Consider the following 72089-nt stretch of genomic DNA (forward strand, 5'->3'; position numbering starts at 1 on the left):
CGCAGGTCTTACTGTGTTTCTTGAAGATAAGTGCCCACAATACCTCCTCCTCACCAATATTTTCGTTCAAAGCTTCAACTTTTATCCGAGGAAGAATCCTCCCATGGTTGAGTTCATGATTTACGATGTTCCCGAGTGCATGACACTGCAGGACTTTTGCAATGTATGCAAATTACCTTGTGTTGGGGATATCCGTGACCCTCGTCCACGGGACTTGGAGGATTTCATTGGTTCTATTGTTGTTGGAGAGGAGAGAGGAGTGTCTCGCGCTAGAATTGCTAGCATAAATTTTCCTGTGCTTCGGTACTTCTCACTATTTGTGGGAAAATGTTTGATTGGCCGTGGGAGGCTGAACCACTTAGTTCTCCAGACCTTGCTGTTTTGCACGAAGGCCTTTATAACGATAAGACTTATAGCTTGGGCGCTATAGTAACTCAACAGTTGAACCTGAACCGTTCTAAAGGTGTTGTCTATGGAGGTATCTATGCTACCCGTCTTGCCAGACACTTTGAGATACCGATTAGACTGGGAGAGGAAGGAGATATGCTTCTCCCTGAGAGATATCTGGATTATGACAGCATGGTTCGCCATGATTTTCTGGATAGAGATGCTAGTAGACGGATGATCTATAACCTGGTGTTTAGTCAGGGTACTCGAGAGACTATTACTTTGCCTGCTCCTTCTTTGTTTGATCTTCATGCAGGCAGGTACACTATTATGCCCGCGGACATCTATGCATATTGGGGCTTGGCCCAACCACAGGCGCCCGTGCCCGAGCCGCCAGTCGAGTACCAGACGCCAGTTTATCAGTGGGAGCCAGAGGAGCTCACACAGCAGTGGCATCCACAGTCTGCTCCAGAGTATCCCGGAGCTGGTTATTTCCCACCATGGGAGTAGACCAAGCTAGGCCAAAAGCCTAAGCTTGGGGAGTACAAGTTCTCACCGACTTTACATTCATGCTTATTCTTTCACTTTGTTAGACGGTGTTTACACTTTGCCACTGTATTATCCATGCTAGTTTCTTTTCGTTTTCTTGTTTTGTGTCCTTTTGAGAAAACCCAAAAAGATTTTTATTTCTTCTTTTGCTTGTTGGGAGCTTTCCCGTGTAAATATTTTTCTTTTTCTTTGTGTCAAGGTAGAAGATATTGGTTACAATGTTTATTGGTTCTTGCATGCTTACCTATTTAACTTTCAAAGAGACATATTATTTTGTCTTCTCCTTTGTGTTTGCCTGCAGATTCAGCTTAGTCCAATGCGCTTATTACATTTTCATCGTTCGATCGTGCAAATGAAAGGCAACAATGATGATATATGATGAAATGACTGAGACTGAAAAGCTGGTATGAACTCTATCTATTTTGTTTTTGTAAATATGACTAGCTTGTCGACCCAGTTTTAGCTTTGTTGTGAGAGAACCATGTTTGCAATGACAACTTAGAGATCATAGTTTCTGATGCCGTGCTTATTTAGTTGAGAGCTTATAATGGTTTGTCTTGGATGCCAACATAGATTTTGAGATGACTATGATGTAGTATGATAGGATGGTATTCTCCTTTGAATGTTTCAAGTGGCTTGACTTGGCGCATGTTCATGCATGTAGTTGAAACAAAATCAACATAGCCTCTATGATGTTCGTGTTCATGGTGATTTATATCATGTTCATGCTTGCATTCATTGTTAGTCAAGCTCATTGCATCTTGATGACTGTTGTCGCTCTCTAGTTGGTCGCTTCTCAGTCTTTTGCTAGCCTTCACTTGTACTAAGCGGAATACTGCTTGTGCATCCACTTCCATAAACCCAAAAAATTTCCATGAGAGTCCATCATACCTACCTATTTGCGGTATCTACGTGCCGTCCCAAGTAAATTTGCATGTGCCACTCTCTAAATCTTCAAGAAATAATATGTTTTGCATGCCCGAACCGCTCATGTGGTGACAGAGGGGTATTGGTATCTTCTGTTGGAATTATGCCCTAGAGGCAATAATAAATGTATAGTTATTATTATAATTCCTGTATCAAGATAATAGTTTATTATCCATGCTATAATTGTATTGAATGAAGACTCATTTACATGTGTGGATACATAGACAAAACACCGTCCCTAGCATGCCTCTAGTTGGCTAGCCAGTTGATCGATGATAGTCAGTGTCTTCTGATTATGAACAAGGTGTTGTTGCTTGATAACTGGATCACGTCATTGGGAGAATCACGTGATGGACTAGACCCAAACTAATAGACGTAGCATGTTGATCGTGTCATTTTGTTGCTACTGTTTTCTGCGTGTCAAGTATTTATTCCTATGACCATGAGATCATATAACTCACTGACACCGGAGGAATGCCTTGTGTGTATCAAACGTCGCAACGTAACTGGGTGACTATAAAGATGCTCTACAGGTATCTCCGAAGGTGTTAGTTGAGTTAGTATGGATCAAGACTGGGATTTGTCACTCCGTATGACGGAGAGGTATCTCGGGGCCCACTCGGTAATACAACATCACACACAAGCCTTGCAAGCAATGTAACTTAGTGTAAGTTGCGGGATCTTGTATTACGGAACGAGTAAAGAGACTTGCCGGTAAACGAGATTGAAATAGGTATGCGGATACTGACGATCGAATCTCGGGCAAGTAACATACCGAAGGACAAAGGGAATGACATACGGGATTATACGAATCCTTGGCACTGAGGTTCAAACGATAAGATCTTCGTAGAATATGTGGGATCCAATATGGGCATCCAGGTCCCGCTATTGGATATTGACCGAGGAGTCTCTCGGGTCATGTCTACATAGTTCTCGAACCCGCAGGGTCTGCACACTTAAGGTTCGACGTTGTTTTATGCGTATTTGAGTTATATGGTTGGTTACCGAATGTTGTTCGGAGTCCCGGATGAGATCACGGTCGTCACGAGGGTTTCCGGAATGGTCCGGAAATGAAGATTGATATATAGGATGACCTCATTTGATTACCGGAAGGTTTTCGGAGTTACCGGGAATGTACCGGGAATGACGAATGGGTTCCGGGAGTTCACCGGGGGGGCAACCCACCCCGGGGAAGCCCATAGGCTTTGGGGAGACACACCAGCCCTTAGTGGGCTGGTGGGACAGCCCCAAAGGGGCCTATGCGCCAAGAGAAAGAAAATCAAAGGAAAGAAAAAAAAAAGAGGGAAGAAGTGGGAAGGGAGGGGGACTCCTCCCACCAAACCAAGTCCAACTCGGTTTGGGGGGGGAGTCCTCCCCCCCTTGGCTCGGCCGACCCCTTGGGGATCCCTTGGACCCCAAGGCAAGGTCCCCCTCCCTCCTCCTATATATATGGGGCTTTTAGGGCAGATTTGAGACGACTTTCTCACGGCTGCCCGACCACATACCTCCATACTTTTTCCTCTAGATCTTGTTTCTGCGGAGCTCGGGCGGAGCCCTGCTGAGACTATATCATCACCAACCTCCGGAGCGCCGTCACGCTGCCGGAGAACTCTTCTACCTCTCCGTCTCTCTTGCTGGATCAACAAGGCCGAGATCATCGTCGAGCTGTACGTGTGCTGAACGCGGAGGTGCCGTCCGTTCGGTACTAGATCGTGGGACTGATCGCGGGATTGTTCGCGGGGCGGATCGAGGGACGTGAGGACGTTCCACTACATCAACCGCGTTCTCTAACGCTTCTGCTGTACGATCTACAAGGGTACGTAGATCACTCATCCCCTCTCGTAGATGGACATCACCATGATAGGTCTTCGTGCGCGTAGGAAAGTTTTTGTTTCCCATGCGACGTTCCCCAACATCTTCCATGCTAGGAGTGATATCCTCGACATGTGTTTATTCACAGTCATTCACGAGAAAGGGGCCGGTATTTGGAATGCCCAGTTCCACGCTTAAATCAAAAACATAACTGTAAAACAAGACTCCCCCCGGATTGATGTTAGTATGGACGGTACCCGAGGATTCGGCTAGCCGTGGAGTGTGATTGATTGGTGGTGCGGAAGTTAAAACTTTACTTTTCTGTTTGGGAACCGCCTATAGCATGAGTAGCATGGAAGATATTGAGAACTCTTGGTCATTGTGTTGACAATGAAAGCATGCCACCCAAAATTATTATCTCTGTTTTCAAAGCTTGAGCTCTGGCACCTCTGCAAATCAATGCTTCCCTCTGCGAAGGGCCTGTCTATTTATTTTCCTGTCGAGTCATCCTCCTCTTATATAAGCACCAATTAGAGAGCATCTCTGTCATTTTTATGCTTTGCTTTTGATTGATATTGAGTATGACTATGACTAGATCTTCGTTGCTATGAATTACAATGTTTAGTCAGCCCTTGATCTTTGAAAGTGCTCTGCATTTATGTTTTGCGGTCTCAGAAAGAGCTAGCGAGATAGCACCTATTCATATTGCTTCATGCTTGGTTTGATTGAAGTGTTGGTATTTTAAACTCATTATTATTTGCTCGTTAGCTGATTATGCCATTGATATTAGTTTACCGTGAGACCTTTGTGTCATTTGCTTATGTGGTTAACTTGTGATCTTGCTAAAATTCTCGTTATGAGTTAGGCATAGTTGCAACAACAAGATCAAACAGAGTTTGTCAAAGTTTTTATTTCTCTCTCAGTTTGTCAACTGAGTTGCTTGAGGACAAGCAAGGTTTTAAGCTTGGGGGAGTTGATACGTCTCCATCGTATCTACTTTTCCAAACTCTTTTGCCCTTGTTTTAGACTCTAATTTGCATGATTTGAATGGAACTAACCTGGACTGACGTTGTTTTCAGCAGAATTGCCTTGGTGTTATTTTTGTGCAGAAATCAAAGTTCTCCAAACGTCCTAAAAATTTACGGGGAGCAGTTTTGGAAAATATCAAAAATATATGTGCCAAGTTCCAACTCAGGGGGTGGGCCAGTGGGCCACAAGCCCCTGCTCCGCCACTACCCGGGGTGGCGGTGGGCAGGCTTGTGGGGCCCACATGGCTCTGCCGCCCCCAATCTCAGGTCTATAAGTTGCCTTTCGTCCCAGAAAAAATAAAAATTGAAGTTTTCGTCACGTTTTCGATGCGGAGGCGCCGCCACCACATGTTCTTCATCTGTAGGGCAGATCTGGAGTCCGCCTTGGGCTCCGGAGAGGGGAAATCGTCGCCATCGTCATCATCAACCTTCTTCCCTCTCCAATTCCATGAAGCTCTTCGTCGTTCATGAGTAATCTATTCGTAGGCTCGCTGGGCGGTGATGAGTAGGATGAGATGTATCATGTAATCGAGTTAGTTTTGATGGGGATTGATCCCTAGTATCCACTATGTTCTGAGATTGATGTTGCTACTACTTTGCCATGCTTAATGCTTGTCACTAGGGCCCGAGTGGCATGATTTCAGATCTGAAATTATTATGTTGTCACCAATATATGTGTGTTTTAGATCCAATCTTGCAAGTTGTAGTTACCTACTATGTGTTATGATCCGGCAACCCCGGAGTGACAATAACCGGAACCACTCCCGGTGATGACCATAGTTTGAGGAGTTCATGTGTTCACCAAGTGCTAATGCGTTGGTACAGTTCTTTATTAAAAGGAGAACCTTAATATCCCATAGTTTCCTTTTGGACCCCGCTGCCACGGGAGGGATGGACAATAGATGTCATGCAAGTTCTTTTCCCTAAGCACGTATGACGACACACGGAATGCATGCCTACATCACATTGACGAACGGGAGCTTGCCACATATCTCTCTGTGTTATAGCTGTTGCATGATGAATATCATCCAAACAAATCACCGACCCATTGCCTACGAGTTTGTCCTACTGCTGCTGTTACTTGTCTTGCTCTGCTGCTGCTGCTACTACTGTTGCTACTGTTGTTACTTGTCTTGCTCTGCTGCTGCTACTACTACTGTTGCTACTGTTGTTACTTGTCTTGCTTTGCTGCTGCTGCTACTACTGTTGCTACTGTTGTTACTTGTCTTGCTCTACTGCTACTGTTGCTACTACTGTCGCTTGCTACTGTTGCTACTTGCTACTGATGTCACTACTGCTGTTCCTTGCCACTCTATTGCTCGTTACACTACCGTTACTCGTTACTTTGCTGTTACTATTGTGCTTGCAGATACTAATATTTCAGGTGTGGTTGAATCTGACAAATTCAGCTGCTAATACTTGAGAGTATTCTCTCACCTCCCATCGTGCAAACCAACAAATTGGGTCGAATACTATACCCTCGAAAACTGTTGCGAACCCACGCGCTGGTGGGCCGTCAACAATATTCTTCTAGTTTCATTACTGGGGAGTGCTAGCGGCATTCTTCTGGTGCCGTTGCAGGAGAAGGTTTGTTGTCATCAGCATTCGTGTAGCTAACGCCAGAGATTGAATCAATCTCCCTATTACTCAACTCCACTTGACCACTAGACGGAGAATGATAAGGAGATGCAACTCTATGGTTGACATCATACTTAGCAAGCATCTTGCGGAAAACACCATGAATGAAGTGTGAACCTCCATCAGTCATCAGATATCTAGGGACTCCAAATCTTGGGAAAATCACTTCTTTAAGCATCTTAATAGAGGTGTGGTGATCAGCATTTCTAGTGGGGATAGCTTCTACCCACTTAGTCTCGTAATCCACAGCAACTAAGATGTGAGTGTACCCATTGGAACTCGGGAAGGGTCCCATATAATCAAAGCCCCACACATCAAACGGTTCAATGACAAGTGAATAGTTCATAGGCATTTCCTGACGCTTACTGATGTTCCCTATTCTTTGGCATTCGTCACAAGACAAGAAAAACTTACGAGCATCCTTGAAGAGAGTGGGCCAATAGAAACCTGATTGCAATACCTTATGAGCAGTTCTATCTCCAGCATGGTGTCCTCCGTAGGCTTCGGAATGACACTTCTGCAGGATCTGTCCCTGTTCATGTTCAGGCACACAACATCTAATAACACCATCTACTCCTTCCTTATAAAGGTGAGGATCATCCCAAAAGTAGTGTCTCAAATCAAAGAAGAATTTCTTCTTTTGCTGGTAGGTGAAACTGGGTGGTATGTATTTGGCTACGATATAATTTGCATAATCAGCATACCACGGTGCACTATGTGAAGTGCGGATGACATTTAATTGCTCATCAGGAAAGTTGTCATCAATAGGTCGTGGGTCATCAAGGACATTCTCTAGCCTGGACAAGTTATCTGCTACAGGGTTATCAACACCCTTTCGGTCAACAACGTGCAAATCAAATTCCTGTAGCAGGAGAACCCATCTGATTAGCCTAGGCTTAGCGTCCTTCTTCTCCATAAGGTACTTAATAGCAGCATGATCAGAGTGAATAGTGACTTTGGAGTCAACTATATAAGATCTGAACTTTTCACATGCAAACACGACTGCTAAAAACTCCTTTTCTGTAGTGGCATAGTTTCTTTGGGCACTGTCTAGAGTTTTACTAGCGTAGTGAATAACATTCAACTTCTTGTCAACTCTTTGTCCTAGGACAGCACCAACAGCATAATCACTAGCGTCGCACATGATTTCAAAGGGAAAGTTCTAGTCAGGTGGTTGAACAACAGGTGCGGTTATCAAGGCCTTCTTAAGTATTTCGAAAGCTTCCTCACAATCCTCATAAAAAAAAAAGTAACATCCTTCTGCAAGAGGTTGGTAAGAGGCCTGGAAATCTTAGAGAAGTCTTTAATGAACCTTCTATAGAAACCAGCATGACCTAGGAAACTTCGTATACCTCTGATTGTTGGAATTATGCCCTAGAGGCAATAATAAATATAGTTATTATTATAATTCCTGTATCAAGATAATCGTTTATTATCCATGATATAATTGTATTGAATGAAGACTCATTTACATGTGTGGATACATAGACAAAACACTGTCCCTAGCAAGCCTCTAGTTGGCTAGCCAGATGATCAAAGATAGTCAGTGTCTTCTGATTATGAACAAGGTGTTGTTGCTTGATAACTGGATCACGTCATTAGGAGAATCACGTGATGGACTAGACCCAAACTAATAGACGTAGCATGTTGATCGTGTCATTTTGTTGCTACTGTTTTCTGCGTGTCAAGTATTTGTTCCTATGACCATGAGATCATATAACTCACTAACGCCGGAGGAATACTTTGTGTTTATCAAACGTCGCAACGTAACTGGGTGACTATAAAGATGCTCTACAGGTATCTCCGAAGGTGTTCGTTGAGTTAGTATGGACCAAGACTGGGATTTGTCACTCCGTGTGACGGAGAGGTATCTCGGGGCCCACTCGGTAATACAACATCACACACAAGCCTTGCAAGCAATGTGACTTAGTGTAAGTTGCGGGATCTTGTATTACGGAACGAATAAAGAGACTTGCCGGTAAACGAGATTGAAATAGGTATGCGGATACTGACGATCGAATCTCGGGCAAGTAACATACCGAAGGACAAAGGGAATGACATATGGGATTATATGAATCCTTGGCACTGAGGTTCAAACGATAAGATCTTCGTAGAATATGTAGGATCCAATATGGGCATCCAGGTCCCGCTATTGGATATTGACCGAGGAGTCTCTCGGGTCATGTCTACATAGTTCTCGAACCCGCAGGGTCTGCACACTTAAGGTTCGACGTTGTTTTATGCATATTTGAGTTATATGGTTGGTTACCGAATGTTGTTCGGAGTCCCGGATGAGATCACGGACGTCACAAGGGTTTCCGGAATGGTCCGGAAACGAAGATTGATATATAGGATGACCTCATTTGATTACCGGAAGGTTTTCGGAGTTACCGGGAATGTACCGGGAATGACGAATGGGTTCCGGGAGTTCATCGGGGGGGCAACCCACCCCGGGGAAGCCCATAGGCCTTGGGGGTGGCACACCAGCCCTTAGTGGGCTGGTGGGACAGCCCAAGAAGGCCCTATGCGCCATAGGAAGAAAATCAAAGAGAAAAGAAAAAAAAGGAGGAGGTGGGAAAGGAAAGAAGGACTCCACCCACCAAACCAAGTAGGACTCGGTTTGGGGGGGAGTCCTTCCCCCCTTTGGATCGGACGACCCCCTTGGGGCTCCTTGAGCCCCAAGGCAAGGCCCTCCCTCTCCCACCTATATATACGGAGGTTTTAGGGCTGATTTGAGACGACTTTTCCACGGCAGCCCGACCACATACCTCCACGGTTTATCCTCTAGATCGCGTTTCTGCGGAGCTCGGGCGGAGCCCTGCTGAGACAAGATCATCACCAACCTCCGGAGCGCCATCATGCTGCCGGAGAACTCTTCTACCTCTCCGTCTATCTTGCTGGATCAAGAAGCCGAGATCATCGTCGAGCTGTACGTGTGCTGAACGCGGAGGTGTCGTCCGTTCGGCACTAGATCGTGGGACTGATCGCGGGACTGTTCGCGGGGCGGATCGAGGGACGTGAGGACGTTCCACTACATCAACCGGTTCACTAACGCTTCTGCTATACGGTCTACAAGGGTACGTAGATCACTCATCCCCTCTCGTAGATGGACATCACCATGATAGGTCTTCGTGCGCGTAGGAAAATTTTTGTTTCCCATGCGACGTTCCCCAACAGTGGTTTCATGCGTAGATGTCTTCTCGAGTAGAACACAAAAGTTTTTGTGGGCGGTGATGTGCGTTTTGCTGCCCTCCTTAGTCTTTTCTTGATTCCGCGGTATTGTTGGATTGAAGCGGCTTGGACCGACATTACTCGTACGCTTACGAGAGACTGGTTTCATCGCTACGAGTAACCCCGTTGCTCAAAGATGACTGGCAAGTGTCAGTTTCTCCAACTTTAGTTGAATCGGATTTGACCGAGGAGGTCCCTGGATGAGGTTAAATAGCAACTCATATATCTCCGTTGTGGTGTTTGCGTAAGTAACATGCGATCCTACTAGATACCCATGGTCACCACGTAAAACTTGGAACAACAAAATTAGAGGACGTCTAACTTGTTTTTGCAGGGTATGCTTGTGATGTGATATGGCCAACGATGTGATGTGATATATTGGATGTATGAGATGATCATGTTGTAATAGATAATATCGACTTGCACGTCGATGGTACGGCAACCGGCAGGAGCCATAGGGTTGTCTTTATACTAACGTTTGTGCTTGCAGATGCGTTTACTATTTTGCTAGGATGTAGCTTTAGTAGTAATAGCATGAGTAGCACGACAACCCCGATGGCGACACGTTGATGGAGATCATGGTGTGGCGCCGGTGACAAGAAGATCGTGCCGGTGCTTTGGTGATGGAGATCAAGGAGCACGTGATGATGGCCATATCATGTCACTTATGAATTGCATGTGATGTTAGTCCTTTTATGCACCTTATTTTGCTTAGAACGACGGTAGCAATATGAGGTGATCTCTCACTAAAATTTCAAGACGAAATTGTGTTCTCCCCGACTGTGCACCATTTCTACAGTTCGTCGTTTCGAGACACCACGTGATGATCGGGTGTGATAGACTCAACATTCACATACAACGGGTGCAAAACAGTTGCGCACGCGGAACACTCGGGTTAAGCTTGACGAGCCTAGCATGTGCAGACATGGCCTCGGAACACATGAGACCGAAAGGTCGATCATGAATCATATAGATGATATGATAGCATAGGGATGCTTACCACTGAAACTATACTCAACTCACGTGATGATCGGACTTGAGCTAGTGTAAGTGGATCATGAACCACTCAAATGACTAGAGAGATGTACTTTTTGAGTGGGAGTTTAGCAAATAATTTGATTAAGTTAAACTCTAATTATCTTGAACATAGTCTAAGTCCACTTTGAATATATTTGTGTTGTAGATCATGGCTCACGCGACTATCACCCTGAATTTTAATACGTTCCTAGAGAAAGCTAAGTTGAAAGATGATGGAAGCAACTTTGTAGACTGGGCTCGTAATCTTAAGCTAATCTTACAAGCTGGGAAGAAGGATTATGTCCTTAATGCTGCGCTAGGAGATGAACCACCCGCTACGGCTGATCAGGATGTTAAGAACGCTTGGTTAGCACGTAAGGAGGACTACTCAGTAGTTCAATGTGCAGTCTTGTATGGCTTAGAACCGGGACTTCAACGTCGCTTTGAGCGTCATGGAGCATTTGAGATGTTCCAGGAGTTGAAGTTTATCTTTCAGAAGAACGCCCGGATCGAGAGGTATGAGACCTCCGATAAATTCTATGCTTGCAAGATGGAGGAGAACTCGTCTGTCAGTGAACATGTGCTCAAAATGTCTGGGTACTCAAACCGTCTGGCTGAGCTTGGGATTGAACTCCCGCAAGAGGCTATCACTGACAGAATCCTTCAATCACTGCCGCCAACCTATAAAGGCTTTGTGTTGAACTACAACATGCAAGGGATGAACAAGTCTCCCGGCGAGTTGTTTGCGATGCTGAAAGTCGCAGAGTCTAAACTCCGTAAAGAGCATCAAGTGTTGATGGTGAATAAGACCAGTAGTTTCAAGAGAAACGGCAAAGGCAAGAAGGGTAATTCAAAGAAGAGCGGCAAGCCTGTTGCCAATCCGACGAAGAAACCCAAAGCTGGACCTAAGCCTGAAACAGAGTGTTACTATTGCAAGGGTATGGGTCACTGGAAGCGCAATTGCCCCAAGTATCTGGCAGATAAGAAGGCGGCCAAAGAAAAATCAGGTATATTTGATATACATGTTATTGATGTGTACTTAACCGGCTCTCGTAGTAGTGCCTGGGTATTCGATACCGGTTATGTTGCTCATATTTGCAACTCGAAACAGGAACTGCGGAATAGACGAAGGCTGGCGAAAGATGAAGTGACGATGCGCGTAGGAAATGGTTCCAAGGTTGATGCAATCGCCGTCGGCACAGTTTTACTTCAGTTACCATCAGGATTAGTTATGAACTTGAATCATTGTTATTTAGTGCCTGCGTTGAGCATGAACATTATATCTGGATCTTGTTTATTGCGAGACGGTTACTCTTTTAAGTCAGAGAATAATGGTTGTTCTATTTCTATGAGTAACATCTTTTATGGTCATGCACCCAATGTGAGAGGATTGTTCATATTGAATCTTGATAGCGATACACACATACATAACATTGAGACCAAAAGAGTTAGAGTTAACAATGATAGCGCCATATTTTTGTGGCACTGCCGCTTAGGTCATATTGGTGTAAAGCGCATGAAGAAACTCCATGCCGATGGACTTTTGGAGTCACTTGACTTTGATTCACTTGACACGTGCAAACCATGCCTCATGGGCAAGATGACTAAAACTCCGTTCTCCGGAACAATGGAGTGTGCAAGTGACTTGTTGGAAATCATACATACCGATGTGTGTGGTCCGATGAGCGTAGAGGCACGCGGCGGATATCGTTATTTTCTCACCTTCACTGACGATTTGAGTAGATATGGTTATGTCTACTGAATGAAGCACAAGTCTGAAACATTTGAAAAGTTCAAGCAATTTCAGAGTGAAGTTGAAAATCATCGTAACAAGAAGATCAAGTTCCTACGGTCTGATCGTGGGGGTGAATTTCTGAGTTTCGAGTTTGGTGCTCACTTAAGACAATGTGGAATTGTTTCACAGTTGACACCGCCTGGAACACCACAGTGTAATGGTGTGTCCGAACGTCGTAATCGTACTTTATTAGAGATGGTGCGATCTATGATGTCTCTTACCGATTTGCCGTTATCGTTTTGGGGTTATGCATTAGAAACAGTTGCATTCACTTTAAATAGGGCACCATCAAAATCCGTTGAGACGACACCATACGAACTGTGGTATGGCAAAAGGCCAAAGTTGTCGTTTCTTAGAGTTTGGGGATGTGATGCTTATGTCAAAAAGCTTCAGCCTGAAAAGCTGGAACCCAAAGCGGAAAAGTGCATCTTCATAGGTTACCCAAAAAGAGACAGTTGGGTACACCTTCTATCTCAAATCCGAGGGCAAAGTGTTTGTTGCTAAAAACGGAGCTTTTCTCGAGAAGGAGTTTCTCTCGAGAGAATTGAGTGGGAGGAAGATAGAACTTGACGAGGTTGTCGAACCTCTCATCCCTCTAGATGGTGGCGCAGGGCAAGGGGAAACCTCTGTCGTTGCGACGCCGGTTGAGGAGGAAGTTAATGATGATGATCATGAAACTCCGGTTCAAGTTTTTGTCGAACCACGCAGGTCGACGAGATCACGTGCTGCTCCAGAGTGGTACGGTAATCCCGTCTTATCAGTCATGTTGTTGGACAACAATGAGCCTGCAAATTATGAAGAAGCAATGGTGGGCCCAGATTCCAACAAATGGCTAGAAGCCATGAAGTCCGAGATAGGATCCATGTATGAGAACAAAGTGTGGACTTTGGAGGTACTGCCTGAGGGCCGCAAGGCTATTTAGAACAAATGGATCTTTAAAAGGAAGACGGACGCTGACGGCAATGTGATCGTTTATAAAGCTCGACTTGTGGCAAAGGGTTTTTCACAAGTTCAAGGAGTTGACTACGATGAGACGTTCTCACCCGTAGCGATGCTTAAGTTCGTTAGAATCATGTTAGCAATAGCTGCATTTTTCGATTATGAAATCTGACAGATGGATGTCAAAACGGCGTTCCTTAACGGTTTCCTTAAGGAAGAATTGTATATGATGCAACCCGAAGGTTTTGTCGATCCTAAGAATGCCAACAAGGTGTGCAAGCTCCAGCGATCCATTTATGGACTAGTGCAAGCATCTCGGAGTTGGAACAAACGCTTTGATGAGGTGATCAAAGCATTTGGGTTTATACAAGTGGTTGGAGAATCTTGTATTTACAAGAAAGTGAGTGGGAGCTCTGTGGCGTTTCTAATATTATATGTGGATGACATATTGCTGATTGGAAACAATGTAGAGTTTTTGGAGAGCATAAAGGATTACTTGAATAAAAGTTTCTCTATGAAGGACCTAGGAGAAGCTGCTTACATTCTAGGCATTAAGATCTAGAGGGATAGATCAAAACGCCTGATAGGACTTTCACAAAGCACATACCTTGATAAAGTTTTGAAGAGGTTCAAAATGGAACAGTCCAAGAAAGGGTTCTTGCCAGTTTTACAAGGTACGAGATTGAGTAAGACTCAGTGCCCAGCAACTGATGAGGATAGAGAGCATATGCGATCCGTCCCCTATGCTTCAGCCATAGGTTCTATCATGTATGCAATGTTGTGCACTAGACCGGACGTTAGCCTGGCCATAAGTACGGCAGGGAGGTTCCATAGTAATCCAGGAGTGGATCACTCGACGGCGGTCAAGAATATCCTGAAGTACCTGAAAAGGACTAAGGAGATGTTTCTCGTGTATGGAGGTGACGAAGAGCTCGCCGTAAATGGTTACGTCGGTGCAAGCTTTGACACAGATCCGGACGACTCTAAGTCGCAAACCGGATACGTATTTATTCTTAATGGGGGTGCGGTAAGCTGGTGCAGTTCCAAGCAAAGCGTCGTAGCAGATTCTACATGTGAAGCGGAGTACATGGCTGCCTCGGAGGTGGCTAAGGAGGGTGTCTGGATGAAGCAATTCATGACGGATCTTGGAGTGGTGCCAAGTGCACTGAATCCAATAACCTTGTTCTGTGACAACACGGGTGCCATTGCCTTAGCAAAGGAACCACGGTTTCACAAGAAGTCCAGACACATCGAACGACGCTTCAACCTCATCCGCGACTACGTCGAAGGGGAGGACGTAAATATATGCGAAGTGCACACGGATCTGAATGTAGCAGACCCGCTGACTAAACCTCTTCCACGGTCAAAGCATGATCAACACCAGAACTGTATGGGTGTTAGATTTATTACAATGTAATTCGCATGATGATGTGAGGGCTAGATTATTGACTCTAGTGCAAGTGGGAGACGGTTGGAATTATGCCCTAGAGGCAATAATAAATATAGTTATTATTATAATTCCTGTATCAAGATAATTGTTTATTATCCATGCTATAATTGTATTGAATGAAGACTCATTTACATGTGTGGATACATAGACAAAACACTATCCCTAGCAAGCCTCTAGTTGGCTAGCCAGTTGATCAAAGATAGTAAGTGTCTTCTGATTATGAACAAGGTGTTGTTACTTGATAACTGGATCACGTCATTAGGAGAATCACGTGATGGACTAGACCCAAACTAATAGACGTAGCATGTTGATCGTGTCATTTTGTTGCTACTGTTTTCTGCATGTCAAGTATTTGTTCCTATGACCATGAGATCATATAACTCACTAACGCCGGAGGAATACTTTGTGTGTATCAAACGTCGCAACGTAACTGGGTGACTATAAAGATGCTCTTCAGGTATCTCCGAAGGTGTTCGTTGAGTTAGTATGGATCAAGACTGGGATTTGTCACTCCGTGTGACGGAGAGGTATCTCGGGGCCCACTCGGTAATACAACATCACACACAAGCCTTGCAAGAAATGTGACTTAGTGTAAGTTGCGGGATCTTGTATTACGGAACGAGTAAAGAGACTTGCCGGTAAACGAGATTGAAATAGGTATGCGGATACTAACGATCGAATCTCGGGCAAGTAACATACCGAAGGACAAAGGGACACATACGGGATTATATGAATCCTTGGCACTGAGGTTCAAACGATAAGATCTTCGTAGAATATGTAGGATCCAATATGGGCATCCAGGTCCCGCTATTGGATATTGACCGAGGAGTCTCTCGGGTCATGTCTACATAGTTCTCGAACCCGCAGGGTCTGCACACTTAAGGTTCGACGTTGTTTTATGCATATTTGAGTTATATGGTTGGTTACCAAATGTTGTTCGGAGTCCCGGATGAGATCACGGACGTCACGAGGGTTTCCGGAATGGTCCGGAAACGAAGATTGATATATAGGATGACCTCATTTGATTACCGGAAGGTTTTCGGAGTTACCGGGAATGTACCGGGAATGACGAATGGGTTCCGGGAGTTCACCGGGGGGGCAACCCACCCCGGGGAAGCCCATAGGCCTTGGGGATGGCACACCAGCCCTTAGTGGGCTGGTGGGACAGCCCAAGAAGGCCCTATGCGCCATAGGAAGAAAATCAAAGAGAAAAGAAAAAAAAGGAGGAGGTGGGAAAGGAAAGAAGGACTCCACCCACCAAACCAAGTAGGACTCGGTTTGGGGGGGAGTCCTTCCCCCCTTTGGCTCGCCGACCCCCTTGGGGCTCCTTGAGCCCCAAGGCAAGGGCCCCCCTCTCTCACCTATATATACGGAGGTTTTAGGGCTGATTTGAGACGACTTTTCCACGGCAGCCCGACCACATACCTCCACGGTTTTTCTTCTAGATCGCGTTTCTGCGGAGCTTGGGCGGAGCCCTGCTGAGACAAGATCATCACCAACCTCCGGAGCGCCGTCACGCTGCCGGAGAACTCTTCTACCTCTCCGTCTCTCTTGCTGGATCAAGAAGGCCGAGATCATCGTCGAGCTGTACGTGTGCTGAACGCAGAGGTGCCGTCCGTTCGGCACTAGATCGTGGGACTGATCGCGGGACTGTTCACGGGGCGGATCGAGGGACGTGAGGACGTTCCACTACATCAACCGCGTTCACTAACGCTTCTGCTGTACGGTCTACAAGGGTACGTAGATCACTCATCCCCTCTCGTAGATGGACATCACCATGATAGGTCTTCGTGCGCGTAGGAAAATTTTGTTTCCCATGCGACGTTCCCCAACACTGATATCTGTGGGGCAAGGCATTTTCTCAATTGCATCAACCTTAGCCTTATCAACTTCAATGCCTCTTTCAGAAATTTTGTGTCCTAAGACGATGCCTTCATTAACCATAAAGTGGCACTTCTCCCAATTCAAGACGAGGTTGGTATCTTCGCATCTCTGTAAGACTCGATCAAGGTTGCTGAGGTAATCATCAAAGGAAGACCCGTAAACGGAGAAGTCATCCATGAAAACCTCGACAATCTTTTCACAAAAGTCAGAGAATATAGCCATCATACATCTTTGAAAGGTGGCAGGTGCATTGCATAAGCGAAAAGGCATACGTCTATAAGCAAAGGTACCGAAGGGGCAGGTGGAAGTGGTTTTCTCCTGATCAGATTGTGCAACAGGTATTTGAGAGAAACCTAAATAACCGTCTAGAAAGCAGAAGTGTGTGTGTTTGGATAGCCTTTCTAGCATTTGGTCGATAAACGGCAAAGGATAATGGTCTTTCCTGGTTGCCTTGTTCAGTTTCCGGAAGTCTATCACCATCCTATAGCCAGTAATAATCCTTTGTGGGATTAATTCATTCTTATCATTAGGAACGACGGTGATACCTCCCTTCTTAGGTACGCAATGTACTGGACTTACCCAATCACTATGAGCAACAGGATAAATGATTCCTGCTTCCAGAAGCTTTAATATTTCATTTCTCACGACCTCTTTCATCTTAGGATTTAATCTCCTTTGATGATCAGCAACTGGTTTGAAGTCAGAATCAGTTTTAATCTTGTGCTGACATAGAGTGGGACTAATACCCTTAAGATCATCAAGAGTATACCCAATAGCCGCACGGTGCTTCCTCAAAGTTTTTAGTAACTTCTTCTCTTCGTGATTCGAGAGGAGAGTACTATTAATAACATGATATATCTCCTTCTCATCAAGATAGGCATACTTGAGAGTATCAAGCAATTGTTTAAGCTCGAACACAGGATCACCCTTCGGTGGGGGAGGATCCCCAAGCAGTTCAACGGGCAGATTATTCTTGAGAATAGGATATTGCTCTAAGAAAATTTTATCTATCTCACCTCTTTCATCCATATGCATATCATTTTCATGCTCAAGCAGATATTGCTCTAAAGGATCCGTAGGAGGTACGGCAATAGAGGCAAGAGCAATGATTTCATCCCTACCAGATGACTCTTTTTCATGGGGTTGTCTTCCAAACTTGGAGAAGTTAAATTCATGAGACACACCCTCGAAACTAACAGTGACAGTCTGCTTAATGCAATCAATGTGAGCATTGACAGTGTTGAGAAAGGGTCTACCGAATATGATGGGATAAAAGCTATCTTTTGCAGTAGCAAGAACGAGGAAATCAGTAGGATACTTCGTCTTAGCACACAGGACTTCTACGTCTCTCACAATTCCCAGAGGGCAGATAGTGTCTCTATTAGCTAGTGTAATGGTGACATCAATGGGTTCTAACTCAACAGGTGCAATCTCATCTTTGATTTCATCATATAGGGAACGGGGTATTGCACTAACACTAGCACCCATATCACATAAACCATGATACCAGTGATCTCCTATCTTGACAGAAACAACGGGCAGGCCAACTACAGGTCCGTATTTGTCTTCCGTGTGAGGTTTAGCAATTCTAGCAGAGTCCTCACAGAATTTGATAACATGCCCGTCTATGTCTTCGGCTAAGAGATCCTTGATAATAGCAACACTAGGTTCAACTCTAATTTCCTCAGGGGGTGCAAGTGGTCTAATGTAACCCCTACGTATCATAGTTGGAGCTTTAGAATAATCCTTTTTCCTAGTAGGGTAAGGTGGTTTCTCAGCGTAGGCACAAGGAACAATAGGATCACTAAAAGCAATGACTTTCTCCTCAACTAGATTGGGTTTAGCTATGTTGACTTCTACAGGGGGGTGATATTTAAACCACTTCTCTTTGGGAAGATCAACATGAGCAGCAAAAGATTCACATAGAGAAGCTACTATCTCAGAGTCAAGTCCATACTTAGCGCTAAAATCTCTAGAAGTGTTTGTTTCAACAAAAGATTTAACGCAATCAAACTAGAAATTCATACCTCACTCCTTACCTCCTTCCAGCTCCCAATCTTCAGAGTTATGTTTGATTCTTTCCAATAAATTCCACTTGTGGTCAATATCCTTCTTCATAAAACAACCGGTACAAGAAGTGTCAAGCATGGTACGATCTTCATGAGAAAGCCGAGCATAAAAGTTTTGAGTGATAATTTCTCTCGAGAGCTCATGATTGGGGCATGAATATAACATTGATTTAAGCCTCCCCCAAGCTTGAGCTATACTTTCCCTGTCACGAGGCCAAAAGTTATAAATATAATTCCGATCACGATGTACTAAATGCATAGGATAGAACTTTTGATGAAATTCCAATTTCAACCGATCGTAGTCCCATGATCCAGTATCATCACATAGACTATACCATGTCAACGCCTTATCCTTCAAAGATAAATGAAAGACTTTCTTCTTTACCTCATCCTCGGGCAAACCTGCAAGCTTAAATAAACCACAAACTTCATCTACATAGATCAGATGCTAGTCTGGATGTGAAGATCCATCTCCTGTAAAAGGATTAGCCAACAGTTTCTCAAGCATACCCGAAGAAATTTCATAAAAAATATTTTCAGTAGGTACCTCAGGTTGAGGAACAACTCCTCGTGCTTCCGTTCGTGGTGAAGATACCCCAAACAAATTCCTCAAAGGAACAGTTTCCATAGTGACAAGTGACAATAAATTTCAGCACAGTATATAAATGTCTCCTTACCAAATTCCACTTACCAAAGGCGCTTCACTCCCCGGCAACGGTGCCAGAAAAGAGTCTTGATGACCCACAAGTATAGGGGATCAATCGTAGTCCTTTCAATAAGTAAGAGTGTCGAACCCAACGAGGAGCAAAAGGCTCTGATAAACAATTTTCAGCAAGGTAATAACTGCAAGCACTGAAAGTAGCGATAACAAGTGATGGTGTAGCAAGGTGAAACGTAGCAAGCGAAAAGTAACAAGTAACAAGTAGTAGCAACGGTGCAGCAAGTGTCCCAATCCCTTTTGTGGCAAGGGACAAGCCTGAACAAAGTCTTATAGGAGGAAAAACGCTCCCGAGGACACACGGGAATTTCTGTCATGCTAGTTTCATCATGTTCATGTGATTCGCGTTCATTACTTTGATAGTTTGATATGTGGGTGGACCGGCGCTTGGGTACTGCCCTTTCTTGGACAAGCATCCCACTTATGATTAACCCCTCTCGCAAGCATCCGCAACTACGAAAGAAGAATTAAGACAACGTCTAACCATAGCATTAAACTAGTGGATCCAAATCAGCCCCTTACGAAGCAACGCATAGACTGGGGTTTAAGCTTCTGTCACTCTAGCAACCCATCATCTACTAACTACTCGCCAATGCCTTCCTCTAGGCCCAAATATGGTGAAGTGTTATGTAGTCGACGTACACATAACACCACTAGAGGAAAAGACAACATACATCATTGTTGGAAATATGCCCTAGAGGCAATAATAAATTAGTTATTATTATATTTCTTAGTTCATGATAATCGTTTATTATCCATGCTATAATTGTATTGATTGGAAACACAATACTTGTGTGGATATATAGACAAAACACTGTCCCTAGTAAGCCTCTAGTTGACTAGCTCGTTGATCAAAGATGGTCAAGGTTTCCTGGCCATAGGCAAGTGTTGTCACTTGATAACGGGATCACATCATTAGGAGAATCATGTGATGGACTAGACCCAAACTAATAGACGTAGCATGTTGATCGTGTCATTTTGTTGCTACTGTTTTCTGCGTGTCAAGTATTTGTTCCTATGACCATGAGATCATATAACTCACGGACACCGGAGGAATGCTTTGTGTGTATCAAACGTCGCAACGTAACTGGGTGACTATAAAGATGCTCTACAGGTATCTCCGAAGGTGTTCGTTGAGTTAGTATGGATCGAGACTGGGATTTGTCACTCCGTGTGACGGAGAGGTATCTCGGGGCCCACTCGGTAATACAACATCACACACAAGCCTTGCAAGCAATGTAACTTAATGTAAGTTGCGGGATCTTGTATTACGGAACGAGTAAAGAGACTTGCCGGTAAACGAGATTGAAATAGGTATGCGGATGCTAACGATCGAATCTCGGGCAAGTAACATACCGAAGGACAAAGGGAATGACATACGGGATTATATGAATCCTTGGCACTGAGGTTCAAACGATAAGATCTTCGTAGAATATGTAGGATCCAATATGGGCATCCAGGTCCCGCTATTGGATATTGACCGAGGAGTCTCTCGGGTCATGTCTACATAGTTCTCGAACCCGCAGGGTCTGCACACTTAAGGTTCGACGTTGTTTTATGCGTATTTGAGTTATATGGTTGGTTACCGAATGTTGTTCGGAGTCCCGGATGAGATCACGGACGTCACGAGGGTTTCCGGAATGGTCCGGAAACGAAGATTGATATATAGGATGACCTCATTTGGTTACCGGAAGGTTTTCGTGCATTACCGGAAAAGTTTCGGGCTCATCGGTAGTGTACCGGGAGTGCCGGGAGGGGTGCCGGGGACCATCGGGAGGGGTGTCACGCCCCAAGGGGTCTCATGGGCTATGGGAAGAGATAAACCAGCCCCTAGTGGGCTGGAATAAGTTCCCACTAAGGCCCATAAGGTTTGAGAAGGAAAAAACACAAGGTGGAAAGAGTTTCCAAGTGGGAAGGTGGAATCCTACTCCAAGTAGGATTGGAGTAGGACTCCTCCACCTCCAATTTCGGCCAAACCTTTAGGTTTTGAGGCTGCCTCCTCCCCTCCCTCCCACCTATATATACGGAGGTTTTAGGGCTGATTTGAGACGACTTTCTCACGGCTGCCCGACCACATACCTCCATAGTTTTTCCTCTAGATCGCGTTTCTGCGGAGCTCGGGCGGAGCCCTGCTGAGACAAGATCATCACCAACCTCCGGAGCGCCGTCACGCTGCCGGAGAACTCTTCTACCTCTCCGTCTCTCTTGCTGGATCAAGAAGGCCGAGATCATCGTCGAGCTGTACGTGTGCTGAACGCGGAGGTGCCGTCCGTTCGGTACTAGATCGTGGGACTGATCGCGGGATTGTTCCCGGGGCGGATCGAGGGACGTGAGGACGTTCCACTACATCAACCGCGTTCTCTAACGCTTCTGCTGTACGATCTACAAGGGTACGTAGATCACTCATCCCCTCTCGTAGATGGACATCACCATGATAGGTCTTCGTGCGCGTAGGAAAATTTTTGTTTCCCATGCGACGTTCCCCAACAGTGACATCATGAGCTAGGTTCATGCGTAGATGTCTTCTCGAGTAGAACACAAAAGGTTTTGTGGGCGGTGATGTGCGTTTTGCTGCCCTCCTTAGTCTTTTCTTGATTCCGCGGTATTGTTGGATTGAAGCGGCTTGGACCGACATTACTCGTACGCTTACGAGAGACTGGTTTCATCGTTACGAGTAACCCCCTTTGCTCAAAGATGACTGGCAAGTGACGGTTTCTCCAACTTTAGTTGAATCGGATTTGACCAAGGAGGTCCTTGGATGAGGTTAAATAGCAACTCATATATCTCCGTTGTGGTGTTTGCGTAAGTAAGATGCGATCCTACTAGATACCCCCGGTCACCACGTAAAACTTGCAACAACAAAATTAGAGGACGTCTAACTTGTTTTTGCAGGGTATGCTTGTGATGTGATATGGCCAACGATGTGATGTGATATATTGGATGTATGAGATGATCATGTTGTAATAGAAATATCGACTTGCACGTCGATGGTACGGCAACCGGCAGGAGCCATAGGGTTGTCTTTATAACTAACGTTTGTGCTTGCAGATGCGTTTACTATTTTGCTAGGACGTAGCTTTAGTAGTAATAGCATGAGTAGCACGACAACCCCGATGGCGACACGTTGATGGAGATCATGATGATGGAAATCATGGTGTGACGCCGGTGACAAGAAGATCGTGCCGGTGTTTTGGTGATGGAGATCAAGAAGCACGTGATGATGGCCATATCATGTCACTTATGAATTGCATGTGATGTTAATCCTTTTATGCACCTTATTTTGCTTAGAACGACGGTAGCATTATGAGGTGATCTCTCACTAAAATTTCAAGACGAAATTGTGTTCTCCCCGACTGTGCACCGTTGCTACAGTTCTTCGTTTCGAGACACCACGTGATGATCGGGTGTGATAGACTCAACGTTCACATACAACGGGTGCAAAACAGTTGCGCACGCGGAACACTCGGGTTAAGCTTGACGAGCCTAGCATGTGCAGACATGGCCTCGGAACACATGAGACCGAAAGGTCGAGCATGAATTGTATAGTTGATATGATTAGCATAGAGATGCTTACCACTGAAACTATTCTCGACTCACGTGATGATCGGACTTGAGATAGTGGATTTGGATCATGTACCACTCAAATGACTAGAGAGATGTACTTTTTGAGTGGGAGTTCTTAAGTAATATGATTAATTGAACTAATTGTCATGAACATAGTCTAATGGTATTTGCGAATTACGATGTAGCTTGCGCTATAGCTCTACTGTTTTTATATGTTCCTAGAGAAAATTTAGTTGAAAGTTGATAGTAGCAAACTTTGCAGACTGAGTCTGTAAAACCGAGGATTGTCCTCGTTGCTGCACAGAAGGCTTATGTCCTTAATGCACCACTCGGTGTGCTGCACCTCGAGCGTCGTCTGTGGATGCTGTGAACATCCGACATACACGTTTCTGATTACTACACAATAGTTCAGTGCAAGATACTTAATGGCTTAGAAGCAAGGCGCCGAAAACGTTGTAAAACGTCACGGAACATAAGTGATGTTCTAAAGAGATGAAATTGTGATTTCATGCTTGTGCCCTTGTTAAGAGGTACGAGACCTCCAACAAGATTCTTTGTCCACAAAGTAAAAGAGAAAAGCTCAATCGATGAGCGTGTGCTCAGATTGTTTGAGTACGACAATCACTTGAATCAAGTGGGAGTTAATCTTCCAGATGAGATGGTGATGGTTCTCCAAAAGACACTGCCACCAAGCTGTGAGAGCTTCGTGATGAACTATAACATATTGAGGATAGATACAATGATCCTTGAGCGATTCGTGATGTTTGACACTGCGAAAGTAGAAATCAAGAAGGAGCGTCAATAGTTGATGGTTTGTAAAACCACTAAGTTTCAAGAAAGGCAAGGGCTAGAAGGGATACTTCGTGAAACGGCAAAACAGTTGCTGCACTAATGAAGAGACCCAATATTAAACCCAAACCCGAGACTAAGTGCTTCCGTAATGAGGGGAACAATCACTGAGGCGGAGCAACTCAAGATACTTGGTAGATAAGATGGCTGGCAAAAGTCGAAAGAAGTGTATTTGATATACATGATGTTGATGTGTACTTTACTAGTACTCCTAGTAGCACGAGGGTATTGGATACCGGTTCAGTTGCTAAGTGATTAGTGACGCGAAATGAAAGCTACGGCATAAACGGAGACTAGCTAAAGGCGAGGTGACGATACGTGTTGGAAGTGTTTCCAAGATTGATATGATCAAACGTCGCACGCTCCCTCTATCATCGGGATTGGTGTTAAACCTAAATAATTGTTATTTCGTGCTTGCGTTAAACATGAACATGATTGGATCGTGTTTATTGCAATACGATTATTCATTTAAAGAGAATAATGGTTACTCTATTTTCTTGAATAATCACCTTCAATGGTTTATTGAATCTCGATCGTAGTGTTACACATGTTCATGATATTGGTGCCAAAAGATACGAGTTGATGATGATAGTACCACTTACTTGTGGCACTGCCGCTTGAGTCATGTTAGTATAAATTGCATGAAGAGGCTCCATGCTGATGGATCTTTGTACTCACCTGATTTCGAATCACTAGTGACATGCAAATCATACCACATGAGCAAGGCCTTGTTTTCATTGAGATGAAATAAGATAGTAACTTGTTGAAAGTGATACATTTTGATGTATGCAGTCCAATGGGTGCTGAGGCACGTAGTGGATATCATTATGTTCTTACTTCACTGACGATTTGAGTAGATACAGGAGTATTTACTTAATGAATCACAAGTCTGAAATGTTGAAAAGTTCAATTCCGTTTCAGAGTGAAGTTCGTCGTAACAAGAGGATAAACTGTCTACGATATGATCATGGAAATGAATATCTGAGTTATGAGTTTTGGTACGCAGTTAAGACAATGTGGAAATTGTTTCATAGTTCATGCCACCTGGAACATCATAGTGTGATGATGTGTCTGAACGTCATAGCCACGCACTATTTGGTATGGTGCATACTATGATGTCTCTTATCGAATTACCACTATCGTTTATGGGTTATGCATTAGAGACAACCGCACTCACTTTAAATAGGGCACCGCGTATTTCCGTTGAGATGACACAGTATAGACTGAGGTTTAGAGAAATCTAAACTGTCGTTTCTTGAAAGTTTGGGGCTTCGACACTTATGTGAAAAAGTTTCAGTCTGATAAGCTCGAACCCAAAGCGGATAAATGCATCTTCATAGGATATCCAAAACAGTTGGGTACATCTCCTATCTCAGATCCGAAAGCAAAGTGTTTGTTTCTAGAAACAGGATCCTTTCTCGAGGAAAGGTTTCTCTCGAAAGAATTGAGTGGGAGGGTAGTAGAACTTGATGAGGTTATTGAACCATCACTTCAACCAGTGTGTAGCAGGGTGCAGGAAGTTGTTCCTGTGGCGCCTACACCAATTGAAGTGGAAGCAGATGATGGTGATCATCAAGCATCGGATCAAGTTACTACAAGCCTCGTAGGTTGACAAGGTCGCATACTACTACAGAGTGGTACGGTAACCCTGTCTTGGAGGTCATGTTGTTGAGCAACAGTGAACCTACGAGTTATGGAGAAAGCGATGGTGGGCCCAGATTCTGACAAATGGCTGGAAGCCATGAAATCCGAGAGAGGATCCATGTATAAAACAAAGTGTAGACTTTGAAAGAACTACTTGATGGTCATAAGACTATTGAGTAAAGATGGATCTTTAAAAGAAGACAGACGATGATGGTGATAAGTCACTATTAAGAAAAGCTCGACTTGTCGCAAAGATGTTTTCGACAAGATCAAACAGTTGACTATGATGAGACTTTCTCACTCGTAGCGATGCTAAAGGTCTGTTGGAATTATGTTAGTTGTTGATGCATTATTTATGAAATATTGCACGTAGGATGTCAAAACATTGTTTTCTCGACGGTTTCCTTGAGCAAACATTGTATGTGATACAACCAGAAGGTTTTGACGATCCTAAAGATACTAACAAGTATGCAAGCTCCAGTGATCCTTCAATGGACTGGTGCAAGCATCTCGGAGTTGGAATATACACTTTGATGAGATGATCAAAGATTTTGGGTTTGTACAAGGTTTATGAGAAACTTGTATTTCCAAAGAAGTGAGTGGGAGCACTATAGAATTTCTGATAGGTATATGTGGTTGACATATTGTGGATCAGAAGTAATGTAGAATTTCTGTAAAGCATACAAGGTTGTTTGAAAGAAGTTTTCAAAGGAGTACCTGGATTACGCTACTTGAACGTTGAGCATCAAAGATCTATGGAGATAGATCGAAAGCGCTTAATAGAAGTTTCAACAAGATGCATGCCTTGACAAGTTTTTGAAAGAGTTCAAAATAGACCAGCAAAGAAGGAGTTCTTGGTTGCGTTGTGAGGTGTGAATTTGAGTAAGACTCAAAACCCGACCACGGCAGAATAAAGAGAATAGACGAAGGTCGTCTTCTATGCCTTAGCCGTAGAATCTAAAGTATGCCATACTGTGTACCGCACCTGAAGTGTGCCTTGACTCAAAGTATGTTGAGAGGTACAGAGAGTGATCCATGATTGAATCACTAGCAGCGGTCGAAATTTATCCTTAGTAACTAATGGACTAAGGAATTTTTCTCGATTATGGAGGTGGTTAAAGAGTTCGTCGTAAAGGGTTACGTCGATGCAAGCTTTGACACTAATCCGAATAACTATGAGTAGTGAAACGGATTCGTATAGTAGAGTAGATATTTGGAGTATTTCCGAATAGCACGTAGTAGCAGCATCTATAAGATGACATAAAGATTTGTAAAGAACGCACGGATCTGAAAGTTTCAGAACCGTTGACTAAAACCTCTCTCACGAGCAAGACGTGATCAGACCCCATAACTATATGGGTGTTGGATTCGTTGGAATCACATGGTGATGTGAACTAGATTATTGACTCTAGTGCAAGTGGGAGACTGTTGGAAATATGCCCTAGAGGCAATAATAAATTAGTTATTATTATATTTCTTAGTTCATGATAATCGTTTATTATCCATGCTATAATTGTATTGATTGGAAACACAATACTTGTGTGGATATATAGACAAAACACTGTCCCTAGTAAGCCTCTAGTTGACTAGCTCGTTGATCAAAGATGGTCAAGGTTTCCTGGCCATAGGCAAGTGTTGTCACTTGATAACGGGATCACATCATTAGGAGAATCATGTGATGGACTAGACCCAAACTAATAGACGTAGCATGTTGATCGTGTCATTTTGTTGCTACTGTTTTCTGCGTGTCAAGTATTTGTTCCTATGACCATGAGATCATATAACTCACGGACACCGGAGGAATGCTTTGTGTGTATCAAACGTCGCAACGTAACTGGGTGACTATAAAGATGCTCTACAGGTATCTCCGAAGGTGTTCGTTGAGTTAGTATGGATCGAGACTGGGATTTGTCACTCCGTGTGACGGAGAGGTATCTCGGGGCCCACTCGGTAATACAACATCACACACAAGCCTTGCAAGCAATGTAACTTAATGTAAGTTGCGGGATCTTGTATTACGGAACGAGTAAAGAGACTTGCCGGTAAACGAGATTGAAATAGGTATGCGGATGCTAACGATCGAATCTCGGGCAAGTAACATACCGAAGGACAAAGGGAATGACATACGGGATTATATGAATCCTTGGCACTGAGGTTCAAACGATAAGATCTTCGTAGAATATGTAGGATCCAATATGGGCATCCAGGTCCCGCTATTGGATATTGACCGAGGAGTCTCTCGGGTCATGTCTACATAGTTCTCGAACCCGCAGGGTCTGCACACTTAAGGTTCGACGTTGTTTTATGCGTATTTGAGTTATATGGTTGGTTACCGAATGTTGTTCGGAGTCCCGGATGAGATCACGGACGTCACGAGGGTTTCCGGAATGGTCCGGAAACGAAGATTGATATATAGGATGACCTCATTTGGTTACCGGAAGGTTTTCGTGCATTACCGGAAAAGTTTCGGGCTCATCGGTAGTGTACCGGGAGTGCCGGGAGGGGTGCCGGGGACCATCGGGAGGGGTGTCACGCCCCAAGGGGTCTCATGGGCTATGGGAAGAGATAAACCAGCCCCTAGTGGGCTGGAATAAGTTCCCACTAAGGCCCATAAGGTTTGAGAAGGAAAAAACACAAGGTGGAAAGAGTTTCCAAGTGGGAAGGTGGAATCCTACTCCAAGTAGGATTGGAGTAGGACTCCTCCACCTCCAATTTCGGCCAAACCTTTAGGTTTTGAGGCTGCCTCCTCCCCTCCCTCCCACCTATATATACGGAGGTTTTAGGGCTGATTTGAGACGACTTTCTCACGGCTGCCCGACCACATACCTCCATAGTTTTTCCTCTAGATCGCGTTTCTGCGGAGCTCGGGCGGAGCCCTGCTGAGACAAGATCATCACCAACCTCCGGAGCGCCGTCACGCTGCCGGAGAACTCTTCTACCTCTCCGTCTCTCTTGCTGGATCAAGAAGGCCGAGATCATCGTCGAGCTGTACGTGTGCTGAACGCGGAGGTGCCGTCCGTTCGGTACTAGATCGTGGGACTGATCGCGGGATTGTTCGCGGGGCGGATCGAGGGACGTGAGGACGTTCCACTACATCAACCGCGTTCTCTAACGCTTCTGCTGTACGATCTACAAGGGTACGTAGATCACTCATCCCCTCTCGTAGATGGACATCACCATGATAGGTCTTCGTGCGCGTAGGAAAATTTTTGTTTCCCATGCGACGTTCCCCAACAATCATATCAAAATACCGAACGAATACAAAATTCACATGACTATTATTAGCATGACTTATCCCATGTCCTCAGGAAAAAAAGTAACTACTCACAAAGCATAATCATAATCATGATTAGAGGTGTAATGAGTAGCATCAAGGATCTGAACATAAACTCTTCCACCAAGTAATCCAACTAGCATCAACTACAAAGAGTAATCAACACTACTAACAACCTTACAAGTACCAATCGGAGTCGCGAGACGGAGATTGGTTACAAGAGATGAACTAGGGATTGGAGAGGAGATGGTGCTGATGAAGATGTTGATGGAGATGACTCTCCTCCGGCGAGAGGAGTGTTGGTGATGACGACGGTGACGATTTCCCCATCCGGGAGGGAAGTTTCCCCGGCAGGATCGTCCTGTCGGAGCTCTAGATTGGATCTGCTCAAGTTCCGCCTCGTGGCGGCGGCGAAACCACGAAAAAGCTCCCTCTTGATTTTTTTCTGGAATGAAACCCTTTATATAGCAAAAGAGGGGGGCCTGTGGGCCGTCAGGGAGCCCACAAGCCCTGTAGCCGCCACCAGGGGGTGGCGGCTACCAGGCTTGTGGGGCCCTGGTAGCTCCCCTCTGGTACTTCTTTCGCCCAGTATTTTTTATATATTCCCAAAAAATTCCACGTTGATTTTTACGGCATTTGGAGTTGTGCAGAATAGAGGACTCAGACTTGCTCCTTTTCCAGTCGAGAATTCCAGCTGCCGGTATTCTCCCTCTTCAAATAAACATTGCAAAATAAGAGAGAAAAGGCATAAGTATGGTACCACAAGGTAATATAACAGCCCATAAAGCGATAAATATCAACATGAAAGCATGATGCAAAATGGACGTATCAGCATAGTCAGCTGGAACACCATATGCAATCACCTGCATAGTTGCGAAGATTTTTTGATATGCACTAAATCCCTTTAAGCCCGCGGCATTCCTTCTTTGAGTATAATACCGGCAATTTTCCTCGCAACCTTGAACAATTTTCACAAAGAGGGATTGGCGCATTCGGTACCTTCTCCGAAAGAGGTGCGAGGATATGTAGGATTCTCCGCGAAATAGTCTTGCATCAACATCTCGTTCCCAAGATGGCAATTTCGAGGAATGCACAAACGCCCGACAGTCGATCCTCGCCTCCTCTTCCGGTTCTCGTCTTCATGCTCCTTCACGGCAAGCACCATGACTAATGTCTGCTGACAAAAGGTCGCAATCATGGTCTCAACATCCGAGCCGTCCGAATCGAACGAATTGGATAGTAGGAACTTCTCGCACGGGGTCAACTCCATCTTCTCGCAAAGCTCGCAAAAACCACAAAAAAGGTACTAACCGACGGCGGGTGATCCCGGGCGGCGACGAGGCGGTGGTCGATCCCCGGCGGCGGCGGCGAGGGGGCGGCGGGGGTGGGGGGCTCTTCTCTTCTCGCCGGATCCGGAGGCGCGGTGCAGCAGCTCGCCTGCAGATAAGGCCGGAATCGCCGGCGGCGGACGGGCGGAAGCAAGGGCGGGGCGGCGGCGGAAGGAAGAGGAAAATAGTGCGGGCTGAAATGTCCTTCCCGCCAACAGCTTCTATGTGATGCAGGGCACCGCAACCGTGAGGGGAAAACCCGCATTTTTTCAGGTTGGGGTCGGAATTTGCCGCGTCCCCTAAATTTTTTTTTCGGACCGGAACGGGATGCGGGATCTGATCGGCCAGACTTTTTTTGCCCTAACCCGCATTTTGAAGGTTATTTTGCGGGTCGGGGGCGGATGAGGAGTCTGCTAGAGTTGCTCTTATGTAATTTCTAACGGAGCCCGCGCAAGCACCTTACTGAAGACACTGCCTGGTTGGATGATCGACCAAAAAGCCTTCGGTTTGTCCGGCCGGCGACGCATCTTCCGCAGCCAACTAGCAATAATTCCAAGCCTTGATCCCTTGCTTGGCAGGCACTCGTGCCCGTACGAGGATCTACCGTATAGCCCCAATGCTTTGCCATACATCTAATATGATTCATCCAACCCGACCTCATGAGCATCTTTCGTGCTGGTCACGTACAGCATCTGCTAAAGGATGCATGGTCGATCGCCCTTGCCGGAGACAGCATCAAGGAGATCGATGGTTGTTCCGTTGCTTGCTGGAGACAAGATGCATGGCACCGCCGAAAGAATCCTGCCGGCCGTATGGGCTGGCTCTCCTCTTTACTTGCCTTTGGCAGCGCTTTCGCTTTCGCCGGTAATCCCCTGCGGCAAGGCAAGCACATTCGCCGGTCGCTCGCTGGCTATAAAGCACCTGGCCATGGATCTTACAGTCCCCATCAGCAGCCAGTCGCTTCACTCACTCACTGATCGCCTGCAGTGCAGATTGATCGGAGCTAACAGAGATCTCTCACCGAGAAGCTTGAAGCGATGGCGGCGGGTCTGCAGGTGTTCGGGCAGCCGGCGTCGACGGACGTGGCCCGGGTGCTCACCTGCCTCTTCGAGAAGAACCTCGAGTTCGAGCTCGTCCGCATCGACACCTTCAAGAGGGAGCACAAGCTGCCCGAGTTCATCAAGCTAAGGGTACGTGCATATCATCATCCCTGCCTTCCCATCCATCCATCCATGGTGCACTTTCTTATAATTTGGCTTTTGATTATATATTAGTATATTTCTAACGTTGTGGATCGCCGGTCTCGATCTGCAGGATCCAACTGGGCAGGTGACCTTCAAGCATGGTGACAAGACCCTTGTTGGTAAGAAGCAGAGTTGTGATTTTCTGAAGAAAATAACAGCACACCGACCACTAGCTTGATTGAAGGATTTAATTACGCTATGACGAATGTGGCTCTTCTCTTCCCTGTGGCAGATTCAAGGGCGATATGCCGGTACCTGTGCACCCAATTCCCGGAGGACGGCAACCGCGGGATCTACGGCACGGGGTCGCTGGAGCGCGCGTCCATAGAGCAGTGGCTCCAGGCGGAGTCCCAGAGCTTCGACGCCCCGAGCTCGGAGCTGGTCTTCCACCTGGCCTTCGCGCCGCAGCTCAACATGATCCCCGACGAGGCCCGCATCGCGGAGAACGAGAGGAAGCTGCAGCAGATGCTCGGCGTCTACGACGAGATCCTGGCCAAGAACCAGTACCTCGCTGGCGACGAGTTCACGCTCGCCGACCTGTCCCACCTGCCGGCCTCCCACTACATCGCCGGCTCCCAGAGGGGCAGGAAGCTCTTCACCTCCAAGAAGCACGTGGCCAGGTGGTACGACGCCATCTCCAGCCGCCCCTCCTGGAAGCAGGTGGTCAAGATGCAGCACGAGCACCCCGGCACCTTCGAGTGATCGGCGTCCGTACGTCGTCGATCGGCAGCATGCATGCATGCATGCATGAATCTTCCATCGGGCTTCACACCGTGATGTCTCCGTACGCCGTCAAGGTCCCTCTCGTCTACGTCCGTTCGTTCGTTGTCGTGTTGGCTAGAATAATGTGAAGCCCTAATTAAAGCGCGCGGTGTCTCTCGTAATGTCTTCCATTTTTGCAACGCCATTGTCCGTCAAGGGGTTGTAACGCTCAGTTGCTTTCAGTTCAACAAATAAATTGTTCCCAGTCGATCGAACCTTCTTGCTCCTTTGTCTTGCATGTGACTTGATTTGACAAGAGCTTACTTTGTACTCCCTCCCTAGCTAAATATAAGTCTTTTAAGATATTTCACTAGGTGTCTACATACGGAGCAAAATAAATGAATCTATATTTTAAAGTATGTCTATATGCATCTGTATATAGTACATTAGTTAAACCTCTAGAAAGACTTATATTTAAAAACGGAGGGAGTAGATGGAGGCATTAATATGCTCTAATAGATGTTGCATGATGACAATGACCCAATGAGCGCTACAAATCTCAAATTGCGTATATGGGTACTTGTGATGTTCACACTCTTCCAATGGATTATCTGGGAATACTAGTAGATCAAGGCCTCCTTTGGTTCAAAGGAGAAGTGTTGAAAACACATAGGAATAGGAAATTTTCCAAAGGTGGCATTATTCAAGCCTTTTGTTCAAAGGAATGTGGCAAAGGATAATGGATTTTAACTTTTCTTTTGTCATAGTTTAAGAAGGAAAACACATGTATTTACCAATCCAATTGGGCCTCTTTTCCAAATTTCTACGCATGAAAAACATCAGTAAGGCTGTTTTTTTTGCCCCATATATAGTAACCACTCAAAAAAAAACTAGCATGCAAATTATAAACTTTCATGTTGTTTGACTTTGATTTGATTCACGTTAGTAAAGGCTTGGCGATGCAATAGTGTGTGTGTGTGTGTGTGTGTGTGTGTGTGTGTGTGTGTGTGTGTGTGTGTGTGTGAGAGAGAGAGAGAGAGAGAGAGATGTGTATAGCCACTCTGCTAGATAGTGGATCCGTTAGAAATGAGATTCCCTCAGATGACAGCTTTCAACTTTCGAAGGTTTTAAGAGCATTTTTTATACTCTTTACATGAATTAGGGTTGTTGTAGTAAATTGGTAATCGGGATTTTTAAATATCGGTCGACTAAGACATAACCAACTCTCAATCAATGCAATATGCGTGAGTTTTTTACATGGAGATGCGTGTGTTTTTTAAGAAATTTTATCTTTTATATTTTGTATGTTCTCTTATTTGTATGAGACTTGATTAAATCTTGATCAACTGAGATTTGGCCGCACCCACTAGTAATATCTCTCTCTCTCTCCACACATTGCATGAGCAGGGATGCTATAAGTGTTATTGGAAGTCTTTTTCTTTTTTCTGAAAAGGAAACACATTAATATCGTGAAGATATTAGTTACAACTAACCTCTGCACCAACAAAAAGTCTCAGAAACATCCAGGATGCACACAAAGAAAAAAGAAAATAAAAAACAAACAAAACGACCTCGTCACAGTGATCAACTCTTCTATGTAGCAGCACACAAACCATCATAAAAAACAACACCTAAAAAACATAAAAGGTCTCCAAAATCGACACCTTCAAGACAAAAACAGTGCACAAGCGCCGTTGTTTCTCGATCTAAGATCTTAAGTTTTCATCTCGGTGAAAGTATGAACTCTTAAAACAATACTTTCAACAAGGCAATTGTCAGATACAATCAATGAAGGTCATACCTTAGCTTTTTACCGTGAAAGTCACAACTCGGCATCCCAGGAGCACCAAAAAGATGAAATTCTCCGGTGTTCTTGCCCCCACTTGTCGCGGCTGCTTCTGAAAGTTATCAAACACCTAGCTGACTCCATCGCTTCCAATGCCCCCTTCTCCTTAATGGTCCTCCGATCTCAGTCACCATGACTTCCTCCACCGTTGTCTATGCCATGGAAATCGACATACCAACATGTCACATGGTGTCAACAAACAACAAAGCTTTGCGTCACACCTTCATGGCGTCGTCTAGACTGATATGTATGCACATGACCGGATTCTATCCGATCCAGATATCCTTGGGCAAGATCTCCGACAACGGTTTCGAAACACGTCAATGGCCAGATCGAAGAGGATCGATCATGCAGATCGTTGTCGTTCTACGAGAAGAGCACTAGGACCGCCACCACACTACCGCCTCCGCCACGCCGACGCCATCGCCACCACGAGGAGGATGCCGGCCCGCGCTGTCCACATCCCGCATCGCTGGCTGAAGACGGACACCGGATCGGGGCAGATCCCGATCCTCCATGCCCCTCGCCTGCACGGTCTGCCACCTCTAAACCCGTCGTCCGCCGTCGGTCCTGAGCGCCGCCGCACCACCGCGTGAACCTCACCATCGCGGCGTCCCAACCCAACTGCTCTGTCCCGTGGCGGAGGCCCTGGGCGAGAAGGCGTAACGTCCCGCCGTGTCCTGTGGCGGCGGTGAGGGAGGAGGGAGGGAGAGGAGGGTGCTGGCGGCGGCGGCGGGAGTGCCCTCCCCATCGCCCACGGGAGAGCGACGTGGGAGGGTAAGATCCTTTCCTTTTCTTTTTCCCTGAATATCTTCTTTTGTCTCTTTTTGCTTGCTTAACTGGGTTCGTATCTGTCATGTCACGAGGTTCTGATCTTACATGCACGTGGTATGGTGATGCTTTCATCTACCCCTAGTACTCTTCCATCATCTCCATTAGTGCTTGTTAACATGTTAGCACATATGGTAAGATCAATGGCTGCACTTTACACTCCAATCTTCATACATAAGCCGTATATATTTGAAGTCCGCTTTTACACTTTCTCTCTTAAATCTTCAGATCTTGCTCAGCGCCCACGCTCATTTTGCTTGTGGCTACAATCATGCATCCATGCTGCCATGGCAGTGCCCCACACACACACTGAAACACAAGACAATCTTGTGAGTGACATAGATAACCCTCCCCTTTCCCTTTGGCGCCCACCCATCATCACTTTGCTCTTTGCCTCTTTTTTCCCTTTTGATTTTCCCAGGCTTTAGATTCACCCTTGGACAAGCAAAGCATTTTGTTCCCATGGGCCATGGCTTTTGGCGACTATATAAGCACACTGCAGCGATCCAAACCAGGCATCGCTCACACATTTGCAGCAGCATTCCAATTCAGTCTCGAGCTTCCGCTTCACACTCCGGTTGAGTCGAGTACAATGGCGAGCGTGAAGGTGTTCGGGTCGCCCATGTCGGCGGAGGTGGCCCGCGTGCTCATGTGCCTGTTCGAGAAGGACGTGGAGTTCCAGCTGATCCGCGTCGACGCCTACCGCGGCCCCAACCGCATGCCCCAGTACCTCAAGCTCCAGCCCCTCGGCGAGGCGCTCACCTTCGAGGACGACAACCTCACCCTCTCCGGTAAGCTCTAAGCTCCAATCGGCGGCTGGCAATGTAGGTAGAATACATGCATGACTCACGATGGTTTCTGGTGGTGGTAACCATGCGTGCATGCAGAGTCGAGGGGCATCCTGCGGCACATCTCCCACAAGTACGCCAAGCAGGGCAACCCGGACTTGATCGGCACGGGGGCGCTGGAGCGCGCGTCCATCGAGCAGTGGCTGCAGACCGAGGCGCAGAGCTTCGACGTCCCCAGCGCCGAGATGGTCTACAGCCTCGCCTTCCTGCCGCCCGCCATGCCGCAGAAGCTCAACAACGGCGGCGACGGCAACGGCAATGGCTACGGCGCCAACGGCAACGCCATTGGCGGTAATGGCAATGTGGCCGCAGTGAACGCGTCGGTGAAGCGCGTGGCGGCGGGGGCGGCGGGCACGGCCAAGGAGGAGGAGATGCGGAAGGTGTTCGAGAAGAGCCAGAGGGAGCTGGAGAAGCTGCTGGACATCTACGAGCAGCGGCTGGAAGAGGCGGAGTACCTGGCCGGCGACAAGTTCACCATCGCCGACCTGTCGCACCTGCCCAACGCCGACCGCCTCGCCTCCCACCCGCGCTCCAGCCGCATGTTCCAGCGCCGCAAGAACGTCAGCCGCTGGTGGGACAAGGTCTCCCAGCGGGAGGCCTGGGCGTACGTCAAGAGCCTGCAGCGCCAGCCGGCGCCCAACGGCGCCGGCGCCGACGCCGCGCAGAACCAGCAGCAGCCGCGGTCCGGCGAGGCGCGCAACGGCAGCAACAACTACCAGCGCGACCAGTACGCCGACGCGCGCGACGGCGGCAGCAGCAACAACAACAGCAACTACCAGCGCGACCAGTACGCCGACGCACGCGACAGCGGCAGCAACAGCAACAACTACCAGCGCAACCAGTCCGGCGAGGAGCACGACGGCAGCAAGCACAGCGACTACCAGCAGAGCCGGTCGGGCGACGCGCGGTACTGATCGACGACGAGTGCGAGCCATATACCTGAGAATGAACTGATAATGTGTTCCCGTCTCTGTCTGATCGGCTGCAGGCCTGTCCAGTTCGTCGCAATTTGCTTCTTTTGTGGGTGCAGGCCTGCCTGCACGTCTGTGTGTTTTGTTTGCACTGCTACTGTTTTTTCCCCTACCTTTATTTATCGCAATGGGCGTCTATGGTGTAATAAAATGTTTGCCACTTTCTTGATGAAATTGAAGATTTTGTTTATGTGCAAACAAAGTCCAAATTTATTTTCCTTGCAAAGGATTCAATTACTTTTATTTTAGGAATGCATAAGTTTTTTTTAACACAATACATATGTAAATGCTCATACATACACACATACGCCCCAACCCTCTAGCCAACAGTTCACCATCCCTGCTGATCCAAATATCTTTTTTTAGGGACTCTAGGACCGAATATCTAGGTGGGCCGGCTGTAGAGAAATAAGTATTGGGCTTATGTTCTGCGATTAAAAATAGATATACATGAAAAAAATCTCCGGGTCTGTGCGGGCCATGGCCCATTCATCCTGGCTTTAGCTCCACCACTAAGTTTGCTCCCTCAATTTTTTTTTTATAATTATAAGATCAATTGTAATCTCCAGTCGAGTTAGATCCACTTCAATTCACCAGAAGTAATGGAACCCACAAACCACGTACTATAATCCCAAATGCCAATTCCATTTCGAGTGAAGCTACACCTATGGATTTTTACGAGGGAATTACGGACCGAGGTATGGAAAGTGAAACCTAGTGAAATTGAGGGGGAGGGAGCCAATTAGGAGGGGACAAGTCGCTCCATAGACGACTTCATGTTGTAGGTCAAGCATTTTCGTTCCACTCCTCCAACTCCCTTCCTTGACTTCGGACCCACTTGATTGTCGTATTTCATTACGGTTGCTTACGGTTTTTACAAGCCCCTCATTTGAATATACTATCACATTCTAAAGAAAAGTCCGTAACCTGCTAACATGTCAATACTCTCATGATAGGGATGCCAACACACATCATGACAATGATGATTGCGTATCCTCGCGATCTGCAGCTCATCCGCTCATGGAGATTGTGGTTGTGATATGGAAATAAAGGTTATTATTTCAAGCCGATGGATATATCACGAAATTGACTCTGTTTTTTTAAAAAAGGAGGCACCGCCCCGAAATTGACTTTGTTGTTCACTAGTTGGACTCAAATGTAACATTAGGTCTAATACTATTGGATGGGCAAGTTGTAAGTGGAACGAACCTTGGCTTCCCCCATGATTCCACACTTTGTGCACATATGCCCTTGTTTTATGTACTATCTCTCACATTTGAGAAAAAATAAACAAAATTATTAGTAGAATTTTGCCCATGGTATGAAAAGTTCGAATCATCCACCTCACACCTTTGATTCCTAGCTCGACCATTGGTTGCAAGCTTGCATCATTTCAAAGCTTAATTACAATAGAAACATCTCTTTTAAACATTAAAAAGTTAGGCATAGTTACTTAAAATTTCGGGTTGAAACTAGGACTCCCGATGGTTGTGTGCACCATGGAACCCTATATCCGAATCAGATATCCGGCCACTCACGTGCTGCCATGTACATATTGTCATGAGATGAGAGAGAAAAGAGATTCACCCGTGCACGGGAGCACTCCTGCATGCATATGTCGTTGGTTCAGTTGGAGATCCGAACACATGCAAAATTGCATTCCCCGTATATGCGTAGTATTTGCTATTCCGTGAACGATATCAATGTATTATGACAGGTCATCAATCCACTTTATGTCATGCCACCATGTAAAGGACTTTGTGTAGTGCTTCTGTAATTTTTGGGATCAATATAATAGAAACCATGGCATAAAGTGTCTCTCACATTACCTCTCCTCTCTCCCCCTCAAAATCTACCAATTTAATTTCCTTACAGTTTAGAGGGTGCATATGTTGTAAACCAAACTTATGTTTTTATAACTTTTTTACTTATTTGAACCCATGGCACCAAGACCTTTAGAACAAGATCAATCTTGGATACATTTCAAACCAGTGGCAAAACTACACACTGTTTATGATGTTAACTGACATCACAAAATTTGCAAAACACACTAAGTTTCTATTATATTCATCACAAAAGCTACACCAGTACTAAGAATTTATATTTGATTGACATCACATGTTTGTATGCCTAGCACCGCCACCGTGTCGAACACGTTAAATTTGAACATTTAAATCCACTTTTCACTTAATATATTTTCAGTGTGCGAAACTAGTTTCTTCAAATCAGTGAAATCAATTTCTTGAAATGAGTGAGTTTTTTTAAATGAGAGGAATTATTTATATGAAGTTCAATCATTGTCTTAAAATGAGTGAAATGTGTTTTCAAAATGATAAAATCAGTTTCTTGAAATGAGTAAACTTTGTGTTTTTAAATGCGTGACTTTTTTAATTGCGTGAAATCGGTATTTTAAATTGAGTGAAATGTAATGTTTGAATTTAGTGAAATTAGTATTTTGAAATGAGTGAAATCTGATAGTTAAAATGAGTGAAATTATTATTTTTAATTAATAAAATAGATTGTTGGAAGGAGTGAAATCTGCTTATTTTTAATTGAGTGATTTTTTTTAGAAATGAGTCGAATATATTCCGTGAAATTTAAACTTGTTTAAAATATATTCGAAATAAATCTTGGTTTCTAGATGATGTCATCAGGGATACAAATATGTAAAAATAAAATAAAAAATATTTTTTATTAAAAGAATATCAATGACTTAATATCGCGCAAGCAAATAGTCTGCTAGATTTTATATGGGTAGAGTCGTTCTGTACTGAAGGGGATGAGTTTTGCATTGCGGAGCCAAGACGACTAACGTGTCACTATTTCGCGGCTAATGCTGGCACACAATTTCTAAGCGTATGTGACAGGTTAGGTGAGTATTGTACATAGCAGCGTCATGATAAAGCATTAGAGAATAGTTTGTCTTACATCTCGGCCAGGCATCTCGGTGCCGGAACGAACGGGTGTACTACAACGGGAGAATTTTCAGTTTCCACGAGATGTCCCCACTCTTGTGATCAAGCCCCGTGATCGTGCCTCACACTATTCCATCCGAAGCATAGTCTCAAACACGAAATAAATACTTTTGACATTTTTTTAGGGGAAATGATTATAACTAGAAGGATTAAGCGTGCGTTGCTGCACCGTTGATGTTGTTATGTTTTTATAAGATAAATTAGCCTATTTGTTTTTGAAATATAGGTGCATTAAATTTTTAGAAAGTCAAAGCTCTCCAAGTTTGACCAAATTTATAGAAAACTATATTAATATTCACAATATCAAGTTGTGGTCATTAAGTTCATCATGAAATAAATCTTCATATTTTATTTGTTTAGTATCGTGGATGCTGATATTTTTTACTCCGAACTCAGTCAAAGTTAAATAAATTTGACTTTTCAAGAAAAAAAATACACCCTATATCTTGGAACCGAGGGAAATTTTGATTTGGCTAGTGTGAGAGGCGATAGCCTATCTTTTTTATTTTATTGATAATGCGGTGTTTTGATGGGTCTTTGATGGTGTGATTCTGTGTTATGTGCTAATCAATCGATATTTACATCGGAAAAATTTCCGAACCACTGTCTACATGTACTATTTTGGTGTTACAATAATATATTTCTAGTTGGCAAGCGGTGCACAGGATTGATATATTATTATAAATATATTGTTGTCCATCAATTTTAAAAATCATTGACCGAGTCAAAATCATGAATCCAATCCCAAATCAAATATCTCAACCGAATCAAAACGCTTCAAAATTAAGGAGCATAGTGAATTGAATAGAAGAGTTTGTTAAAAAACATTTAACCCGGTCAAAATTGAGTAACCAAATTTCATTTGAAGACCTCAATTAATTGTCGGGCCTTCAATCTTAGGAAGATTAGTGATACTGTATATTAGTCGACCGATCCAGTGCGGGGTGTCTCCCGCGTCCTTCACTCGACATGTTTCCTAATGGACCGCGCACGTTTTTATCTTAGCTCAACAACAACAGTGTCATTGTACAACGATCGTAACGCTTTCTGTCGGCGCATCGTGTGTGGAGCTATCGGAGATGGAGTTGCAATTTCTGCAACATGGTCTGTTATAGCAAATTAGATGCCATCAAGATGCTATTGTAAATTTTGCAACAACAATTTTATTGTAGAAAATTAAAGAAAAAAGAGATTGTGCAACAAAGATTATGTTATAAAAAAATAAAAATAAAAAGTTTTACAACAAAAATCCTATTGCAAAAATGCGTGCAACAAGAGTTTTGTGGCAGAGGGAAAAAAACGACACCAGCAATTCCACCAAGGACTTGGACGGCACGCGAAGCGGCGGATCTTATAAAAAATTCCACCGACTGACACGTAGCATGCCTCATTTTAAAAAATAAAATTGCTTTATTCATTAAATCTTGAAATTATCTTTCCAAGCAAATGGTTTTATTCGGTGGCTGTCTGGCTGAGGCAGGCCTCGGCTTGCGTTTTCAGGTCAAGCCTTTCGGAAGGTTTGCTCGTGCCGCCATCCGCCACCCGCCGGCAATAAGCGGCAAGAGACAGACAGCCAAGGGAGACCGCGCGCCCGGTCACGAGGAGCTGCTAGTGCTAGTGCTAGTGCTAGGTGACACACAGCCAACGTATCAAAGTTGACGGTTTGTCGAGTCCCACAGCTCCAGTCTCCACCACGCATGCAGCACAAATGTGTTGATTCTCCGGTGGCGGGCTGGCGCAGCTACCACCATCCCGTTCAAAGAGTTACGGCACTGACCAACCCCCTTCGTTCGTCATCCTGCATCCATGCATGCATGCATGCCATCCTTGAACAAATCGTCATCGCCATGCCTATATATGAACCAGACGCACGTACACAGCTCACCTCAAACCCACCACAACGAGCAAACAAGCCGCACCACTCTCACACAGTCACGTACACGCACACACACACGAGCCGTCTGCGGCCATGGCGACGTTCACGGCGCGTCGGGGCGAGCCGGCGCTGGTGCGGCCGGCGAGGCCGACGCCAACGGAGACGAAGGCGCTCTCCGACCTCGACGACCAGTGGACGCTGCGGTTCTACGAGTCCATCGTCGGCTTCTTCCGCGCCGCGCCGGGCGAGGCGCCGCCCAGGCCGGGCAAGGTGGCCAGGGGCGTCAAGGCGGCGGTGGCGGCCGCCCTGGTGCACTACTACCCGATGGCCGGCCGCCTGCGGAGGCTCCCCGGCGGGAACAGGCTGGCCGTCGACTGCACGGGAGAAGGCGTGGCTTTCGTGGAGGCCTCCGCCGACGTGCGGCTCGAGGACCTCGGCCAGCCGCTGGTTCCGCCGTACCCGTGCGTCCAGGAGTTCCTCGGAGACTGCGGTGACACCAGGGATGTGCTTGCCAAGCCTTTGCTCTTCCTGCAGGTAATGTAATGTCTCTTTTTAACTGTACTTCGTTAATCAATCGTTATATTTTGCTAAGTAGTATGTAGCATTCTTGACCTAACCGTATATACATAATGTGTTATGCAGGTGACACAACTAAAATGTGGAGGGTTTGTCATTGGGCTTCACATGTGTCACTGCATTGCTGATGGTTTTGGTATTCTTCAATTTATCAAAACTATAGCCGATTTTGGAAGTGGCGAACTTATCCCAACCACTTTGCCCGTGTGGAAAAGAGATATCTTCACAGCGCGCATGCCACCGTCCGTCGCTCATGTTTACCCGGCGTATAAACCATTTCTTCATGGGTTAGAGTGCTCAGGAGACGACGTGATGCTATCAACTCCCCCAGAATGCATGGAAGTGCAATATCTATTCTTTGGGCCAAATGAGATAGAAATTCTGAGAAGCCACGTCCCAGAACATCTCTCTAAATCGACTACAACATTTGAGTTGATTACGGCTGTGATGTGGAGGTGCCGCACATTGGCACTGGGCTATGAATCTACTCAAAAAGTCCGTGTCATGTTTACATTAAATACACGTGGGAGAAGCATTAACGGTGAAAGCGCTGTCCCGCGTGGGTACTATGGGAATGCACATTTCTCTCCTATGGTCGAGGTCACCGTCGAGGAGTTGGCTGCAAAGCCGCTCGGGCATATACTTGAGCTCATGCGCCAAGTCAAGTTGGACACCACGAAGGACCGCATCAAGTCAATGGTGGATTTGATGGCGTTGTGGCGAGAGCGGTCACCTTTTGGTATGGATAGAACATATGAGGTTAGTGACACAAAGTGGGTTGGAGGCAATGCGCTGCAATTTGGGAAAGCCGAGCTGGTTGCTGCTGGCACACCACATGCTGGAGATTTCACTTCAAAGCTGATAAGCTATCATACCAAGTGTAAGAGTAAAGATGGCCAAGACTCAACTGTGGTATCAATCCTGCTACCAAAACCAGCAATGGAGAAGTTCACAAAGGAGATGGCATTTTGGCTCAAGAAGTAAAATGGACATATCGTAACAAGTCCATATGTTGCATGTGTATGTTATTTACTTCATTTAGTATTAAGGTCCAAACACCGACCATAGTTGGTTATATGCTACCATGAAAGTCGTGGTGTATTGTTTGAATGATTGTATCCTTACTTATGTTTTTTTCCAAATTAGTAAGCAAATATGAATAATAATACCCCCTTTGAAATAAATATTGAGGATTCAAATTCCAATTTTAGTCGACTAACTGTATTCATGTGATGGAAAGTTGTAAAATTATTACTATACTATTTGCGAGTCCGAACTTGCTTGTATTATGTGTTTCCATGAAAACAGAGTCAATATGACGTTCACTCCTTAGGCTTTGTTTGGTTCATAAGTCCTAAAACTTTTTTTAGTCCCAACTTATAAGTCCTAAGTCCCTAAAAAGTTTTTACATGTTTGGTTCCTAGGACTTAACATGGACTAAAAGACCATATTACAACTATAAGTCCCTATAAGACTCTCCTTGAGAGTCTTATTTCATAAGTCCCAAATGCCTACTTTAAGTCCCTATAAGTCCCTCATGTTTGATTTAGATGGGACTAAAAGAAACTTATAAGTTCTAAGTCCCTAATAAGTCCCTGTAACCAAACACCACCTTAGTTTTATGGAGACGGAAACTCCAAAGTCGGAGGTGGAGAACGTGGGAAGTTATCCTTTTCATGATGGGATATTTTGCGGTGATTTTCTTTTTCATGTGCTACCACTGGAGACGCGTTTGCATGGGCTGGGCTATTTCCTCTTCTGATACGAAAAAGTGGTGTTGGATGCGAGCGTGGCCCATCATGCGATGGTCGTCCTACCAAGGGAGAGAGGGGAGTCGAAGAGGTTGAACTATCAGATCCTCCTTTAATAATAAAGATAATAGAGATGAGCATCGTGAGAGGTTTTTTATTTCTTTTGGTTGTTAGTCCAACAAACCACCGATCAAGCATCAATATGGACTTGCAATTAAATGACTATCATCTTTTTTGGCCGTCATTCTAAATATGTCTGTCATAGTAAACATTACCAAATACTCCCTCCGTTCCTAAATATAAGTAGTTTTAGAGATTTCCTTAGAAGAGATGTATATAGACATATTTTAGACTGTAGATTTACTTATTTTACTTCGTATGTGGTCTAGTAATACAATCTCTAGAAAGACCTATATTTAGAAACGGAGGGAGTATATGAATGTTGAGTGCAATTCTATACTTATCAAACATTTAATATAGACATACAAAATTAATTTTCTATCATTTTTTTCTGGCCTGTTTTTTGGTAAGTTTGTCATGGTCAACATCTCAGAGTGGATTATGATCATCCTCCTCCATCTTCTCTTTTGAGTACTGCAACGGTAGGCGGCTGATAATTTCAGACAACCAAGTATTGTCCAAAACATAATGGTTATTTTTCAAAATGCAGGAGTTACACATATTTCACCAGCGAAGAGGGTGTATACGTGTATATATCAACGCTTGCGACCGTATCGTGTTTAAAAAAAATATGCTTCCCCTAGAAAACAACGTAAATAAGGAGGCCAGGAAATTGAGAACAAGCGCAGATGTACAAACCCAGGCAGGGTTTCAACAACACATGACGCGAACAAATTTAAACTTGGCTCACTCGAGAAGTGCTCCAGATTTATTTTGTGGTGCACACGTAGGAGGTTGGTGGATCAGTTGTGCAGCAGCAGGAGCTTGTCGTCGTTGTCCCTGGGCTTGGCGAGCGCCTGCCTGGTGCGGACGCGCGCCTGCAGCCGCGCCATGGCCTGCATGCAGTGCACCGCCACCTCCGCCTGCCGCCGCACGTACGCGCCCCTCGCCACCGCCTGCAGCCTCACCAGGCTCCTCAGCGCCTTGAACGCCCGCCGCGCCTGCATGCAGAAACCAAAACACAGTTTAGACATGCGGATCAATCAAGCGTGGAGGTAGGTACCGATGTGGCATGGCGACATGGCGAGCAGTAGCACGCGCGCACGCACCAGGTGGGCGCGGAAGTAGGCCTGGATGGTGACGGCGGCGACGTCCTCCCGAGAGAAGCCCTCCCGGCACAGCAGCGCGTACTCCTCGTTGGAGCAGACCGACGACTCGTCCTCCTTCGCCGGCGCCGGCTCCACGGCCCTCGGGAGCGGCGCCGCGCTGTGGACCGCCTTGGCGACCTCGCGCGTGTTGGTGCTGCTTTCGCGGACGGTGCTGGAGGCTGCGCGCGCCGTGTTGCGCGGCGCCTGCGCCGCCGCCTTGCTGGCGGAGCTGAGCCAGCGGCGCCGCGCGGTGCCCGACTTGGACTTGGCGTTGCCGGCCTGCGCGGGCGCGGCGCTGGTCACGCAGCACACGCGCTGCGTCCGCCCGATCGGCGTCGAAGGGGTCCGCGGCGTCCTCGCGGGGGGAGGAGCCAGCGCCGCTCCAGCCGAACCAGCAGCTGCCGCAGGAGTTGTCGCCGGAGGAGGAGCGACCGGAAGCGCTCCAGCCGCCGCAGCAGGTGCCACGGGAGTCCTCGCAGGAGGAGGAGCAACCAGCGGCACTCCAGCCGACGCAGCAGCTGACACGGGAGCCTTCACAGGAGTAGGAACCGGCGCCGCTCCAACCGATGCAGCAGCTGTCACGGGAGACCTCGCGGGGGCAGCGGGTGCCGCCGCGGGCGCCGGCGCCGGTGCCGGAGTGAAGCGGCGGACCTGCTGCGCGCGGCGCGGGGTGCGGGAGCGGACGCCGCAGAGGCGCCTCGCGGAGGGCGTCTTGGGGGTGCGCGGCGTGAGGACGGCATCCCCGGTGCCGCAGCAGCTGGTGAGCGGCGTGCGCACGCTGCTGTTGTCCGCGTCGACGGGGGCGAGGCCGCCGCCCCCGGACGGGCGGTGGTGGGGGCCGATGCAGCATATGCACGCCGCGCTGCTGCGGCGTCGGGCGTCGCCGGAGGGCTTGGACGGCATGAGGCAGCACATCGCCCGACTCCTGGCCATGGCAAAGTCGTCGCTGGCGTGCCTGATCGAGTGTGGGTGCTAGTGCTACCTGCTACGACTTGTGGGAATGGCCGGCGAACCCGTATAAATGGGGCGGGAGCCGGCCGGAGAGGAGGGAGAGGACCGACGCGATGTGCGTGCCTCTACGGACGTGTGTGTCTGTCGGCGTCGGCGTCGGCGTGGCGGTTTTGTTTAGGGTTAGCGCGTGAGATCGGGGACAGCTTTGTGAGGCGACGACGAGAACGTGGCGGGATGAATGGATGAGACATGGAAATCGGAACTGAGTTTGAAAAGAAAATGAAGAAAGGCAATGTGGTCAATAGAGCCGAAAACCCCGGTTCTGGCCCAGAGCAAGTATGTTATCAAAAAAAAAAAAAAAGTCCCGCTCAGCTACCGGGCAAGAAAAAAACTGCGAGGGCTATGGGCCTGTTTGGTTGCTACAAGAAACTATATGCCTGAGAAAATTCCGTAGAAAAATGTTCATGAGAAAAAAGTGCCCCCTGAAATAAGCCTGAGTTGGCTTTCATTTCAATGAAATGAAGCCGGGACAGATGCCCTTTTCCTCTGAAAAAATAAGCATGAGTTGGTGCTGTTTTTTGCCTGACCAGGCACGTGTTTTTTCTTTTGTTTCTTGTTCATTTTCATACATGAGGACTTTTCACATACACGCTAAAGATGTTTGTATATAGCTTCAAAATTTTCAAGTTACTTCTTACAAAAATAAACAGTGAACATATTTTCTATAAATAAATGTTGATAATTTGTCAAATGCACATTGAATGAATTTTTAATACTCCTTTCACATTGTTTAACTCACATTGATATTTTTCATAAATATCATGAACATTTTAGAACATTCAAAACATTATTAAAATTTAAGTATTTATATTAAATATAATAAAAGATTTTTTATGGTACATAGTATTTTTTACATTACAGAAACATTTTCTTACATTGTATGTATTTTCCTTGAAATGACACAAACATTTTCCTGACATGTGTGAACAAATTTATAAAAACGGTACTAACATTTTCTTGAGTGGTACGAAACATTATCTAAATTATGCACACAATATTTTAACACTTTATAAAAACATAATGTCACATATATTTTTAAAGTAGTCCAAGAATTTTATTACACGGCTTGAACATAATTTAATTGCACAACGAAGGCTTTTAATTATTTAATCAAACTGGGTGCTATGATGTAGTACCATGCATACAACAACACCAAACTTTTAGGTTTCCTCAATAGCAGGATGCATGAAGTTTTAATATGTTTTTTCTACTATATGTTCCTGGTTCGGGTTTTCATTTTTTTTCATTCTATTTCCTGCAAATTTATTTTCTTTTTATATTAAAAAGAGTAACATATTTTCTTAATTTTAAATGTCATTTTAACATATAAAAATAAATTCAGATTTTATGAAATAATGAAAAAAATCATTAATGTTTCTTAATTAGCGATCACATTTTCAGATCCCAAACATTTATTATATTCATGGAAGAAACAACTTCTATTCATGAATATTTCATCAGATTAGCAAACACATTTTGAATTTCGGAACTGTTTTAAGAAATCACAAAAATATTTTTGAAATCACAAATATTTCTCAAAATTCCTAAAAATTGTTATGAAATCACGATTGTGTTTTGAAAACCACAAATATTTTCGTAGACATGAGCATTCTTTTTAATTTGTCAATGTTTTTCGATTAACTAACACTCTAAATTCGTAGCCTTTTTCTAAATTCGTCAATAATATTCAAAAACGTATTATTTATTTTTAATTTTGGATATATTTTTATTTCTGAACATTTTCAATTACTTTATAAAGTATATTTAAATAGAAAACTTAACAAAAACCGAACCCAAATATCGCATGTGCCACATGGCTACAGTTGTGCGTTTGCGCCACACCAAGTGTCCGACAGCTATTTCTCGCCTTAAGCCGGACACGTTCGTATATCTCAATTAAGGATCTACAGTATCGACCCTACCCAATCAAGACTTTTAAAACAAATACTCCCTCCGTCTTAAAATAGTTGTCTCAACTTTATACTAACTTTAATATAAAATTATATATTAAGCTTAAGATATTTATTTTGGGACGAATAGAGTAGGAAGTATAAGGAGAGGTAAGACAATTCAATCCTAGGTCTCTCGGATGATTATAGTGCTGCAAATCAGTGCGTTACTACCATGCACGCGAAATCCTGTAGGGTGCAATATACTTGATACTCTAGTGCTGCAAACATTTTAATAGACTCTACATTTGAAATATTTATTTCTTCACCATTTTTGTTTGGTTTGTTTTCTCTTCTTCATTTTTGTTTGGTTTCCCTTTCTCTGCTTCATTTTTTGTTTGGTTTTCTTGTTTTTCCACTTTCTTTTTCTTATTCTTTTTGTTTTCACTCTATATTATGTGTATGTCAAAAAAAGCGATCAAATTTTTTGAAATAGTTGTTCAATATTTTAGGACGCTGATAACGTCCATACGTGTGGTGGGAGCAACAACCCCACACGTCAATAACACACAGATTGTAGTTACATCATCGCATGCATGCATGTGGATTTTTTTTGGATTTTCAATTTTTAAAATGGTTTTATCTTTTAAAGGACAAATTTGATTAAAGATCGGTTTTCACCATTAAATCCATCGCGACGAGATCATCGAAACAAAATCTCATATCAATATGTTTTGACGACTTTTTTGGTTAAAAGTTGCCATTTCTATTGCACATGAATTGCTATGGTGTTTACACTGAAGTTGTCATGATACGTTTCAGCTATTTTTTTCTACCTTTAAAAATAAATTTTGACATATTATAAAACGGGGAATTAAGAAACTAGACTTGCCATGAACCATAAACTAGAATTACCATGGTGAATTACTTTTTTTAACACAGTACAAACGAAAGCGCTCATACATATGAACATACCCTCAGATGGTGAATTACTTAAATTTGCCATGGTTCATACAAAAAATAATTTTCATGGTCAAAGTACTGGAATTGTCATGGTCAAAATATTAAAATTGTCATGATCTATAAACTAAATTTGCGATGATGGATTATTAAAAATTCCATGCATTAAATTAGCTGTGGTTAATCACTAAAAATTGCAATGGTCAATTAATAATAATTACCGTAAAAAGTAGTTGAAAATATAATTAAAGCTTTAAATCTAGAAGAAAAAAATAGATAGAGCATGTCATGAAAACTTCAGTGTAAACACTATGGCAACTACTGTGTAAACATCATGACAGCTTTTGACCAAAAATAATTTTATTGAAACATATCAACATGGGATCTAGTTTTGAAGATCTCGTCGAGGCAGATTTAATGATGAAAACGGATTTCTAATTGGATCGTTTAATTAGGAGATAAAACATTTAAAGCCAAAATCAAAAAAAAATATTGTTTATGTTATCTGTTTTGAGGTGGCAAATTGGATGATAATGGTGGCGTTTCGGCCATATTGCTTCGTGCCACACGAGTGGACGTTAACATTTTTCATATTTTAATACCTATTTTATATATATCAAATACTTTTTCAACAGTTTTCAAATACATGTTCAACATTTTTGAATACTAATTGAACATTTTTCAAGTACTATTTCTACATTTGAATACTTGTTTAACCTTTTTTAAATACTCTTTCAACATTTTTAATAATTATTCAACATTTTCATATATTTTTTCAACAATTTAGTTTTTTACATGTATTTTTGAAAAATGTTTTTTGTAATATGAAAAAATATATATGTAGAATATTTTAGTGTATAAATAAAAATACAAAAAGCAAAAAAAGAATAGAAAAAACTAGACTTGTTGTGTCCTCCTGTGCGGCTGGGCCGGCACACCTGGAGCTCCCCCCCGACGCGAGGCTTCCAGCTGTCTAGCTTAAAGCGAGAAATAGGGGCGCCCATGTCCTACACGCTCATGACCATAACATATACCCCTTAAAAAGGGTACAATAACATATCATTGTGGTCGCCCATGCCTTGAGAGTTTTCTTTCCTATTTTCAGTTCAGCTAATTTATTTTTCTTCAAAAACAAGACATCTACGATTTATTTCCACTTTTGCCTTCCGTATTTATTTATTACTTTTCTTGTTTATTATCTTTTTATTAATATTTTTTCTAAAAAACACTACCATTTTTTCAAATTCTTGGACATTTCCTAAATTCACAAACATTTGGTGCATACGTAAACTTTTTTTTATGTCAGGAGAACACTACGGAAACTTGTGATGAGTGGTTCGCCAATGGACTCACCCACCTCTTACGCTAAGAATCAAGATGTGGCCATCGCTCGATAGGTCATCGCTATAAGCGATACATATCAATGCCGTGCCATCTGGGCATTTGGACAAGAGGTAAAAATAACCCACCTTGTCCACTAACGGAAAAAAAGCACTAACCCCCCTTGAACATTTCCCTTTTCTACTCCCTCTGTTCCAAAATAACCGTCTCAACTTTGTACTAGCTCTAGTATAAATTTGTACTAAGCTTAAGACACTTATTTTAAGACGGAGGGAGTATAACATAGGGAAATTCGTCTGTCCTCCAACAACACAGGTATATCATTGATTGGAAATTATACTATCCGCCATCCTTTACCAGTTTGGTCTTTGGGGGAACTGGTCGATCTCCATTAATTATGATTGTTGACATTCATCTGTCCCATATTTAAATCTCATAGAAGCTTTGTTGTTTAGGAAGGAGTGGGTATTCAAATATATTGCTCATAATCATATACATATATTTTTGCACCTATTTGAGTTTTTTTTTTGTAAATTGGCCAGTGCATACAATTTGGTACTAGGGTTTCCTTCATTTCAAGATCCGGCTAGTGCAATTTAAATAAATATAATAAATATACAAACCCACCTTCGGTCTACAATAATGCCCCATATCGATGATTTTGCTCTATGACCTAAGAAATCTCAACCGAGGGATTTCAAAATTGTCTAGTCTCAGTCTGAATCAATGATTAGACGGCATTAGTGTGATCTTATGTCTATGTACCTACGCAAGAGATATAAATATATGCTACGAGCCTATAAGACGGCGACAAGTTCATAATGGCATGTGCTTAGTGAATGGCTTGCCAACAAGTTGGCATGATGCTAATATCTTATAAGCATGTACATATGTACAGCTGATTATATGGCTTTGGGGGAGCTTTTCTTGTTTGCCTCGATCAAGAGCCACATTCTCCAGTGATCATTAGTAGGTCGAAAGATATTCTCGGATGCACGAGAAAGGCTTCACGCCCGGCTTTTGGCAGATCAATGCCACAACAAACGGCCACCACTTGATATTCTACCAAGAAAACCTCCAAATTGTGGCCGGAGACTACAAGTGCTGTCTTACATAGCGTAGAAGGGCGCATGCACATACGAGTATTTTTGATTTCACAAGTGGGATGGCCGTCACCAACACAAAAGACCCTAGCAATTCCTTTTGTATTGCACACAAAGTAGCTCGTCAACATTAAGAAATGCAGACTGGATCGCGGAGGAGATCGGACAGGGGCGGAAAATGGAAGTGGGGTTAGCTACAAATTCGCTGGCCTGCAAGTGTGCAGAAACGGGTAAGTCGGATTCGGCAGCAAAATTTAAGTGCTAGCTAGGCGGAATCGGTTCTGCGAATTCAGCAATTTTTCTACGCACCAATTGCCTGCCTGCCTGCCCAGCAGAATTCGCTTTCGGTTTATTTGTTTAAAAACAACCGCACGGAAAAGCAGAATCGAATGCCCGCGTCTTTCCCGTCTCGGCTTTTTGGCAGTTAGGGTTCTCCACTGACAACGTATATCGCCTTCCTATGCCATGCATGCTGAGGAGGACAGAGATCGTCACTTTTGATAGTAATAGTATGTAATAGCTGAGCAGAATTTGCTTGTGCATGGTCAAGTCAAAAAAAGAGAGAGAGAGAGAGAGAAAAGACCAAGGCAAGGGTAAAACTTGACCACGAGTGGATGTGATGGCGCACTTGTTCCCAACAGATTTACTTTCGCAGATCAAATCTTTGCTGGAATCTGTTCGATGCCAACGTTGACCGCAGGGCGACAGATCAAGGGTGGTGGTGGAACGTCTCAGGCTTAGGGTATCGCAAGGTCATCCTCCCCTACTCTCCCCTGAATGTCTATCGTAGAGAGTCTCTAGGCTATTTGGACAGAAAAATACACTCCAAAGGCATCCCGCAAGGACGGGTTTGGTAGCCTGCATAAGAACATCTATAGCGGGGCATAGTAAATATGACCTTTTACACGTCCGCGAACGCGTCCGTCGAGTAATCGGGCGTGTTTCATATTTGTCCGTCCGCGTAGCCACATACCTTATTTTCTTTCTCATATGTCCGGTTACTTGCACGTGATTAATGAAGATGAAAGGAGAGAAAGAAAAGAATGAATAAATAAAAAGAAATATGGTCCAGGACGGGGTCGCATCCTACGGGACGGACTCATTGGACGCGTCTGCGAGCTCTCATATCCTCCTTATATTTGTCCTTAATATAAGGCGCCGCGGACAACCGGGACATATAAGTATGATATTAGGGATCATATTAGTTCACTTTGTTTCTTCTCTCTCTTCTGTCCGGTCACTGACCGGGCGCGTCCGCGGGCGTATGATATGTCATTTTAGACGTCCAGCTGTAGATGCTCTAAAGCTCAACCAGGCGTCCGCGGACGTATGATATGTCATTTTAGGCGTCCAACTATTTGGTTGTCCGCATACACTGTTCGGCCTGCATGACACAAACTTTAAAGCATCTCCGAGTCGGGGCCCAACAGCTACGCCCGAATCGGCAACTTCTGGAGAGCCAGACTTGGGCGAAGCAGGGGAGGGTAACACGGCACTGAGCTCGCGCAATCAGGCAAATGGTGCGAGCTCGCGCGGGTCTCTGAAACCGACCGTTACCCCCCCCCCCCCTCCCGTGAGTTGCAGCCATGGCATGTGTGAGTTGAATCACTCCTTTCTCTGTGTTCGTTGTAGCTAGATCTGAGAGGATGTGGTGGTAGGGTTAGAAGTGCAAACATGTAGTAGGATTGATTTGTGCATCGATGGGTCAGTAGATGGTAGATTGTGATGTTGTGGTAGCTATATGTGGTGGATTCATAGCTAGTTGTGGTGGATTTGTAGCATGTTAGAGTAGCTATTTGTGATGAACACACATGATGTTGTGTTAGCTGTTGGTGATGGATTTATAGCTAGTTGTGATGTATGCTCCTATTTTCATAGATCGTTCGGTTGTGATGTTGTGTGTTATGCTTATGGTCAATGCGTACTATGATTGTAGTGTTGGAGAACGTTGCATGGGAAACAAATGATGTCCATCTACGAGAGGAGATTTGGATCTACATACCCTTGTAGATCGCACAGCAGGAAGCGTTTAAGAAACGCGGTTGATGTAGTGGAACGTCTTCACGTCCCTCGATCAGCCCCACGAACCGTCCCATGAACCGTCTCGCTATCCATCCCACGAACCGTCCCGCGATCCGTCGCACGAACCATCTTGCGATCCATCTCACGATCCGTTCCGATCTAGTGCCGAACGGACGGCACCTCCGCGTTCAGCACACGTACAGCTCGATGACGATCTCCACCTTCTTGAGCTAGCAAGAGGGGCGGAGAGGTAGAAGAGTTCTCCGGTAGCGTGACGACGCGTCGGTGGTGCTGATGATCTACTCCGGCAGGTCTTCGCCTAAGCTCCGCAGAAATACGATCTAGAGGAAAAACTGTGTGGTATAGGGTCGAGCAGCACGTGGCAAAGTTGTGTCTCAAAAACCCTCAATACCTCTAGTATATATAGGAGGGAGGGAGGGGAGGAGGCAGCCTCAAACCCTCAAGGTTTGTCGGAAATTGGAGGTGGAGGAGTCCTACTCCAATCCTACTTGGAGTAGGATTCCACCTTCCCACTTGGAAACTCTTTCCACCTTGTGTTTTTTCCTTCTCAAACCTTATGGGCCTTAGTGGGAACTTACTCCAGCCCACTAGGGGCTGGTTTATCTCTTTCTATAGCCCATGAGACCCCTTGGGGTGTGACACCCCTCCCGATGGTCCCCGGCACCCCTCCCGGCACTCCCGGTACACTACCGATGAGCCCGAAACTTTTCCGGTGACCAAAACAGGACTTCCTATGTATCAATCTTTACCTCTGGACCATTCCGGAGCTCCTCGTGACGTCCTGGATCTCATCTGGGACTCCGAACAACTTTCGGTTACCAACACCAATAACTCAACTATACCGAAACGTCACCGAACCTTAAGTGTGCACACCCTGCGGGTTCGAAAACTATGTAGACATGACCCAAGACACTCCTCGGTCAATATCCAATAGCGGGACCTGGATGCCCATATTGGATCCTACATATTCTCCGAAAATCTTATCGGTTGAACCTCGGTGTCAAGATTCATATAATCTTGTATGTCATTCCCTTTGTCCTTTGGTATGTTACTTGCCCAAGATTTGATCGTCGGCATCCGCGTACCTATTTCAATCTCGTTATCGGCAAGTCTCTTTACTCGTTCTGTAATACAAGATCACATGACTTACACTTAGTCACATTGCTTGCAAGGCTTGTGTGTGATGTTGTATTACCGAGTGGGCCCCGAGATACCTCTCCGTCACACGGAGTGAAAAATCCCAGTCTTGATCCATACTAACTCAACGGACACCTTTGGAGATACATATAGAGCACCTTTATAGTCACCCAGTTACGTTGCGACGTTTAATGCACACAAGGTATTCCTCCGATGCCAGTGAGTTATATGATCTCATGGTCATAGGAACAAATACTTGACACGCAGAAAACAATAGCAATAAAACGACACGATCAATATGCTACGTTCATAGTTTTGGGTCTTGTCCATCACATGATTCTCCTAATGGTGTGATCCCGTTATCAAGTGACAACACTTGCCTATGGCCAGGAAACCTTGACCATCTTTGATCAACGAACTAGTCAACTAGAGGCTCACTAGGGACAGTGTGTTGTCTATGTATCCACACATGTATTTGAGTTTCCAATCAATACAATTCTAGCATGGATAATAAACGATTATTATGAACAAGGAAAATAATAATAACTAATTTATTATTGCCTCTAGGGCATATTTCCAACAGTCTCCCACTTGCACTAGAGTTAATAATCTAGTTCACATCACCATGTGATTTTAACGAATCCAACACCCATATAGTTCTGGGGTCTGATCACGTCTTGCTCGTGAGAGAGGTTTTAGTCAACGGTTCTGAAACTTTCTGATCCGTGTGTGCTTTAAAAATCTTTATGTCATCTTATAGATATTTCTACTATGTGCTATTCGAAAATACTCCAAATATCTACTCTATTATACGAATCCGTTTTACTACTCATAGTTATTCGGATTAGTGTCAAAGCTTGCATCGACGTAACCCTTTACGACGAACTCTTCAACCACCTCCATAATTGAGAAAAATTCCTTAGTCCATTAGTTACTAAGGATAACTCTGACCGTTGTTCAGTGATTCAATCCTGGATCACTCTCTGTACCTCTTAATAGACTTGTGGCAAGGCACACATCAGGTGCGGTACACAACATGGCATACTGTAGAGTCTACGACTAAGGCATAGGGGACGACCTTCGTCCTTTCTCTTTCTTCTGTCGTGGTCTGGCTTTCGAGTCTTACTCATATTCACACCTTACAACACAGCCAAGAAGTCCTCTTTGCTGATCTATTTTGAACTCCTTCAAAAACTTGTCAAGGCATGCATTTCATTTGAAAGTTCTGCTTAGCATTTTGATCTATCTCCATAGATCTCGATGCTCAATGTTCAAGTAGCTCTATCCAGGTATTTCCTTTAAAAAAACTTTCAAACAACCTTTCTGCTTTACAGAAATTCTACATTACTTCCGATCAACAATATGTCAACCACATATACTTTATCAGAAATACTATAGTGCTCCCACTCACTTCTTTGAAAATACAAGTTTCTCATAAACCTTGTACAAACCCAAAAGCTTGATCATCTCATCAAAGCGTATATTCCAACTCCGAGATGCTTGCACTAGTCCATGAAAGGATCGCTGGAGCTTGCATACTTGTTAGTATCCTTAGGATTGACAAAACCTTCTGGTTGTATCACATACAATCTTTCCTCAAGGAAACCGTCGAGGAAATAATGTTTTGATTTCCTATGTGCAATATTTCATAAATAATTCAGCAACTACTAACATAATTCCAACATACTTTTAGCATCGCTACGAGTGAGAAAGTCTCATCATAGTCAACTCTTTGATCTTGTCAAAAAATCTTTGCGACAAGTCGAGCTTTCCCAATGGTGAACAGTCACCATCATCGTCTGTCTTCCTTTTAAAGATCCATCTTTACTCAATAGTCCTACGGCCATCAAGTAGTTCTTCCAAAGTCTACATGGATTCTCTCTCGGATTTCATGGCTTCCAGCCATTTGTCGGAATCCGGGCCCACCATCACTTCTCCATAGCTCGTAGGTTCATTGTTGTTCAACAACATGACCTCCAAGACAGGGTTATCGTACCACTCTATAGTAGTACGCGACCTTGTCGACCTACGAGGTTTGTAGTAACTTGATCCAAAGCTCAATGATCACCATCATCAGCTTCCACTTCAATTGGTGTAGGCGCCACAAGAACATCTTCCTGCACCCTGCTACACACTGGTTGAAGTGACGGTTAACTAACCTCATCAAGTTCCACCACCCTCCCACTCAATTATTTCGAGCGAAACCTTTCCTCGAGAAAGGACCCGTTTCTAGAAACAAATACCTTGCTTCCGGATCTGAGATAGGAGATGTATCCAACTGTTTTGGATATCCTATGAAGATGCATTGATCCTCTTTGGGTTCGAGCTTATCAGACTGAAACTTTTTCACATAAGCATCGCAACCCCAAACTTTTAAGAAACGACAGCTCAGGTTTCTCCAAACCATAGTCTATATTGTGTCATCTCAACGAAAATACGCAGTGCCCTATTTAAAGTGAATGTGGTTGTCTCTAATGCATAACCCATAAACGATAGTGGTAATTCGATAAGAGACATCATAGTATGTACCATATAAAAATAGGGCGTAGCTATGACGTTCGGACACACCATCACACTATGGTGTTCTAGGTGGCATGAATTGCAAAACAATTTCCACATTGTCTTAACTGCGTACCAAAACTCATAACTCAGATATTCATCTCTATGATCATATCGTAGACAGTTTATCCTCTTGTCACGACGATCTTCACTCTGAAATAGCTTTGAACTTTTCAATGCTTCAGACTTGTGATTCATCAAGTAAATACTCCTGTATCTACTCAAATCGTGAGTGAAGTAAGAACATAACATATCCACTGCGTGCCTCAGCACTTATTGGACTGCATACATCAAAAATGTATTACTCCCAACAAGTTACTCTCTTGTTTCATGTGGCATGATTTGCATGTCTTCAAGTGATTCAAAATCAAGTGAATCCAAACGATCCATCTGCATGGAGTTTCTTCATGCGTTTATACCAACAGGTATGGTTTGCATGTCTCAAATGTTTCAAAAATGAGTGAGTACAAAGATCCATCAGCATGGAGCTTCTTCAAGCATTTTACACCAACATGACTCAAGTGGTAGTGCCACCACTAAGTGGTACTATCATTATTACTTTGTATCTTTTGGCACCAATATTATGAACATGTGTAACACTACGATCGAGATTCAATAAACCATTGAGGGCAATTATTCAAGCAAATAGAATAACTATTATTCTCTTTAAATGAATAATCGTATTGCAATAAACACGATCCAATCATGTTCATGCTCAACGCAAACACCAAATAACAATTACTTAGGTTTTACCACCAATCCCGATGATAGAGGGAGCGTGCGATGTTTGATCACATCAACCTTGGAAACACTTCCAACACATATCGTCACCTCGCCTTTAGCTAGTCCCCGTTTATACCGTAGCTTTCATTTCGAGTTACTAATCACTTAGCAACCGAACCGGTATCCAATACCATCGTGCTACTAGGAGTACTAGTAAAGTACACATCAATATCATGTATATCAAATATATTTCTGTCGACTTTGCCAGCCTTCTTATCTACCAAGTATCTAGGGTAGCTCCGCCCCAGTGACCGTTCCCCTCATAACAGAAGCACTTAGTCACGGGTTTGGGTTCAATCTTGGGTTACTTCATTAGAGCAGCAACTGGTTTGCCGTTTCATGAAGTATCCCTTCTAGCCCTTGCCCTTCTTGAAACTAGTGATTTTACTAACCATCAACAATTGATGCTCCTTCTTGATTTCTACTTTCACAGTGTCAAACATTGTGAATCTCTCAAGGATCATCATATCTATCCTTGATATGTTATAGTTCATCACGAAGCTCTAGCAGCTTAGTGGCAATGACTTTGGAGAACCATCACTATCTCATATGGAAGATTAACTCCCGCTTGATTCAAGCGATTGTTGTACTCAGACAATCTGAGAACATGCTCAACGATTTGAGCTTTTCTCCTTTACTTTGTAGGCAAAGAATCTTGTCAGAGGTCGTATACCTCTCAACAAGGGCTCGAGCATGAAATCTCAATTTCATCTCTTAGAACATCTCTTATGTTCCGTGACGTTTTCAAAAACGTCTTATGTGCCTTGCTTCTAAGTCATTAAGTATTACGCACTCAACTATCACGTAGTCATCAAAAACGTGTATGTCAGATGTTCGCAACATCCACAGACGATGCTCGAGGTGCAGCACACCGAGTGGTGCATTAAGGACATAAGCCTTCTACGCAGCAATGAGGACAATCCTTAGTTTTACGGACTTAGTCCACAAAGTTGCTACTATCAACTTTCAACTAAATTTTCTCTAGGAACATATAAAAAATAGTAGAGCTATAGCGCAAGCTACATCGTAATTCGCAAAGACCATTAGACTATGTTCATGATAATTAGTTCAATTAATCATATTACTTAAGAACCCCCACTCAAAAAGTACATCTCTCTAGTCATTTGAGTGGTACATGATCCAAATCCACTAACTCAAGTCCGATCATCACGTGAGTTGAGTATAGCTTCAGTGGTAAGCATCTCTATGCTAATCATATAAACTATATGATTCATGCTCGACCTTTCGGTCTCTTGTGTTCCGAGGCCATGTATGCACATGCTAGGCTCGTCAAGTTTAACCTGAGTGTTCTGCGTGTGCAATTGTTTTGCACCCGTTGTATGTGAACGTTGAGTCTATCACACCCGATCATCACGTGGTGTCTCGAAACGACGAACTATCGCAACGGTGCACAGTCGGGGAGAACACAATTTAGTCTTGAAATTTTAGTGAGAGATCACCTCATAATGCTACCGTCGTTCTAAGCAAAATAAGGTGCATAAAAGGATTAACATCACATGCAATTCATAAGTGACATGATATGGCCATCATCATGTGCTTCTTGATCTCCATCACCAAAGCACCGGCACGATCTTCTTGTCACCGGCGCCACACCATGATCTCCATCATCATGATCTCCATCAACGTGTCGTCATCGGAGTTGTCGTGCTACTTATGCTATTACTACTAAAGCTACGTCCTAGCAATATAGTAAACACATCTGCAAATACAAAACGTTAGTTTAAAGACAACCATATGGCTCCTGCTGGTTGCCGTACCATCGACGTGCAAGTCGATATTAACTATTACAACATGATCATCTCATACATCCAATATATCACATCACGTCATTGGCCATATCATATCACAAGCATACCCTGCAAAATTAAGTTAGACGTCCTCTAATTGTTATTGCATGTTTTACATGGATGCTATGGGTATCTAGTACATCGCATCTTACTTACGCAAAAACCACAACGGAGATGTGCAAATTGCTATTTAACCTCTCCAAGGACCGCCTCGGTCAAAACCAATTCAACTAAAGTTGAAGAAACCGACACCCGCCAGTCATCTTTATGCAACGAGGTTGCATGTCAATCGATGAAACTAGTCTTTCGTAAGCGTACGAATAATGTCGGTCCGGGCCGCTTCAATCCAACAATACCGTTGAATTGAGAAAAGACTAAGGAGGGCAGCAAATCGAACATCACAGTCCCCAAAACCCTTTGTGTTCTACTCGAGATAACATCTATGCATGAACCTAGCTCATGATGCCACTGCTGGAGAACGTTGCATGGGAAACAAAAAAATTCCTACGCACATGAAGACTTATCATGGTGATGTCCATCTACGAGAGGAGATTTGGATCTACATACCCTTGTAGATTGCACAGCAGGAAGCGTTTAAGAAACGCGGTTGATGTAGTGGAACATATTCACGTCCCTCGATCAACCCCACGAACCGTCCCATGAACCGTCCCGCGATCCATTCCATGAACCGTCCCACGATCCATCCCACGAACCGTCTCGCGATCCGTCGCACGAACCATCTTGCGATCCGTCTCATGATCCGTTCCGATCTAGTGCCGAACGGACGGCACCTCCTCGTTCAGCACACGTACAACTCGATGACGATCTCCACCTTCTTGATCTAGAAAGAGGGGTGGAGAGGTAGAAGAGTTCTCTGGCAGCGTGACGGCGCGCCGGTGGTGGTGATGATCTACTCCGGCAGGGCTTCGCCTAAGCTCCGCAGAAATACGATCTAAAGGAAAAACTGCGTGGTATAGGGTCGAGCAGCACGTGGCAAAGTGGTGTCCCAAAAACCCTCAATACCTCTAGTATATATAGGAGGTAGGGAGAGGAGGAGGCAGCCTCAAACCCTCAAGGTTTGGCCGAAATTGGAGGTGGAGGAGTCCTACTCCAATCCTACTTGGAGTAGGATTCCACCTTCCCACTTGGAAACTCTTTCCACCTTGTGGTTTTTCCTTCTCAAACCTTATGGGACTTAGTGGGAACTTATTCCAGCCCACTAGGGGCTGGTTTATCTCTTCCCATATCCCATGAGACCCCTTGGGGCGTGACACCCCTCCCGATGGTCCACGGCACCCCTCCCGGCACTCCCGGTACACTACTAATGAGCCCGAAACATTTCCGGTGACCACAACAGGACTTTCTATATATCAATCTTTACCTCTGGACCATTCCGGAGCTCCTCGCGGCATCCTGGATCTCATCTGGGACTCCAAACAACTTTCGGGTACCAACACCTATAACTCAACTATACCGAAACGTCACTGAACCTTAAGTGTACAGACCCTGCGGGTTCGAGAACTATGTAGACATGACCTGAGACACTCCTCAGTCAATATCCAATAGCGGGACCTGGATGCCCATATTGGATCCTACATATTCTCCGAAGATCTTATCGGTTGAACCTCAGTGTCAAGGATTCATATAATCCCGTATGTCATTCCCTTTGTCCTTGAGTATGTTACTTGCCCAAGATTTGATCGTCGGCATCCGCACACCTATTTCAATCTCGTTACCGGCAAGTCTCTTTACTCGTTATGTAATACAAGATCCCATGACTTACAATTAGTCACATTGCTTGCAATGCTTGTGTGCGATGTTGTATTACCGAGTGGGCCCCGAGATACCTCTCCGTCACACGGAGTGAAAAATCCCTGTCTTGATCCATACTAACTCAACGGACACCTTCGAAGATACCTGTAGAGCACCTTTATAGTCACCTAGTTATGTTGCGACGTTTAATGCACACAAGGTATTCTTCCGGTGCGAGTGAGTTATATGATATCATGGTCATAGGAACAAATACTTGACACGCAGAAAACAATAGCAATAAAACGACACGATCAATATGCTACGTTCATAGTTTTGGGTCTTGTCCATCACATGATTCTCCTAATGATGTGATCCTGTTATCAAGTGACAACACTTGCCTATGGCCAGGAAACCTTGACCATCTTTGATTAACGAACTAGTCAACTAGAGGCTCACTAGGGACAGTGTGTTGTCTATGTATCCACACATGTATTTGAGTTTTCAATCAATACAATTCTAGCATGGATAATAAATGATTATTATGAACAAGGAAATATAATAATAACTAATTTATTATTGCCTCTAGGGCATATTTCCAACATGTAGGCCATAACCACGCATATGCAAGATCTTAATCAAACCCTTGCCCTGTACGACAACCAGTTCGGTGCATCCTATGTCGAGGACTCGTGGCCCCTCCTCGATGAGCACATGCCTGCTGATTCAAAGGTGTTCAAGGTATCAGTCGGTGGTTCCCTTTTTGTGCCAGTTGTGCTGGTTAAGACAATTACCGCTGCACTGATGGAAGGAGCAAAGGCAAAGAAGGATGGTACGGGGAACAACATGAAGTGGCAGCCATTCATGTCCATGTTCTTGTTGAACAAGATGTGTGAGCTCATCTCTAGTGTAGTTAGGACTCACAAGGGCTTCAAGGAGGTTCATTGAACACCGTTGCGAAGAAAGTGTTCGAGTTATGTGGCCAGGAGGTGACCGCCACCCAGGTGTACAACCACCTCAAGAAATGAAGAGCTCGATGGATCCAAGTGTCCAAGCATAGAGACCTTAGCGGCGCCTCATGGGATCAGGTCACTTTCTTTATCGTCCTGGAGGCAGAGCACTACACTGGCCATGTGGTGGTTAGCTCATCGCCCCCTTGTTTCTCATACTGTCAACCATTGCTACTTGCAGTAACAACACATGTGCTTCTTTCTTAGGACCACACCAAGGACGATGAGTTTCTCAACACACTCATCCAAAATTACAACCAGATGCAATGTATCTTCTCCTTCGGCTTGGCAATTGGCAAGCATGCCATGGTCTCCGGTGAGGCTCTAGATTCTCCCATGTCGGAGTTCCCAGGAACCCCGTATGAAGAGGCGGTCCTTGATGGCCCTGAAAAATCATTTGAGCATGTCCGTGTGGTCGATAGGAAGAGGAAGAGGGGCGACCTGATAGAGGAGGTGATCAATGCCTTCACCAACATGAGTGAGGTCGTGAAAGAGGTGGCGACCGCCATTAGAGAGAGAAAGTCCATGGACATCCACATTGACATGTGCAGCACCGGCATGGAGCTAGGTGGCTTCAGCGGTGAGGCTCTCATGGCAGCTTTGAGCCACGTGTTGGACAACAAGGCCCAGGGTGTTGGGTTTATTGTCATGGCAAACGCCCACAGGGTGCTCTGGCTCAAGAGCTGGCTCGAGAAACACTACTACTAGAGCTTGCTGGTGGTTACTACGTGCATGATCCTGATCGGAGATAGCGATGACAATGATGATGTACATTTTGTATAGCTAGGGCTTGAAAATAGTATGATGGTTTGTGTATTTTGTTGAGGTACTATATACTAACCCCTCATGATGCTCGTGAACTTCCGGTGGTAGGATGACACCCTCTTTTGGATGTGATGGTAGGATGACACGATAGTAGTGCTAGGTTGAACTTGCTATGCCATATGATCATGCATGCTTACTACTTCCGCACCATTGCTTGCTCCTTGATTTCTCCTCTTCTTGTTGCTTCAACTATTTCTCTTGTGCACTAATAGGACAAATGGTATGTGGTGTTTGTTGGGAGGGCAACAGGGGTTTACAGTTTCTGGGAAGTTTGCAATGAACAAGTTTCAACATAGAGCAACAACATCGATAGAGGGTTTAAGACTAGATAGTCAACAGAAGATGCTTATGCCAAGTACGTGCGGAAGCAAGCATGCAAGTTTGAAGTTGATAAGGTGGGGTAACACTTTAGGGTGAAGAACATCATCATCATCATCATCGTGGAGTTCGTCGCCATTGTAGTGTTGTGGTATTGGTGTGGTACCTGTGATCGCGTGTAAGGTAACCTCACCACATAGTGTACAAGGTTAGCACACCCCACACCGTGTGTGCAACCAAACATCATGCTCAAGTGTGATTTCACACAATGCACTCAACCAAATACCCATGCACAACATTATCCCCTAATTTAAGAATTGTCGATGCACACAACCAAACATGTTGCAGTTGTTGGTTTTGAGGCTACATTTCCTCAACCAGCCTCCAGTGAGCCACGCCGAGCTAGCCAGGCCTAGCTCACAAGGCTACCACACACGTCCCAAGTTCATCCCATATGCCCCCATGGTAGCCCCCAAGTATAGGGGATCAAGTGTAGACTTTTTAGGTAGGTAAGAGTGTCGAACCCAACGAGGAGCTAAAGGTAGAATTAATTTTCTATCAAGTTCTATCGACCACTGATACAACTCTACATGCAACAATGTTCACTTTACCTAGCACCAGAAATAAATTATTATGCGGGAATAAAACAAGAAGTACTTTGTAGGTGTAATAAGATACATTTACAAGATAACAAAGAACGTGGGAATAAAATTTAGGTGATATTTTTAAAAAAGAGGAATTTTACCGAGTGTGGGAAAGTGGTGGTAGGATTTGCTAGATTGCCCTAGCCAACTGATACCAAGGTCGATAATCACTGTTGCAATTCTATATGAGGGAGATGTTGGAAATACGCCCTAGAGGCAATAATAAAGTGATTATTATTATATTTCCTAGTTCATGATAATTGTCTATTGTTCATGCTATAATTGTATTAACCGAAAATCGTAATACATGTGTGAATATATAGATCACAATGAGTCCCTAGTGAGCCTCTAGTTGGCTAGCTCGTTGATCAATAGATGATCATGGTTTCTTGATCATGGACATTGGATGCGTGTAACATCCCAAAATTATAAATTTTGGAATGTTAATATAATTATTAGATTGATTGTTTGTTTGTTTGAGTGATTGAAACTTGAGTGGAATTTGAAACTTCTCAAAAAAATGAGAGGGAATAAAATGACTTTCCCAAAATTTTCTATTTTAAATCCCTTTTCAATTTTGAGTTTGAATATTTTCAAAACCCTTTGATTAAAAAAAATTCAAACGAGAGGAGGAAAATGACCCTCCAAAATCAGAGACAATGTCTTGATTCAAATTTTAAGTATTTGCAATTTATTTGAAATTCAAATTCCTTTTCATTTTAAAGTTATTGCAAAAAATAATTTTTTTAAAGTATTTTTTTGGTTTTGAAAATATGTTCATGTTTTAGAAAATTTTATTCTGAAAATTTTTATATATAATATGTTTATATAAAATGTTCTCTCTTTTTCATTTATACGTTTTTTCTTCTTTGTTTCAAAAAAATTGTTCGCTCGCAAAAAAAAAACAAAAAAAAAAAACAAAGGCCACGGCTGGCCGTAACGGCTCATGCGGCTGGCCAAAGTCTTTCAGCCCATGCGGCACTTCTCTTTTTTTTTCTATTTTCTCATCTTTACGTATATGTTTAGTCCCACATTGCCTATCTATGGACCATTAGACCTCTCTTCCACCTATAAATATAGATCCATAGGAGCATCCAAAAAATCATCTATTTCGGGTTAAATCAATCTTTTGGTTTAACTAGATTTATTAAATAAAAATATTTTTTTCTTCTCTTCGGCGGAATTTCGTGAAGTCGTCTTCTCATTGGAATTAATTCTTACTCTGCATTCTAAATGTATTTCTCTTCGTATTTTTTTTATACTCCCGTAGTTTATTATTTCTAGATTAGTATTCCTACACTAGTATACGGTAGAGTAATTAGATATATTAATTAGTCTTCGTATTTCCACATTAGTATTAGAATTCTTTTAGACGTAGCACTTATATTCCGTAAAACAGCTTGACCCTGATTTTTTAAATAACCATAACTTTTTACTCGTTTATCCGAGTTAGATGAAACCAACGCCTAGAGTTTCGTCTTGATCCCACCTATCTTGTGAACCTATCATATCAACTTTTTGAAATTTTCAAATTTCGAAATTTGTTCATATTCATATTCAAACTTCTTTTGATCATATCTTTTTATCCGTAGCTCCGTTTTAGATGAATCCAATTGCATCGGATTCGTATCAAAGTAATCTTCCCGTTTGTATCATTAGTTTTAAATTTTCAACTTATAATTTTGATGAAATCAGATTTATCTATTAGTGCCCAAAAATGTTCACATCGTTCTAAGCCGATTCAATGTTATATTGAAGTATTTGTATCTTTTGATCCGCTATTTCAAATCTAGTAATTCTTTTTTCTACACGCTCATATTGATCTACTATATCCAATAGCATCATTAGTTTCGACCTTTGAACCTTACAAATTTGAGCGATTCAAATTTGTATTCGAACATTCATTTGATCTTATCTTGCAAATCGTACCACCTTTCCAATTGATTCATTTCACCCCTAAACACTCATATCATATATTTTTGTACATAACCATCATACTTCATTTCAACTTATCTTGACCTTTTTAATGCAAATTTAATTCATACTTCAATTCGCTATAACTTGCGTTGTAGTGCTCCATTTCAAGAAATTCTTTCTACAAATAAATTCTTATGCCTTATACTATTTTTCAAACAACATTCATGTTGTTCTCCCAATATTTTTGATCATCTCCCATAGTGTATGCAAGTCGAACTTATATAGCGATAGTTGATCATCCTTTGACTCTTTTGAGTTGACCCCTTTCATCGTACCTTTTACAACACCATAAGGCCCTATCTTTTTTTATTAAACCTTAGTACGTTGTTATTTTGTACCAAGACATGCTTTGTTCTTATGTTCTCTTGGTTCTTCCTTTTTGGCATGAATGTTTATTGAATGCTATTTGTTTACGATAGATTGCTCGGAGTGTGGCGAGTAGAATTATCTGGATTATGAGAGCGACTATCTTCATCAAGTAATACCAGGCAAGTCATTTGATCATGTATCACATATGTTTTATGCATCGTAGTTGTACCATCCTATGTCCAATTGCATGCTGAGTAGGTACTTGGAAATTATGGTTACATATTGTAGTATCATGTGGTAGGCACCCAACAACCCCGTTACTTGGCCCGGGACGACAAATTTCATATTGCTATGCTTGAGTAGACGGGATTCTGGTTGAGTGTTTATCACGAGTGATGCGAGAATAATTTAATAACCAAGACCGGTTAAGTCAAGACTTTTCAAGACCTCATGATGCAATGCAACTCTGGGTGAAGGACGGTTGATCGGCTCCCTGGAGAAACCAGTGGATGACCCGGGATGCTGGAGACGGCCATGACATCCTGCGTAAAGCTTCACCCAGACTCAAAGAGACGGACGGATATTTTCAAGAACCAAGGCTTACCTGCATAGCCACAAGTCATTATGGGCTCTGGCTTGGTTGGACAACGCGGCGACTTTGGACAGGCGGTGCTAGCAGATGTAGAAGAACGATAGGATTGGATGGGCACCGACAGGGATTCAGAGGGACCCGTTGAAAGACCATGTTTTGATCATTCGATCTTCAAACACCCTGAAGTGCGAGGACATACACGGAGGCGATCAAATCTTGTGGGGAACGTGTGCAAAACTCTGCAGAGTACTCAAACCTAATCGATTAGCCGTGTCCACGGTCATGGACAACTTGAGCCAAAGGAACTGAGGTTATATGAAATTCTCAACACAAATAATAATATTGATGAGGGTATTATTGACAACATGGGTACGAGAATTGGTTGGTGGAACCATCTCGTTAACAACCAACAATGTAGTAACATTTTGCTTTTAGCCCTCTCTTGATGTAGGAGAAAACTTGCTTTTCGCTAAAAGCTTATAGCCCCACCTGCCATATATGCATATAGTATAGATGATTACTTTTCACCCCTCTCTTATGTGACTTGCCGGCATATTCAATATGCTGACCTACATGGCTGCAACGTCTTATGTTGCAGATATTTTTCTTCGACGAGTAAGAGTATGATTTAGGGTTACGGTCTACACTCAACTTGCCGTTGGTGTTTATTGGGACTCCACTCCCTTGACTGCTTCCGCTGAGATATTTAAGGTATATATCAGTTTTACGCTATTTCCATGTGATTGCACTTTGATATATACATTGATGTACTGTGTGTGCCAGCATACTGATCCAGGGATGGCACAGATACACAGAGGCTTGACTCGTCTTGAGTTGGGTCGCTACAATGTCATTGATAACGGGATCACATCATTGGGGAATGATGTGATGGAAAAGACCCAATCCTAAGCGTAGCACTTGATCGTGTTGTTCGTCTCCTAAAGCTTTTCTAGTGTCAAGTATCATTTCCTTAGACCGTGAGATTGTGCAACTCCCTAATACCATAGGAGTGCTTTGGGTGTACCAAACGTCACAACGTAACTTGGTGATTATAAAGGTGCGCTACGGGTATCTCCGAAAGTGTCTTTTTGGTTGTACGAATCGAGACCGGGATTTGTCACTCCGTGTGACGGAGAGGTATCTCTAGGCCCACTCGGTAATCCATCATCATCTTGAGCTCAGTGTGACTAAGGAGTTAGTCACGGGATGATGTGTTATGAAACGAGTAAAAAGTCTTGCCGGTAACGAGATTGAACAAGGTATAGGAATACCGACGATCGAATCTCGGGCAAGTATCATACCGATAGACAAAGGGAATTGCATACAGGGTTGATTGAATCCTTGACATCGTGGTTCATCCGATGAGATCATCGTGGAACATGTGGGAACCAACATGTATATCCATACCCTGATGTTGGTTATTGGCCAGAGAGATGTCTCGGTCATGTCTGCATGTCCCCCGAACCTGTAGGGTCTACACACTTAAGGTTCGATGACGCTGGAGTTGTCAAGAGAATGGTATGTGGTTACCGAAGGTTGTTCGGAGTCCCGGATGAGATCCAAGACATCACGAGGAGCTCTGGAATGGTCCGGAGGTAAAGATTTATATATAGCAAGTCCTGTTTTGGTCGCCAGAAAAGTTTCGGGCTCATCGGTAGTGTACCGGGAGTGCCGGGAGGGTGCCGGAGGACCCTCGGGAGGGGTGTGGTGACCAAATAGGTGCATGGGCTGTTAGAGGAGGTGGACCTGCCCTTATTAGTCTGGCCAAGGCCTTCCCTAAAGTCTTATGCACATAGGAATAGAGGAGATAAGGCAAAAGGCTTAAAAGGAAAGGGAGGAAGAGTCCTACCAAGGTAGTCCACCTCCCTTGTGGCAGGTGGACTCCTCCCTAGCTTCGGCCGAAGCTCCTCCTCCTTGGAGGAGGGGCCAAGGCAGCCTCCCTCTCCCTCCTCCTATATATAGTGGAGGGTTTTGGCTTTTTGGAGACACACAATTCATCTCCCACGGTGCAGCCCTACTCCTCCTCCTCCTCGTCCTCCGCAGCGCTTGGCGAAGCCGTGCCGGAGAACCACATAGCTCCACCATCACCATGCCGTCGTGATGCTGGAGCTCTCCCTCAACTTCTCCTCTCTCCTTGCTAGATCAAGAAGGATGAGACGTCACCAGGCTGTAGGTGTGTTGAATGTGGAGGTGCTGTGATTCGACACATAGATCGGAATCCACCGCGATCTGAATCGCTGCGAGTACGAGTCCATCAACCGCGTTCGTAGTAACGTTTCTGCTTAGCGATCTTCAAAGGTATGAAGATGCTCTACCTCTTTGCTCGTTGCTGGTTTCTCCATGGATAGATCCTTGTATGGCGTAGGAAAATTTTGAAATTACTATGATCCCCAACAGTGGCATCTGAGCCATGGTTCTATATGTAGATTCTATGCACGAGTAGAACATAAAAGTTGTGGGCGCTGATTTGTCAATTTGCTTGTCGTTACTAGTCTTATCTTGATTCGGCGGTATCGGGGGATGAAGTGGCCCGGACCAACTTTACACGTACTCTTACGTGAGACTGGTTCCACCGCCTGACATGCACTTGGTGCATAAGGTCGCTAGAGGGTGTGTGTCTCTCCCACTTTAGTCGGATCGGATTCGATGAAGAGGGTCCTTATGAAGTGTAAATAGCATTGGCATATCAATATTGTGGTTGTCACGTAGGTAAGAAAAGTTCTTGCTAGAAATGTTCATATGATTCGCGTTCGTTACTTTGATAGTTTGATATGTGGGTGGACTGGCGCTTGGGTACTGCCCTTACTTGGACAAGCATCCCACTTATGATTAACCTCTCTCGCAAGCATCTGCAACTACAAAAGACGAATTAAGACAAAGTCTAACCATAGCATTAAACTAGTGGATCCAAATCAGCCCCTCACGAAGCAACACATATACTAGGGTTTAAGTTTCTGTCGCTCCAGCAACCCATCATCTACTTACTACTTCCCAATGCCTTCCTCTAGGCCCAAATATGGTGAAGTGTTATGTAGTCGACGTTCACATAACACCACTAGACGAAAAGACAACATACAGCATATCAAAATACCGAACGAATATCAAATTCACATGACTATTATCTGCATGACTTATTCAATGTCCTCAGGAACAAAAGTAACTACTCACAAAACATAATTATAATCATGATCAGAGGTGTAATGAATAGCATCAAGGATTTGAACATAAACTCTTCCACCAAGTAATCCAACTAGCATCAACTACAAAGAGTAATCAACACTACTAGCAACCTTACAAGTACCAATCGGAGTTGCGAGACGAAGATTGGTTACAAGAGATGAACTAGATATTGGAGAGGAGATGGTGCTGATGAAGATGTTGATGAAGATGCCTCCCCTCCGACGAGAGGAGTGTTGGTGATGACGATGGCGATGATTCCCCCCTCCGGAAGGGAAGTTTCCCTGACAGAATCGTCCTGCCGGAGCTCTAGATTGGATCTGCTCAAGTTCCGCCTCGTGGCGGCGACAAAACCACTAAAAAGCTCCCGAATGATTTTTTCTGGACCAAAACCCTTCATATAGCAAAAGGGGAGAGCTAGTGGGCCGTCAGGCAGCCCACAAGTTTGCCCTGCGCCACCAGGGGGGTGGTGGCGGTGGCAGGGCTTGTGGAGCCCTGGTGGCCCCCCTCCGGTAGTTCTTTCGCCCAGTATTTTTTATATAATCCAAAAAAAATCCACGTAACATTTCACGGCATTTGGAGATGTGCAGAATAGTGGACTAGGATTTGCTCCTTTTCTAGTCCAGAATTCCAACTGCCTGAATTCTCCCTCTTCAAATAAACCTTGCAAAATAAGAGAGAAAAGGCATAAATATGGTACCACAAGTAATATAACAGCCCAAAAAGCAATAAATATCAACATGAAAGCATGATGCAAAATGGACGTATCAACTCCCCCAAGCTTAGACCTCGCTTGTCCTCAAGCGAAAACCAAGTCCCATAAACATGTCCACATGTTGAGGGACGAAGGTGTCGAAAAAACATAATACGGACATGAGGGCATCATGATCACACATAGAACAGAAATACATCATAAAGATTCTTATGGGAAAGTAACAATTCCTTCACAAAGCAAAGCATGAAGCAGAAACCTTACCGAGAAGTAACCAACAATAGTCCATAGTCATTGAAGCAATTGCAATTTATCACAACATCAGAAAGAGTCAAATAAGAGCTTGTAAGGCAAACCCACATACTCAATCATCTCTTTCGTTTTCCACAACTGTTACAACTCACGTGGTACTCATGGTGTCAAAGTTTCAGCTGGACAGAGAGGAAGATAGGGGCTTATAGTTTTGCCTCCCAACGGTTTACCTCAAGGATAAAGTCAACAACAATAAAGCATAAGTACTCAACTCCAAGTTGATATATGAATATAGATCTTTCCCAAACATGTGACGGTAGCCAAGACAAAGGCAAAAATAGGGAATTGGTGATGATCACCATGACTCTTACAAGGGCAAAAAGTAAAGGTACAAGATAGGCCCTTCGCAGAGGGAAGCAGAGGTTGTCATGCGCTTTTGAGGTTTGAATGCGTGTCCTCTTAGTGCGGAGGAATGTCACTTTATATTGCCTCCTGTGATAAAGAACTTTATTATGCAGTCTGTCGCTTTTATGTCTTCCTCATCACAGGTTCGTACAAAGCTTATTTTCCACACACTAATAGATCATACATATTGGAGAGAAATTTTTATCGCTTGCACCGATGACAACTTACTTGAAGGATCTTATTCAATCCATAGGTAGGTATGGTGGACTCTCATGGCAAAACTGGGTGGAGGTTTATGGATGCACAAGTAGTATCTCTACTTGGTACGGGAGTTTTGGCTAATATGAGGTGGAAGCAATCGTCACATGCTAAGGGATCTCTAATCATATAACATTGTTTGGAACCAAGCAAACACAATTCATTATGTTGTCTTCCTTGTCCAACATCTACTCCTAGGCAGGTAATAGTTTGGTGAGTGCTCACAATTGTAAAAA

General features: G+C 44.2%; 3 protein-coding genes across 3 annotated transcripts; all 3 read left to right on the forward strand.

Moving 5' to 3' along the window:
• Positions 1-31042: 31042 nt before the first annotated feature.
• LOC123447282 (glutathione S-transferase-like) lies at positions 31043-32324 on the forward strand. The gene is made up of 3 exons (XM_045123872.1): positions 31043-31293; positions 31418-31466; positions 31580-32324. The coding sequence occupies exons 1-3, from the start codon at positions 31141-31143 to the stop codon at positions 32047-32049; spliced, it is 672 nt and encodes a 223-aa protein (XP_044979807.1). The 5' UTR covers positions 31043-31140; the 3' UTR covers positions 32050-32324.
• Positions 32325-35246: 2922 nt separating this feature from the next.
• On the forward strand, positions 35247-36734 carry LOC123447283 (glutathione S-transferase F10-like). The gene is made up of 2 exons (XM_045123873.1): positions 35247-35517; positions 35614-36734. The coding sequence occupies exons 1-2, from the start codon at positions 35319-35321 to the stop codon at positions 36486-36488; spliced, it is 1074 nt and encodes a 357-aa protein (XP_044979808.1). The 5' UTR covers positions 35247-35318; the 3' UTR covers positions 36489-36734.
• A 4755-nt stretch (positions 36735-41489) lies between these two features.
• Positions 41490-43051, forward strand: LOC123447284 (acyl transferase 1-like). The gene is made up of 2 exons (XM_045123874.1): positions 41490-41930; positions 42039-43051. Exons 1-2 carry the CDS (start codon positions 41490-41492, stop codon positions 42954-42956), a joined length of 1359 nt encoding a protein of 452 aa, XP_044979809.1. The 3' UTR covers positions 42957-43051.
• The last annotated feature ends 29038 nt before the right edge of the window (positions 43052-72089 follow it).

The sequence above is a fragment of the Hordeum vulgare genome, chromosome 4H, assembly GCF_904849725.1.
Source record: "Hordeum vulgare subsp. vulgare chromosome 4H, MorexV3_pseudomolecules_assembly, whole genome shotgun sequence".
NCBI lineage: Eukaryota > Viridiplantae > Streptophyta > Magnoliopsida > Poales > Poaceae > Hordeum > Hordeum vulgare.

Coding starts and splice junctions, on each gene's coding strand:
- LOC123447282 (XM_045123872.1), top strand. CDS start 31,141: ATGGCGGCGGGTCTGCAGGTGTTCGGGCAGCCGGCGTCGACGGACGTG. Junction 31,294..31,417: donor CCGAGTTCATCAAGCTAAGG/GTACGTGCATAT, acceptor CTCGATCTGCAG/GATCCAACTGGGCAGGTGAC. Junction 31,467..31,579: donor TGGTGACAAGACCCTTGTTG/GTAAGAAGCAGA, acceptor TCCCTGTGGCAG/ATTCAAGGGCGATATGCCGG.
- LOC123447283 (XM_045123873.1), top strand. CDS start 35,319: ATGGCGAGCGTGAAGGTGTTCGGGTCGCCCATGTCGGCGGAGGTGGCC. Junction 35,518..35,613: donor CGACAACCTCACCCTCTCCG/GTAAGCTCTAAG, acceptor GCGTGCATGCAG/AGTCGAGGGGCATCCTGCGG.
- LOC123447284 (XM_045123874.1), top strand. CDS start 41,490: ATGGCGACGTTCACGGCGCGTCGGGGCGAGCCGGCGCTGGTGCGGCCG. Junction 41,931..42,038: donor AGCCTTTGCTCTTCCTGCAG/GTAATGTAATGT, acceptor TGTGTTATGCAG/GTGACACAACTAAAATGTGG.